The sequence below is a fragment of the Aphelocoma coerulescens genome, chromosome 7 (assembly GCF_041296385.1).
Source record: "Aphelocoma coerulescens isolate FSJ_1873_10779 chromosome 7, UR_Acoe_1.0, whole genome shotgun sequence".
NCBI lineage: Eukaryota > Metazoa > Chordata > Aves > Passeriformes > Corvidae > Aphelocoma > Aphelocoma coerulescens.
The window spans coordinates 25296983-25347528 of record NC_091021.1 but is presented as its reverse complement, the minus strand read 5'-3'; the positions used below and the strand labels follow the sequence as shown (position 1 = coordinate 25347528).

Sequence of the window (50546 nt, the reverse complement as noted above, 5' to 3'; positions counted from 1 at the left end):
GAATGGCTCTCCCTGAATTCCAGAATCAATACCTCATTGCAATGAGAGGTTCTCACCTCCTACATGTATTGCTTGAGGCTAACAAGTGCCTGTATTAGTTAACGCTAGAGCCACTGCTTCTAAACATTTTAAAAAGGAACAAACCAGCCCCTTTTCAGAGCCATGCCATCATTCTCCTTTTTCTTTGCCTCCCCACCACTCCTTCCCATAGATGGCACCGTATTACCACATTTTGAACTACATCCAGAAAAGGGTTAGTGATTAATTTAATACATATTTAATCAAATGAGGGGTTAACTGACAAACGAGCAAGCTGCTGGAGACAGAGCAGATAAGAGAAGTCAAAATGGCTTCTTCTGGGAGCTGCAGTAGGGTAAAGTTTGTGATGCTAGGATGTTAAAACACGATCCAGAGTCTTTCCTCACCAGCAGGAGGGCCAATGGTCTGTTTATAAATTTAAATCAGCTCACATGCATTGAGCAAACAGCAGTATTATTTCAAACCTTTGCTAGTTATGTCTGCTATGCTCCTCTGCCTTCCCGTGACAGAAGGAAACAAGTGCCTGCATCTCAGTATTTCCACTTCTACCCAATACAAATGTACCATCACTGTAAGGCAGATGCCAAAAGAAAGGAAGAGCAAATAGTTTGGGGAGGACAGTCCTAAACCAACTGCTGGAAGATTCATAAAAATGTAATATACACTATAAGTGATCTTGCGCAGTAGTACTGATAGGTTTGTCTGCTCCAAACCCATCACTAAAGTTTATGAAGCAACAAATTTACCTTTAGGACTCAGCCATATTCAGTAACACAGAATACAGACACTGTTGACTTTACTAATAAGACAATTCCCCTAACGTCTGCAGCACTCAGCCATTTAACACAAAGCTGCTATTTGAGATGGCAAGGGGAAACTGGGACATGCTGATTAGAAATATATGGAATTACACTATTTTGCAAAGAGCACACTTTCTTAAAGATTATAGTGGATATTCTGTGTGACTATTCAGAAGACTAAACACAGCCATAAATGCTTGTAACAAGCAATGGTTGCCTCGTATTTGTGCGTTTACATCTTAAAGCACACAAGCGACCTTACTGCAGAATGACACTGGACAGACTATTCTCCCTTTAGCAAACATGACAACTGTTAATCTTTAAAGAATGAAGATTTTTACAACACAGACTTCATTTTACACAAAGTAAACCCACAGAATAATCAGACTTCGTTTTATGCTAAATAAATACCTAAGTGAACAATATTCTGCTGAACACAAAGAGTATCTGTAAAACATACAGCAAATGCTGTTGACAGAAATTGACAGAAATTCCCCTTCATTGAACTACACTGCTGTCACAAATGTAAAGTTCTGTGACACATATTCAGATATAACACCAGATAGTGGAGCAGAGTAGCAGTTGGTAAGCACCTATTCATCCATCAAATGAATATCTGATAAGAGATAGGCAGAATAGGCACAGGCCTAGCCAGAGGTAAATACTAAAGCAACCAAAAGTGATTTATGACAGAATGGTAAATGTAACTGTCATTCTAACATCCTTGTCTTCACTTATTATAATTATACAGTGCAGCAAATGTTTAAGTTTCGGTGTTCGCTCAGTAAATCTCCTTGATGCTTCCTGAGTTCCTTAGTCCTTTTCTCACTGTTGCTTTCACCTCTCTTGTAAAATAAATCAAATAAAATAAAGCCCTGCTCTTGAACTCCAGATACCCCAATCTTATACAGGTCAAAGATGTTTTTGTTACCACACCCATTTCTTTTAACCTCTCAATGCCCTTTGATCAAAGGCTGTTGGCATAGGAAGAGCTTTGCTACAGTTGATATTATCTGCAGAACTACAGCAGAAACCTGAAACATTCTTGCTGCCAGCTGACACAATACTGGGTTTCTGCAAGGTACTGCAAAACTTTTAGAATAATTTTAATCGGCATAAAAATGGACCAAAGAGACAAGCATTTCATGTAATCCATGGTGGAAGACAAAAACCACAGAAAACAAAGTAAACCCCCCAAAAATACAAATAAAAACATAACAAAAAAATACCCAAGCAAAAAAATAAAGGCTGTGATTACTGCAAAACCATTATAGCAAGGGAGTTACTATCCTAATATCTAACAAATTGTGATAAACATTTTAATATTATGCACAGTAAGCTTCAGTTCATGGGGGAACCTTGGTATTATTACTGGGGGAAAAAAAGAAAAAGCAGAGAACACTGATGTATGCCCTTCTCCTTCTGAAGATGTATTTTCTGTATTTTTAAACCAGATTTACCCCTGGAGTATTTTGAGTATATTCTCCTATTGCACTAAGCTGAGCACATTATGGCTTCAGAAATGCAGCCTGTTTCAACTTCCTGCCAGTTAAAAAAAAAGCACACACAGCCTCTTCTAAAGAACTAACTTAAATTTTCTTAGTACATCCATTGCTTTGCTGGAAGTTGAAGAAGGCAAGGTCAAATTGTATTCAGCACAAGCAGAAAGATTTGTTATAGTTTCAATTGTGAAGGAATTTATTAATTGCAGACTGAACCTGTCTCCCACACAGGAGAATGCTCACCTTTCTAATGTTCTCATGATTTACTGAGGTAAATGATGAATTTCACCACCATTATATATAAACTTCCCCTCTTTATGAATATTCACACTCCAGCATAGTTAAAGAGGAAATTTGCAAGATTAAAAATTGATAATTTCCAAGTTTGTACTCAAATCTTTCAGTGAACATTTCTGGGATATAATAAAAGTAATCAACCCACTTCCCTTTAAATTCACAGTGCACATGTATCATAGAAACTCACAATCAAACATAAAGTAAGTTCCACAAGTCTCAAGCATGTTCATGTTTAACCTTCTTTTCCAGAAAGACATTAAGAATGTCGAAATAATGTGTTAATAAGGTAAATAATTTCACTTGAATGCAATGGGCTAGGGTTCTAGAGTTAGTTAGATAACAGGTGCATTTGCTTCCAGGAATCCTCTTGCCGAGTACCCTGAACTAAATTTGCAATAATCAAAATACACCTTGCACAAGAGGTTTGAAAAAAGTTGGCTTTATCTCTGTACCCATTTCTCGCAGGCACATAAATGACTGTCAAGTTACTAAGGAAAGAGGATGAAAGAACATACATGATGGCTCAAACTCCTCCTCCCCCCCCCAAAATGGCATTAATTTTCATGAAAAAGCAATCTACATGTACCTATATAAGAACACATATTCTACTGAAAGACACGAAAGTCAATCATCTTTGCAGAAAAAAAAAAACAATTGTCAGACTCTTACATTCAGTCCAAAATGAAGTATTAAAAGTTCCCTTTATAGCAGCAACTTGATTCCAGGAATTTCAGTTTTTACAGCAAACAAACACAGTCATTGTTTATTTTTTACATTTTCCCTAAAGTTAGCAGACATGGGAATATTTCCCTTAAAGTGAATAAAAAATTTAAAAATACAGCCTCTTCAAGTGATGTATTACAAATTTTCTGGTTTTTAAATGGCATCTCTACATTGTTCACAAAAACCACACCTAAAGACAGTCATGAACAAAATTCTGTTAACATTGCAAGACAACACAGTATGGATGGATGGTGTTTTAACTGGCAAATGAAGAGTTGCAAATTTCTCCTTTACTGGTACAGCATACTGCAGAGAGCACTGCAATATACACCACAGATTTTGCATGTTAAATTGTTGAATCTATACTGTTTTCCATCACTGTATTTATTATCTGCTTAATCTGTTATCAAATTTAAGTTGCAGCCACCTTAACTCCATTATGTCATTATATCTGCAAACAATTCAAAACCTTCCTAATATGCCATATTAGTTTGAAACATTAGTAACAGTATTCCATCTTATTTTTAATTATTTTCAGAGAAATACTTACTCTACTTGGTCTTTAAAACCATTGTTGAACACTCAGCGTGTGGCTGAACAGAAACAGTGTAGAGCTAACACTTACCCTGAGGGTAACTGATGCAGCTAATAGTAAAAGATTTAAATTACCTTCTCCCTCAAATCATCAAGAATAGAAGGATTCCAAAACATTCCCTCTTGGCTACCTTCACTGCAAAGTAAGTATTCTTTTTATTCACTTCTGGCTGGGATTCTTCATTACTTAATGATCATGCAAATGGAAAATTTGTCTTTTGTATCTTTTTCCTTCCCAAAAGACTGAATGTTTTCAGGGTGAGTGTTTTCAGAGAAGAAATGTACAATGCAAAGCCTTTCAAAAGTTTTAAATATAAGACAACAAAAATCAAGGCACTTAATGTAGTTACATATGGGTAAAAAAAAATTATTACTGAGAATAATAAGGCCAGATCACAGCGTGAGATTATCAGCAAGTGTGCAACTGGGAACAAGGTAAAATCTCTTTCTTTTACAGCTTTGGCTTGAACTCTCCAGAAAGAAGCTTTTTCATCATTTCAGAATTTTTTCCTTCTGGTGGTGAGGGCCATCTGTCATGATCTGAGGAAAACAAATAATTTACTTAGTTGATTGAGAAACTAGACATTTTAATTTTGTGTCCTCCCATTGCCCAACTCCAGTCACTTGAAGGGCACTATTCTGTAGCCCATTTCTTACCGGGTATTTCTAGGGTATGGCTGTACAAACTCTGGCCACCATCCACAACCATGGTTATCCCAGTAATGAATGATGCAGCTGGAGACAGCAGGAAACATACTGCAGGAGAGATCTAGCAAAAGAATGACAATTTTAATCTTTCTTAAACTGCTGGGAATTGCTCATGTCAAAGAAGATTGTGAAAACTTTTACAGGCAAGATATAGTAACATATTCTACTCAGTAATGAAAACTGTAACAGCCTTAAAGCCATTCTTCCAGCCACAAACATCAAGCATTTAACAGAGGAAAACCAGTGAGCTGTCACAGAGCAGCATCAGATACTGAAAAACAACAGAAAAAGGTTGATCAGTTTATCAAAGATGCCCATTCTTGGTGGAAGAGAGCTAAGTGCTTTTAAAATACACTTTATTTTCCCTTAATATTCATTCTTTCAGTCCTTCCTGCTGAAGTCAACTTCTTCAAGAAATAAGGCCTACTATCAAATGCTTCAGCAGTAAAAGCCAGCTGAATTAAATTTTCTGTATAACAGTGACTACTGGTTAACTCTCTCACTTGGCACAACCACACACTGCCACAAGCTTTCTTCTTTTTAAATATTCCATCACAGTGCAAAATTAAATCTTTTTTTTCCTCCATATAATAAAGAGGCTTCAAAACAGAGACACAGAAGTAGGAGTATCAGAAGTATTCTGAAATACATTACCTCCTCAGGAACAGCAGACCTCTTGGCAGGAACCTTTGGTATGCTCCTTAACCACATCATTACACCTTGTTCTCCATAGTTTGCAACAGCAGTTTCCGAAAATACCAGTCCCTATTTTAAAACAGCATAGTGAAACTTTAGTTCTCTTGTGTACATTTAAACTGATAATTCTAAAATTGTGAAGTTGTCATTACTGATTTTCTGTGGGACTGAACTATCTAAAGAGCACTTGAATACAAGTTTTTGAATGTAATGGCATAGTATAATTTATACAAGAAGGTAATTTGGCTGCTAGCCACATCTCTGTTCAAGCACAATAATTCTGATTATTCAATTCTCCGCTGTCACTTCATTAACAAAAAAGTAGAGTATAAAAAAACTCAGAGGCTGCTTTTTTACAAGCATTTCATGTTAAATTACAGCAGGAAACTACAAAAGCTCAAGAACAAGTTCTCAAAAGTTTCTTGTCATCTGTAGGAACACTAGACAGATTTATTTCGAACTATAGAAACAGATAGATTAGAGTCAGAATTCTGACTCTCCCTGTTACAGTGGGGATTACTGTAACACGCATATATCAAACCAGGAGTCCCGTGGAAAAAGAAATATCTATGGACAGATTCTTGATAGATGTTTCAGAGATGTTTATTTCTCCAGCCGCATGGCCGGGGCTCAGCTCAGGAACTCTGCAGTCACGGGACCCCGGGACCTTTTGCTCATCCCGGGGAACACAAACCAACCAATGGGGAACGAGGCTGACAGGGGCAGGGAAACCCCGTGTCTCTCCCCCCCAGGGCCCCTCCCCCAGGGCCCCATGGCAGGGTGAGGGACCCCAACATCTCCCCCGTTTTATTTTAATAAAATGAGAATGAAAACAACTGGATAAACATAACAAGAACAGTTTCAAAACAAAACAAGCCACTCTCCTGAGTCTTTAAATGTCCAAACAGATTCTCTGGAACATCTTACGGCTGACAGAAGGGAGACAGAACTTTCTGAACATGCTTTGTGGGGAAACTGAGGCAGGATAGGGCTTGATTTCTTCCCTCCCCCTTTTCATCCCCCCATCGGCATTGAAGAGGAATTGTAAGGAAATGGAACTGTATAAGGAAGCCATGGGGTGAAAAACGGATTAGGAATAAACTGGGGATAGGGTAGACTTAGGAAAGGGTTTATATTGGGTATAGGGTAAAAGGGGAAATTAGGCTGCGGGTAGGGAAATTGCTGGGATGGATATTGTTTATAATTTTGTGCATAACGGCTGCCTTTGACAGGAATACCCCCAGGCCCAGTAACATTCGCTGCTTGTAAACCCTTCTTTCCTTGCACTATATCAAATTGTACAGCTTCTCCATCTCCTACACTTTGCAGGTAATTTTTAGGGTTATTCCTTTTAATGGCAGTTCTATGGATGAATAAGTCTTCCCCTGTATCATCTCGTGTTATAAATCCATAGTTGTTTTTGACATTGTACCATTTCACAGTTCCTGTGATTTTCGTGGCTACAACGTCTCCTATCACTTGCTTGCGTGTTCGTCGTGGGTGCCGGTCTCGCGTGGCTGCTGCCTCGCTGACTCCGACGTCTCGGCCGGGCCCCCGCGTTGCGGCTGCTCTGCGCTCTCTGCACGGCCCCGCTCCGGCGCGTGTCTGGGCTCTGCACGGCCCCGCGCTGCCATCGCCGCTGGCTCCGTGCCCTGTGAGTGGTTCTGCTCCGCAGACTCCACGCCGCTTTGAGAGCGGCCCCGTTCCGGCTCTGCGCTGCGCTGCGCGGCTTCTCGTGTCACTGTGGAAACCGCCGCTTCCCCCTCCACAGGGCTCTCCGAGCCAGTCGCTCAGAGCGGCCTGCCACGCCGATGCCCGGTTCCTGGCTGCTCGTGGCCCACGGCACCCGCGGCGCCTGCGGCGTCGCTCCCTCACTCGCGGCCGGGTGGCCGGGGACCCCGAGACAGGGATGGGGTCCGCGATAAGGCGCGCGCTCCCGAGGGGGCCGGGCGCATCCAGCGCAGGCACTTCCGCTGGCACGGCTGCAGTCATGCGCTCCCGGGATGGCGGCCGCGCGGTCTCGGCCACGGGAGAAGTATGATCTTCTGCTTTAGGGGTAATGGGACCATACAAATGCTCTTCAAGAGCGTCCCTGATTATAAGATATGCACGGAAAGCTTCGCTTTGATCCCATACCTTATCCCAGATCTCGTTCCAGAAACACCCCTCACAAGATTCAGGAGGTTCGATATCAAAAAGTAAGTCTCGGGAAATATAGGGGAACCTTTTGAAAAGCCACATAAAGAAGTGTTCTACATCTCCCGGTTGCATTACTTTTTTGTTTTGTTGTTCAAGGATTCCTTTTACTTCTAGATACATTTTTTTCTGTGGCTCAGAGAGCCCCATTTCCCACGATTCTTCCATAGTCCAGAGAGAATATCCAAACCAAGATGAGAAGAGAGAGGCCTAGAGTTGTTTTTTACTCACGAATTTCCTCAGGGATCGGTGTCTTGCCCGCATTCTCCACCAGTTGTTACAGCGGGGATTACTGTAACTCGCATATATCAAACCAGGAGTCCCGTGGAAAAAGAAATATCTATGGACAGATTCTTGATAGATGTTTCAGAGATGTTTATTTCTCCAGCCGCATGGCCGGGGCTCAGCTCAGGAACTCTGCAGTCACGGGACCCCGGGACCTTTTGCTCATCCCGGGGAACACAAACCAACCAATGGGGAACGAGGCTGACAGGGGCAGGGAAACCCCGTGTCTCTCCCCCCCAGGGCCCCTCCCCCAGGGCCCCATGGCAGGGTGAGGGACCCCAACATCTCCCTACTTAGCTGCTGTAGAAACAGAAAAAGATGACTGTGTTTGCTCTGGCGACCACACAGTCCAGTTTACTCCTGAGAAGGAAGATGGCAACGTGGACACAGGGTTACATCCACCAGTTAGGACAGAACTTTTGGGACTCAAGTTTTAGTATGATAGCAAAATTTGAATTCACCCATGAAGCATATACTAAGGTTTCTAAGATACTTGTATAATGAATGTGAAACTACTTTTTTCAGAATGCTCACTTCCGTCTCTTTGTATCCATTCCCTACAGGTTACTCTTCTCACATAAAGCAGTAACAATTTTGTAATGTTACCACAGACCTGATGGGTCCACAAAGGTGACAGAAGCATTATTGTAACTATAACATGGACTTTTGTTACCAGCATAGTAACAAAACTAGCAAATACTTCTGAAAGAGCCAAAACTCTGAAGTGTTTGCCTGTCAAAAACTTCTTCCGACATGTGCTATAATATCTAATCAGTATGATTCATTAGGTAATTAGCATGCTTGAAAGTATACTCACATAATAATGCTGTCTTAATTACTTACTTCCCCAAGACTTGATAAATCAGAAAAAGCAGATAAACAGGAAATACAAGCCAGTAGATCTTAATATTTAACATGTCTCCAGATGAATTGCATCTCACAAAGGTTACATAAAAGCCTCTACCTTAATGATTAACACACATCTGCCGTTAAGCATTCTGTGCTATGCCAAACAAAGCGAGCCAGATGTTTTAGGACATGAGGCACAACAGAATATACAGACATTCTACAAAAATAGTAGCAAGATATTCCTAGGGATCACTTAAACAAATATGACACTTTGCTTACGACATCCACTGTGAGACAAGCTAAATTCTGACTGTAGAAGTCGTGGACAAAGTTTATGTGTCCTGTTTTAATTTCAAGGGAGTAAATGTGAAAAATAAATTGTGGATAACAGAAAATTACTACAGCTCACACATTCACAAATGTCAAAGCTAGAGCTTCTATATAACTTCTGTATCTGCAGCACCGTGTGCTACAAAACGCAGCTGCTCTTTCTATATACAGTTATTTAAAACAACTCTACCTGCTGTCTACTTCCTCAGAAATGTGGATATTTTAGCTGACCTGTATAGTCGTTTCCTGTCTGCATGAATTTGATAAGGAAAAAATCAAACCACACATTTTTACATATGATTTCTGAGAGAAAGTACATTCCAACGACCGTTTCTTTATATGACTAAAGCTAAACTAACTTAACATGTAGAAGACAAAGTAAAATGCATTATGTGATGTAGATACAAAAATGCTGCTAGCAAGGATTTTCTTGCTATTTTCTAAGTCCATGAGAGACTTTTCTCTCTCACAGGAGAGGTAGCAGAGTTATGTAAACAACCAAACACCTGCAGCCTTGAAAAATCTTGTTTATAGTATAGTAGGAAAATATTTTGACAATGGATGTTTTAGGATTTTAGCCAATCACCCCCAAGGGGTGGCTGATCCTTGTCCAATTAGACTATGAAGAAAAATGTCTATAAAAGAGTTTGTAAAATAATTAAATAAATCAATCTTGCTGCACAATTCCTGCCTGCTGGATCTTATCTCCTTCTCCCTACAGCTGCGGGACACGGTGATGGGGCCTAGGACTGCAGTAATAATGTGAGACATTCAGAGATTTTCAAAATAAGTTTGTAAACATAGGTGGAAACCATCAGCACACCTGAACCTCAAACAGAAAAAGTTTCCTGAACTCAGAAGTAATGTATCCTTTACTGAAACACAGAGCATTCAGTAATTTTATGTCAAGGTTTTGTAAGACAGGTCACCAACTCCTACCAGTATAATTTAATTTAGCTATAAAAAAAACCTAAAAACCAAGTGTGCCAAGTCAAAGCAGAAAGCAGAAGCAATTTTATCCCACATCCTCTGACTCATCATCCAAAAGCACAAAACACTCAAATGGCCCAAAGAACACAGTGAGGGAATTATAAATAAACAAATGCATAAATAATCCACAAACAGTTACTGAAACAGTTACTGCCTATAAATTTAAAAATCCATTTTGGTCCAAATGCTCTAACTATGAGCATGTGTAATGGCTAATTTCAATCAGATCATTTGCCATTACTTACAGGAGCAACGCTGTTGATTCTCACTCCACTGTGAGCCCATTCTAAAGCCAGAGTCTTGGTTAGGTTATTCACTGCAGCTCTTGCAGCTCCTGTGTGCCTGTGGAGAAAAGAAAGCAAAGGAAGCATCTGTTCCCTCAGCTAAGAGTGTCCAATGTTAATTCTACTGCAGCCTCATTAGGGTATTCAGAGTAGTTTTCCGTGGCTGGACCAAGCATCTGGAAGAGAGAGATTCTCTAGTTTCCAAGTTTGACCATAGCTTCACTGTTTAAACAAGCTATGCTGTGATTTCCTGCCATTGCTGGAAATAGTTAAGATCTCTTTCCCAATGCAACATGGGGTCAGCTACACTCTACTGAAGGAGGAGGCTTATAAAAGAGAAACAACTGAAGTTCAAACTGTGTAAAACTACCTGTAGCCTGCACAGGTAAAGCAACACTTGGAAGAATAGTGGTCTGAAAGATTGTTTAAACCTTCTGACAAACATGATTAAAATAAGTCACCATTCAAAAATGACTCTAGGTGGATGGCATCACTGCAAGAAGTTTCAACTCAATTTAATTTGAAAGTAGTTTTGTCTATCCATCTACATACAACAGTTACTTAGGAAAATTTTTCCACCGTTATTCAGAATTTGCTTTTTTTTCCTCTAAGTTGAACTCAAATTGAAACATCTTCAGCCTATTTGCCATGACAGTTGAACCAGATACCTCAGTGGAGATACTCAAATAACTGCAGCTTCAGCACCACCATGTGGATCTCCATATTTATCTTGTACTGAGAAGAATAAGCTAGTGAGAAAATATTCTGCTGTTCCTTAAAAAATTTTGGTTTTGAAACCATTCAACCCTGAATCGGGACAAAGAGACATAATGCAACACTTGCTCAAAACATACTTTCGTATTTCTTCAACAGAAACTCAATTTTAAAGTTAAAAAAAAAAAAAAAAAACAAACAGAAAAGGGAGTTGTTTCCAATTAAAACTTCACTGGGCAAGTCTTGCTTCACAACAAGTGGAGAGAGACCAGAGATGCCATCTACTGGATTAATAAGAGATCCCCACACATACAGACAAGTGATACTCTTGCTCTCTCTTGACCTAACTACTATATTTCCATACTCTGCTGCTGCCCAGTACACACCTTTCTGAAGTGTTTAGGAACAGTCAGTACTTCTGGGGGAAAAATATAGAAAAGTGTAAAAAGAAAATATATATTACGACATTCCAGGAAAGCCATTTCTCACGGCAGCAGTAATGTTGACAATGGCTCCTCCATGTTCCTGCATCCAGGCATTGTACACTGTATGAAGGAGGAAGATAACCTATAAATATCAGAAGAAATGCATACAAATGAACTTGCCAATTCGAAGCCAAATTTGGAGAATTAACTGCAATCACACTGCACATTTGTCATACTGATTTAAATAAAAATAATCTGCTGTTTGTACCACAGCCTTGCCAAGGCAGAGGTGAGGCCATGGGGCAACAGGCGTGGCCCCAGTAAGGCTCAATGATTGTCAAGAAGCATTTGGGGGAAGTCAAGATTTCACGTTTCCATGTAAATTACTTTAACTTTCACAAATGCTATCTGAGAATGACATACCATACTTAAATTTAAGCCTAAATTTATCTACTTGAAGGGAGAGAATATTTTCCTATGTTATATACAGTGAATACAGGACACAAAAGTTAAGTGGTTTTCCTATAGTCTTTTAAATGTGTATCAAAGTCAACTGACTCCCCAAACCTGGCCTTAACCAGAAGATCACACTTGCCTAAATGTCTGTTTGTATTTATGAACAAATGTAATAAATATCCACTGTCACGTAAGTGCATGAAAAGAAGCTAGGCAAACCTTACATCTCTTACCTTCTGGTGTTTCTGTAAAAAACAAAAACAAACATATAAAGTTTAATGTTCAGACCTTACCTGCTTTGCAGCAATAGAAGGTTCCTGTCAGATTCGTGTCTATCACAGCATTCCAGCCTTTTGCACGGATGGCTTCAGAAGGACTTGCAAACTGGCCCCCTCCATTATTCACCAGGAAGTCAATCTTCCCATGCAGAGACAGTGTAGACTTCACCAAAGCTTCTACCTGAAACAGTATTTGTTAGTGTGGTATGCCGATTAAGCCCTATACCCAATTTCATTCTCAGACAGTATCTTCTCCTTCATGCCCTTTTCACAGAAAAAGAGGAGGTCCAGTCTTCAGAGAGGCTGTAAGATTGGTGTGACAGGTTTAGTCAGCCAAGAAGGACTACGCTGTATCCATGTTTACTTAGGAAATTTTGCTGGTATCATGCAGGTGCTGCATAAAATACCAGCACCCAAAGAAAAAGGGGATTTAAGCTGCTGAAGATTTGTAAAACCAAACAGACACAAAAGCCCACTACATACAACCTACTAAGAATCTCCTGATGTCTTTCAGAAGAATGGGGGTGTTCACATGAGATCCCCAAAGAGTTCCATATAAGGTAGCTACTGTTACTTTTATCTGACCATATACCTGACCATTTTAAACAGAAAACATAACTCATCTTGTAGAGTTTTATCATTCTTATCTAGAAGTTTTGTACGTTCACTACAGCTCTGACGTATGAGTTGGCAATAGCCAGTCTTCTAACACACAGCAAGAAGAAGGTTAATTACCCTATAAAACATGAAGTCTAAAAAATGCTGCAAATACAAGTTACCTTCTTTAGCAAAAATATTAATTCAAGACAGCAATAAGAACTCCATAGCAACTGCTTAATAATTTAATCTTTATCTCAAGAAACAGGAAATGGGACAATGTGACTCCTTCCTGCTTACATCACCAATCATAACTATATACCATGCATCAGTTATTCCTACTCAAGCATATACAAAATGTTAATCTAGCATCTGTGGTCAGAGAAAAACACAGAACAAAAAGAAACACCCAAAAAACCAAACAGGTGGAGGAATGCTGCCACTCAAACAGATTGAGCTAGGGGAAGGATATCAGTCAGCCTTTCTCTGTATTGAGTTAGTGGTAAAAAACATCAGAAACAAAAAAAAGAGCAAGCAACGCATTATCTGTATTCCACAATGAGTGTTACCAACTCAGTCTCATAAATAGCTACCTTACATCTTGTGTTGCTAAACAGGATGGTTTACCAGGGTAGTATGGATCCTGTAAGGATGCACCTCTCGGAAAAAAAAAACCCTAAACAAACATATAATGACTGAAAAACTAGTGCCTGCTGATAAAAAATGCCTTAAAAAACCAATTTTGATATGTAAACCCAATCTTCAAATTCTGAATGTCATCTTATTCCTCATTTTAGTCACTGCAGGTTGTGGGATGTGAGGAAAAAACCCAGAAAACCAAAACATCTTTTAATAGCAGTCCCAAACCCATAGCTTGTGAGAACAACCATGCCACAGGGACATTCTGGGTTTTACTTTTCTCTTGTGAGCAAAGGAAAGTTATGTCTGGCTAGGTAGCAAAAGTTATGCTTTGCTCAGCAATATTAAACTCTTCTCCCTATCAGTCTCAGAATCTTGCTTTCAATATTATTCTCTGTAAGTCACTGCAATGGGGGCTCATTTATGGAACAGAAATGGTTTCAGTACAGAGAAGATTTGAACAGACTAAGGCTATTCAGACTGTGGAAAGAGAGAGAGAGAGAGAAGAAAAAATGCTAAGAATTGTAAAAAGAGAAGACAAAACAAATTAACAAGAAAAATCCACAGAGAAGAGACATTAAAGCAAGTTTTCAACAGCTGGACAAAATGTATGTTATATGCTATAACATATCAACTCAAAATGGTTCATATGTTGTACTTAAGGAACTGTTGTTGTTCCTACTTGTTGCACCATATTCTCAGGGAAAAAAAAATTAAAAACCCAACAACAACAATTGTGTATCAGTTCTGCTTTCTGAAAGCCAGGAAAGGCCAGAAGGCTCTTCAGTGACAGCTCAGATGGCTCCAACTGTAGCAATCTTCACAAAGTCTCCTGTGCTGTAGAAAAAGCATCATTGCAGTGCTTCTCCCAGTTACAGTAAACATGGTGACAGCAGCCAGCAGCACAGAGAGAAGGAGGGTCTGGTAGAACACATTTAAATCACAGTGACTGCTAAAGAAGATTCTTCTCTATTCCTATAATTTAAAAATTCACTTGGAAAGAACTTCTTAGAAAAGCTATTAAAGACTCTTTGGAAGCAAAGCAAAGCTGCGTGAGGTAGAGCTACTAGTTTAGGACATTCTGAAAAAGACAGAAAATAACAAAATCAGGCACTTCAGACATAACCAGAAGACTGGAGCTCTGCAATAAGGAACTTTTGTGTGTGACTGCAAATCAGAAGTATTATGCAGTAGCACATATTCACAGATAACTGAGATGACAGTAGTCACTTGCACAGGAAAAGGGACAAACGTCCACATGCATTCACAGGTCACCTTGACTGAGTAAAACACACAGGCACAACTCACTACAGGGTGTCAGAGATCTGTGATTTGGTGGCTAGAACTAACAGGCATTCTGGCACAGGGGTAACAGGTATTTTTACTGTGGTATTGCTGTGTTATTTAAAAGTACAACAACAGGAATCTCTTATTCTCCCCACCAAGCCACAGTCTTTCACTACAGGCTTCACACAGACAGGCATTAAATATTTAGAAATCAACTGAGCCTATGCTAAGCTCTAAAGTTTATTGGAAAAGAAAAGCTACTAGTGAACTCAGACACAGGGTATGTGCTCAGTAGCACTGTATTGAGTCTGTCTGAAGCTGTCTTGTTGACATCCAAGTGACAAGTTTTACCCTCGGGGCCTGGTCCAGCTGCTGTTGCTGGAGCTCAAGTATGGAAAGGAGACACTGTGAACAGAATTCTCAATTGCTGATTTCAAGAACAGCAGCAGCCTACCAGAAGTACAAGGCTTTATCTTCCACCTACCTAGACATGTAAGCTTCTACTTATCTAGGTGCCAGTTAAAGAGATGTTTGTCCACAGAGTAAAGCAAAAAGGATTTACAAGTGTAAGGATTGAAAGAGTACAGCTGCCTGTCTCAGAACACTGTCAAGGCCGCAGAAGGAACTTGCCATAAGATGATAAGCCACCAAAGCAGGAACTTGAGAGAAGCACAGAAGGGAGGAATTTGCAAGAGGAAAGCCCTAATTCCAGGCCTAGCAGAGGTAAGACCAGGTTAGCACATCTTGGTTAATGCATCTGGACAAAAGTGCCCACTGTGGCAAACAGGAAAGGAAGCAACTGCTCATACACGTCATCCCAAGTTATGGGAACGGCACCTGTGTCCATCCCATGGATACTCAAAACTTGGCCTATATGAAGGTGGTACCCCCAGAAGACTGACATGACACCACTGCAGCCATGGCTCGTGACTATCATCTGCTTGGTCTCAGTCTCTCTCCCTCCCTTCCTCCCTTAATTCCAGCATTCATTCCTCATGTCTTGTCCCTGTCAACAGATTTGCTGTAGCTCAAAATTTAGGACACAAAAAGAGATAAATAAAGATACACATGCACACAGAACTGTCTGGTTTGCATCTTAGCAAGAGCAAACTGATCTGCTCTCAACACATGGTGAGGGCAGTGCCAGCAAATATGCGAACAATAAAAATCACTTCAGCTTCATAATTACTAAGAAGCAATATCCATCACTATATACACTCCAAACCATACAAAAAGGGGAACAGATCACATATCCAGGAGTCTTATCCTGAAGCAAAATCACTGCTCCAAGATAAGACTCCATGACAGAATACAGAAATATAGAAATATATTCTGATGACAGAATAGAGAAACCTCAGGTCCTCTTATCTCAGAACCCTCCACTCTCTCATTTTCAAAAATAAAACAGGTTTTTTATCCTTTACAGAACATTCAGTGGAAAACTAGTCAAAAGCAGCAGCAAACTCATGACAAAAATAAGCCTGACAGGTTACGCAGTGGTTGAAAATCCTCCATCAAGCAGGATTATTTCTTGCACATTAAATAAAAAGTAAGCTTTTCTAGAAAGCAAGAGGGCTTCTGAGGATGAAGATTTAGAGACTTAAAAATGTGAATTCATTAAGCTGTTCCCATGATATCTGCCATCAAGCTTCTGCAGCAATTAATTCACTGCACTTTCTTTGCTTCTTCCTCGGCCAGAAAGAGCTCTAACAAACATACTGGACTACATGATGAGGGATGAACCTTCTAATGCTTGAATTTCACAGACCCAAACTAGAGGCATGAACCATGTCATCTTCAAAGCAGGTCATTTACTTTAAGATTTGCAATAGGAAGCAAAAAATAATCTTCTGGCAATTTGAAAGCACCTTCATCTTTCTTAAATTTTCCCTATTCAAACTCCCTCCCTTCAGTTTATAAACTGGACAAAATTGATAGGGGCCTTTAGAGAAATGCAAAACAACTCATGGAGAAGGAGGGATTGCTATAATAACAAATGGCTTGTTCTTACAGGTGATTAGGGTGGCTTCCTTTAAAATAAAGATCTACTCTTAGAAAGAGTTTAGTGAGATATCAGAGAGAATGATATATTAAATGAATTATGTAGTTCTTCAGGAAACTTCCTGGGCTTTGAAGCTTGTGATGGATCACTTCTGACATCTAAGGGGGCTTGAACTCCTAAGTTTTTTTTTCTCTTGTTGAAACATTTATAATGTTTTTCTCCTGCACATGTTCTTTGGTTTCTGGTGTAAGAGCCAAGGAGGATGTAGTGACTCACATGGAATTCCTGCAGAGGCTGTCCTCTCTACCCAACAATGTGCTCCCGTGATTTCTGAGGTAAATACTCTTCACTCACACTAAGCTGAAAGCAAACAATGAGTTGTAATATTACTAATGAGTAGCATACAGAGCCAACACAGTTGTACAAGTCTTATTTCTTTTGTGAGGGAACCTAAAAGTTTACATGCCCTCTCATTCTCTCTTCCACTGTAACAGGAAGCTCTTTTCGTATTTGTGAAAATACTGAAATGAGTTACATTACTGTGTTGCATCTACTCAATATTTGCCTCCTAGAAAAATCCTCAAGGACATATTTTACTGATCCCTGTTCTTATGACTCCAAGTCCCAAGCACTAAATTTTAAGTTAAGAATGGAGTAGGTTTTGAAAGTGGATGTACAATACTCTTTGAATCAAAGTAAAAGCCCAAAGGTACTTTTACTCTAGTTTCCACAAGGGAAGCAAGTGCAAATTATGAAAAAAGTACTTTTCACCATTGCTGCTCTTAGGAAACATAATAAATAAGCAATAGTAAGCTGTGGGTTGTGGAAAACCTGCCATATGCCTCAGTTCTGACAGTTTTTAGCAGTGTAAGTTAACAATTGTTAATTTGAGTTTATCTAGTTTCAGCTTACAAACCAAAGTACCTAAGTATAAGGAAGTGCTATCCTCACTACAAATTTAAGCATTGAAAACACAAATTTCTGGTCCAACAGTAAATTTAGAAATTTACATGGCCAGGATTTAGCAATCTTTGAGAATCTCAGCATTAACAGAAGAGAACAGAGTCAGAAAGGCACAAGCTAAAGAAAAAATAAAAAAATCTGGTCTTGGAGATGAGAAATATTTAACAGGTATACAAGTTCTTACGTTAACATGCAACAGAAATTTCTTGCATTTCTTATCCAGATTTTCAGCAAAAAGCTTATGAAATTTTCATAGCATTTTTTTTCTAAGTAGGACTTCAAAAGAAAGAACTAAGAGCAGTTGGAGAACTGAAGTGAGTCAAACTATAAGACTAAATCAATGACTTAAAAGTTCAAGACTGGAGTTTAATCTGCCTTTTTCCTCTGAACCCTCTCTTCAATAGAAACAGACATGAAAGGACAATGGTTGAAGAGAACTTCCAGTGGCAGAAGACATCCAACAGAGGCTTCACCAACATCATACAAAAAGTTTGAGGAAAGGTCTGGTGTGTCTGTAAATAGGTAGAGTTTAAAACTAAACTGGAAACAAGACAATTCTATGATAAAACTGCAGGGTAATAGCAAAGACAGACGTTTCTTCAAGTATCAGCATGGCTACCTGTAACACAGAATAATGCCTAAACACTTTGGACAGCACTATAAAAAAGTCTTGAAAAGCACCTTCAAGAATTTCCAAAGCCACTTAAGCCTGTTTTGTCAAACAGGTATTTAGTCACACTTAAAAAGGAAACAAAGAAGGAATGATAGTTTAGTGGAGATTACCTCATTTCACCATCCAAGCCCTATAGCATCTCACAGAAGTCTGCAGTTCCCACTAATCAATTTCAGACTGATACAGAAATAAGATTCACCTGCAGAATGTAATTAAGCATGTCAGAGTACTTTCTGCAAGAAATAGACCTGAAAAAAGCTTAAATCTTTTTTCCTCTGTACCTCTTTTCTTTCCTGTAGCTTTAATCATGCAAGTTGCCCTCTGACACCTGCCATAACCTATCATGTTGCACTGCTGATGCCAGTAAATACAAACCTAAAATTCACTGGTAGGTGAAGTGACATACTGCACAGCCTCAGGGTTCATCTCCTTCAGAAGAGAAAGTCTGAGTAGATCATTATAAATATTTTATGGCACAAACTGTTCCACAAGGGAAGAATTTTAATTTTTATTTGTTTTATGGCTATATATTAGGATATTTCCAGAATCTTCATAGCCACTAAAGGTCATTAATATTTAGTTTAAGAGACTTTGAGAGGTTTAGAAAAATGTAGCAATCAGTGGTTACTGGAAGATTTTCTAGCTGTCTTCAAAACGTTAAAAATCAAACCTGAAGTTAGACCTTTAAATATTTAATTACAGAGATAAAAAAACTAGGAGGTGCATGCAGACTTCTGAAGAACCTGGATTATGTACTTTTGCTCTTGATCTTCCATATTTTGTAATATGGAGGAAAAATTTAAAAATCAACTTGAATAGTGATAGAGTTCGCAATGAGGCACACCTCAAACCACAACTAAAATTTCAAACATGGCTAAAATATTATACATCTGTGGGGTTTTCTGGCTTTAATACAAGCCAAACTGACAATGCAAGGCACTTGTGTCAAGTCACAAGCACTGAGATTCCATGCTATGCCTTCCTGTTTGAAGGAACTATTCTGAGGTCTCCATCTTCACAAGTTTTCACCCCCTCACTTCTGTCACAGCAATGTGACAAAGAATCATGCTAAGCGGGCTCTGACTCGCTGCACAACATGTCAGTTTCAAGACCTGCATCTCCCAGAAATATCTGAAATATATAAGCATGGTCAGAAAAATATTTGCCAATATTTATAAATATTTTTTTGCTTAGGTGGCTAACAAATATCTTCCCTTGGGAAGCACATCTATCCAGAACAATTCAACCGAGCTTTGCTCCACCTCTCCCCTGATCTAAGCTACTTTCGAGAAGGCCAAACATCTTTGGAGATCTGAGAACTTATACACACAATATGCTTTTGATATGTTAAGCCCCAGAACAAGAGCACTAATCTTTACCTCTTCTTCTTTGCGGATATTGCACTCGATGGGAGTCACTTTGGCAGGACTCATGGAAGCAAACCTATTATTCAGTTCTTCTGCAGCAGCTTTTAATCGGTCAAATTTACGAGAGGCAATCACAACACTGCAGCCTGTAGAGACAAAATGAAACATCCTTCAGCCAACACAATTACGTTTTTTTTTAGTAACATCATGGAGATATCTTGTAGGATGTGCATTTATTAGTCACTGACTAGAAAATACAGTGTTGAAGTTCTTGCAAGAGGGAGAAATGACTGATGTCAGATGCTTCTTAGCAACAAGATCCCTCTGTGCCAGGAAAAGAGCAATTTAAAAAAATGTCCACAAGGTTTCCTCTCCTTCCTGCAGAAGGGAAGATAGCCTGTGAGTTGCAGAGTCAGCAAAGCAGCTTTCAGACATCACTTCTGCTGCCTCTGCTCACAGCTGCCTCATTTATCAATTAAGTGATTTAAAGATGTTTCAGCAGGTCTTGTTTACAAAAAAATGCTTGCTCTTAAAACCACAAAAATAATCTTCCTGTACGACTGGCTGTAATTTTGACTAGCAGTGAGCAAATGTAATGCTCTGCTTTTTAACTCTACAGAGACTGAAGGAAAGGATAATAGCCTCACAAGATTAATCCCTATCTGCAGACTACAGACAGCAGGAACAGAGCCCTCCCTGTGGCACTGCAGAATCCTAGCTGCAGAAAGGAGAGGATAAAGAATAGGCAGGAGCTCAAGTACTCAGTTTTTTTCAACATTTGGAGGCAGAAGGACTCATTCTACAGAGAAAAAACAATGCAGGTACCAAATTTAAGTCAAGCATTCACACTACAACCAGTCCAATTTCTTCTGTCACATCAGTGGACTTAGGACACCTTTAAGGCTTCAGCAATTGCTACTACATAGACTAAACCAAAGGACACCAAATTAACTCCTAGTACAAATCCAGCAGGCATGCAATTTCATGTAAAGGATAAGCAAATTACTAGCCTCCATGCCAAGCAGGCAAGGAGGTCTTCCTCCCAGTTTGCTCCTTCCATAATCTTAACATTTCAGCAGAAGTAATCCCTTCTTCCCATCAGGTCTGCTGCTCATCTGCTTTAACATAAACCATCCTCAACCAGCCAAAAAAAAAAAAAAAGAAAAAGTTAACATCCTGCCAGGTGTGGGGGTGTTTTTCCCCCTCTGTTGCAGAGTGGAATTTGGCCTCTCATGTGATCACGCAAACACCAGAATCAATTCAAAATAACTAGTGGGAGTAAAGAGAAGCAAGCTGTTCATTTGACTCAAGCTGTCTTGTGAAACGATATATTAAAAAAAAAAAATAGAGAGAGGAGTTTAATTCTTCCAGAAGGAAGTGTTACAAATACACGTCCTTAGGAATAGGAGCTTCACCTTTAATTGGTGGGCATCTTAAAACAACACATATAAAGACAGTAGTCTCTGAGGTCTCCTGATTTTTTTTAAATTAAGAACTCCAGTCACTTGCACAAGCACCCAACTAATGCAAAGTTCATAAAATGCCAGACACAATTACCAATTAACACAAAATACTCAACCACAGTAGCCCAGTTCTATTTACCAACTTAAGTACTTATTAATACACACACTGATATAGAATAAGGTCCAGTAGAAGACCGTATTTTTGCTAAATATACTAATTGGGAGTCTAATCACTGAGGAACACTTGGTACCTACTGTGCAAACTGACACTACCATCACTTAATTTTCTTCACAAAGAATGACCAGACCATTTCCTGACAAGGTCACGGGAAAGGGCACACGTTTCCAGATAAAAGGTTTAAATTTACCCAGAAGGCTTCAAAGGAGACTCGTTATAAAAACAATGTATATCATGACTGGCATTATCTGTCACTGCTCCTCTGCCTGTAGGAACCAGTCCCCCATTACTAAAGTGCAGGGTATACATGGAAATAGTTCCCGATCATCATCTTGTCAGGAGTAACCAGCAAGTCTACAGGTGAGGAGGGTTACTCAGTCAGATTTAAGCTCTATATAGCTCTTTCTCCATTTTTTCTCATGTGCTTTGTAGAGATTTGCTTTCTATTGTGTTCTATTTAAGCTATTAAGTTATGGACACACTTTTGTTACTTGTATTTTGCTTGAGAAAAATAACAAAGATCAAATTAAGCACAATTTTAAGGTAACTGGGTAACATCACCAACCAACAGTGTGATGATGCTTAAAAAGCACCTCTTCCAAGCAGCATGTAAGGACACCTGAAAAAAAAAAAAGCTTAGTTCCCCAGTAATACAAAGGTAACAGAACTAATCCTCCATTCAACTCCACGAAGCAGCGGAAAGCTGGGGCACAAAGACCAGAAGAGGCAGAGATGCCTCCCACCGCAGCCTTAACAAAGAAAGCTCTTTACTATGCAGTGCAGTGATGCACATTCCAACAATGCAAACGACGGGAGTGTGGCACCGAGAGGTATAACACTAGTGTTTGTATTCTGGAGGCGCTGAATCAAATCATGACAATAAACTATCCAAACCCAGTCTGATACCGATGATCCCTAGCACTGATGTTGAAATCTGCAGAAAATGTGTTGCAAGGTGGATGTAGGAGTCCTTTCTACCTCTCCTGGCCTCACATCAGAAAGCCAGGAGACTGCCTTTCACTCCAGGTTTTACCACTTCTCTGTACTCAGCGTGGAAAGAAAACCCGTGCCATGCATGATGAAGATGCTCTTCAATTTCAGGACGTTCCTGTCGCAGGCACTGGGAGAAGCACCATGTCTCTAATGTGTTACTGTGCGGACAGCAGTTCAAGGATACTGACCTGTGAGGCTCAAGGTTCAACAACCTCGTAAATCCTCCAGTTAAAGCAAAATGAGAAATCACTGAAGGGAGAGTCTGAGAGAAAGGGTCCTGGTTTAACATAATCTCACTGACCTCTGTGTAAAATAGCGAGTGTTTTACGGGCCAGCGGGCCAAAAGGCAGAGCCCTCATCAGCCTCACCTCGTGACCCTGACACAATGTCCCACCCACGGGCTCCTCGCACCCCATCCCCGAGCGCCGCCAGCCCCCAACACGCAGCACGGCCCGCGGGCGCTCCCTGACGGCCCCCCCAACACCCGCCTCGCCCCGCTGCTCCCCCGGGGCTTCCTGCAGAGCCCGCCCCGCGCCCACCTAGCGCCAGCAGGTCGGCGGCGATGGCCTTGCCGATGCCGGTGCCGCCGCCGGTGACGATGGCGACCCGCCCGCGGAACAGCCCCGCCGCCAGCAGCCCGCACCCCGCCGCCGCCGCCGCCATGTTTCCCCTCCCTCCCTGCCTCCCTCAGCCGCGCCCGCCCCCGCCGTGTGACGCGCGGCCCCGCCCGCCCCGCTCTCGGCGCCGGGGACGGCGGAGCGGGACCGTGCTGGCAGCGGCGGCGGCGGCCGGGTCCTGCGGCGCGGCGAAGCGCGGCACCGGGGCGGCAGGTAAGGGCAGGGGGGAGGGCTGTCCGCGCTCGGTATCGCCCGGGTCCGACCCCGCGGGGCAGAGACCGCTCATCGCCCGGGAGGGGTCGGTGCCTCCGGTGGCGCCGCGGGGTCGCCGCTGCAGCCCCGTCGTGAGCGCCCACCTGCCCGCAGCCGCGGTCTCGCCTGCTTGCAAGGGACGGGTCGCCGTGGTTTTCTATTCCGCTTCGGGTCACCTTCCCCGTGAGGCGCAGGCACCCCGAGGAGCAGCGGGAGCGGAGCCCCACCGGGAGCCGCCGGTGGAATGCCCCGAGGGTGTCACGGAGCAGAGGAAGGCGCTGGTGTGCTCCTGCCACGGACCCGCGGGCGGGGAATCCTCCGGGCACGGACTTGGTCGCGAATAGGCCGTGAAGGCTCAGCTGATAGCGTTTACCATGTCCCCAGCAGAGTAATTTTGGGCTAAAATGCCTTTGTGGTGGTGGTGTCCGTCCCCCCTCTCCCGGTCCCCTTAAAATGTCCCTAACTAAGCTCAGTATTAATTGCTCCGTTGAACACAGAGGACAGGCAACATTATTTTCCTTTCTATCCCACAGTGAAGTGACAGAGCATCTTTGTCCATTGCAGGTGATTTTAACCAGCGCTGATGTGCCCAGAAGCATGTGTGTGCATGTTCAGTGTCTTTCCAAGCATCTCCTCTGTCCTTTTCAATAGAAGAGATGTTTGAAAGTATGTCTCAATTTTGTCTTGTTATTTTTGCCTTAGGAGAGTTGGCTAATGTGAGAAGAGAGTGAGGGGTTTTTTATTTTTTTAAAGACATATAAGTAAAGTGGGAGAGTCATTGAGTCTGTTTTGGGTTTCTCATTGATGAAACAAATTTATTTACTTTTCCAAAAGCATGTTTTAAGGTTTAATACTTTAAATCGGGGACAGTTTTAGGATAACATCTTTATCCTAAAGTTCAGTGTGTTTTGATGCAAAATGTATATCCTCCTTTTATGTGTAGGGAAGGGAAGGCACAGAGGAGTTAACTGTGTGCAGACTCATTCAGCAAAGGGTGACAAGACAGGAGTGGATTTCTGCATGGTGGCTTAGGCCAATAAGGCAACTGTTAGACAAAATTGGCCTTTTCGGGTGGGTCAATGTTTGCAGAATACTTCAGTGTTTTATAGCATTCCACTTTCTGGAGGCAAAAGGTGAAGCACTGTGAGTGACACTGCAAAAAAAAAATTTTCCTCCCTTTAATTATCTTTCACAATCTGAGACTTCACACATCCCCATTAACTGTCTCTGGCTGCCCTACATACCTTAGGCAGACCGTATCAGAGCAATCATTAATTAATCCCAGGGAGAAGCACTCATCTGGGCTAGTGGATTAGATCTTCATATTCCAACCTGCCTGCCATCCCAACTGAACTGCATGGCTCCAAGGAAAATCCCGAGGGCCTTTCTACTCATGTGACCTTGACTTCAGTGTTCTTCCTGGAGAGCACTACCAAAGAATTTTTCTTCCCTATCAGGATATATTGCTTGGTTTCTGGAATTTCTCAATAGCCACAGAAATGCCGTAAATAAGGAACTGAACACATGAGTTAAGGTTCTGTGAGTGATGGGTGGGAGGAGAAAGGGGAAAGGCATAAAGACTGTAGAGGAAGGAGGAAGGAAAAGGAAGCATCCATTCCTTGGCATTCAGTGGAGGGTAGCCCCTTCTGGTACAAAATGTATCCACGAAGAATAGAGCTGGGATAACCAATGCTCATGGACATTTTCAGCAAGGCAGTGGCTTTTGTTCACTGTTGTGTGTGTTGCCTTTGGACCAAGGATTCAAACTGTACCTTTGGGGGAATCGATTTAACCCCAGTGGTTGAAATTCAAAATTATTTAAGCTGAAAGTAAGAAAATCTTCACTAAAATCAATTTTAATCTCCTCATATGCTTGTACTTTCTAAATCACAAAGGAATGTTACTTTTATTGGTAGATCAAAACATGTTGTTCTGTCACTCTACACAGACATAGTGGTAAATTCAGTAAGCATAAGGCTTTTACATACTGATGCTACTCTGTAAACTTAATGTTAAGATTCTGAATTTTTATGTGTTAGAAAATAGCACCTGATTAGACAGCTTATTTTTTATTTATTTTTTCAGTATGTGTCAGCTTGTATTTGGAAGAAAATAAATCTACATTTAAAGCCTCTGAGTCTTAATTTTCGTTTTTTGAAGAAAACCATTTGAATTTTTTTGCCTTGGTATAACTATCACTTAAAACATCAACTATTCAAAAGTCAAAATGACAAAAAAAGAAATTCATCAGTAATTTTTTCCAGTTGTCAGCTCCTTTGGAGTTGTGGGATTAGCATATGTCATTCTTGAACATCTACTTTTTTATTTACATATTGAAGAGGAAAAACTAGATTTCCTGTTTTTACAGCTCCCAGATTGTGTCTTGGCTTTCAATGAAGTAGTTCAATTTACTGAGATGAATAGGAAACTCTGCGTTTTCAGAAAAGGCTACTTTTGTCCAAAGCTGACGCTGTGCTTTGCCAGCCTATGGCTCAGCTATTCAGCTGATGACACCTGCCAGTCCAGTATGCTGCCATGCCTTAAAAATCCTGGCACTGATATGTACTGCCTTGAGAATTCCTTATGGCATGCTATCCTTCAGGGTGTCTGTGCCCTCTCATAGCTCAGAATCCGCATTGGCAAGGGGGAAGGTCTCAAGAGTAGTTAAGTACGAACCTGATATGAGAAAAGAGATGGCTCCAAACAGGTGAGAAACCTCCACAGGATCCAAACTCTGTGAGAGGTATCCCTGGGGTCTGCAGTCTCACAAGGAGGTGAGAGCAGAGGACTTAATGAAAAGCATCTTACTGCCAGAAATAAAACTTTAAGGTTAGTTTCTCACAGAGGATTTCTGCTAGTCAGCCTTCAGAAAAATGCAGGCTTGTGCTCCAGTAGCCTCTGCTTTCCCAGACCTCACTCTTATGGATGCTTCAGGTTCATATCTTTCTTCTGGGATACCAAAACACACAAAGTGTAACAACAATAATTTCTTCCCTCTGCATACCTATTACAATAAATGCTTGGATTGAGCCAAAACCAAATGAAAGCTGGTGTGAGTTGGTGTCCTTACCTCTCTGGACCATTCTGTGGGATTATGCAACAGGCCTCTTTGGAAATCCCAGCTACTTTCACCTCCTGTCTGAACATTCTCTCTTGAGGCTACTTTTCCTTTCATCATCTCTTAACAGTGAGAGCCCTTCTGTTTTATGGCTTCTGGTTTCCATGTCAGAACAGCCTCCTCGTCAGCCCCAGCTGATGTTCAGGCTTTCTGATCAATTCATCTTTTTAGGAACTTCCTCTCTGGAAAGGCACTTTACTCTCACCCATATCTTGGGGGATTTTAGTCTAATTAGAAGATAATCAGGATTTTACAATCTTTTATTATTATCCCTAGGAATTTCATTCCAGTATTTAAAAAAAACAAATGCAGGAGATACCAAGACAGACATCCCACCCAAAGCAGAGTTCGTGGTGGTGCAAGATGGAGAATATCAGCACCAAACAATTTGAAACAGGTATCTAGATAGATTTATAAACACACACCCTAATACCATACTAATGATACTGAAGCATTTACTTGTCTGCAATTCAAAGTGGTGCATTTTTAATATCCTGGTATCATGGGTCTCTATCTGCTCTTGTATCCAATCACAACTCCCCTGAGCCAAGTAATTCCTGCTGCTGGAGACACTGTCTAAATATCTTAGATTATATTTACTGTGCAATGCATTAAACAATCCTGAATCACTCCCAGGGGAATCTTCCAGTTCTCTCTCTGTGCAGTTGTGCTCTCCAGCAACTCCTGGGCTGCAGCCGGGTGTTACTCAGAGAAAGCTCTGATTTGAAGCCCCCAAAAATCTTGCCTAAAGAAGAACCACAGGATGGATGTAGTTTGTTGTTGGTATTTTTCAGATAATGCTTTCCAGACTGGATTTACAATTGACTCTATTTTCCATTAGGCTGTATGGCTGCAACTGCTTCCTCTCTAATTGCAGGTATTTCAATGTGTGGTTTCTCCTCATTTTGTCAGAGTAAAGCACTGTCATGCTTGATCTTGCCAGCACAGAGCAGGGCAGGAAAGGGGACTGAGACTGAGATGATCAGGGATCTTCTGAGTAGGAGGGAAGGAAAAAGAGCCTGAGGTGCTAACCGGGGTCCTTGTTTCTAGTCATTGTAAACGTCAGAAAAGAGTCCAGCATGCATTAAAACCTCCTCTGGAGAGCACCGTGTGATGGAGGTCTTGGAGTCCTTCACTGGCATCCCCTGCCAGCCAGGTCTGTAGCAGAAGTCCTGTGTTAGCACAGGTGCTTCACTGTTACAGCGGAGATTACTGTAACACGCATATATCAAACCAGGAGTCCCGTGGAAAAGAAATATATATAGACAGATTCTTGCTAGATGTTTCAGAGATGTTTATTTCCCCAGCCGCATGGCCGGGCTCTGCCGAGGAACTCCCACAGTCAGCCCCCGAGCTCCTTTGCCCCCGCAGGAAACACAAACCAACCAAAGGGGAACGAGGCTGACCAGGGGCAGGGAAACCCTGTGTCTCCCCTCAGGGCTCCCAGGGCTACAGGGCGGGGAAGGGACCCCGACACTTCACACCCACCACTGGTGTTTCATGGCAACTCCCAGTGTTTCTTACTTCCACATGTGTGTGTCTATGCTGTGTAGAAGGTGTTTTCTCTGCACTCGGGTGTGGGAGGTGAGGAGCTCAGAGCTCTGTTTTCATGTACTACTCGCTTGTTACTGTTTTCTAGGCATCTGCTTGGATACCTGGAGGGGAGGAGACACAGCTCTGGTTTGGGTATGCAGCCAGTTTCCAGTGCATCTGCCAATCCCAACCAAGGACAAGTTGGGTCTTATGCCAATAAAAACAGATGCTACACTTGATCCCAGCCTAAAGGCACTGCTGTGGAGGCAGGATGTTTGACTAAAGTTAGTGGGATTGACTTTGTTCAGCTGTTCCTATGGTACAGTATAATCCAGCAGTGACCTGGGGCGTGGGGTAGGGATTGCAATGAGCACCTGCTGTTTCAAGGTGCAGGATGGCCTGCTGGGGCAAATCCAGAAGTGAGGGGAAGAGCAGGGGAACAGAGAAAGTGTGTCTCCACTTTAAGGTTGAAATCTTCTTCTTCCTGCAAGGTTCAGGAACTTTGGTTGAGTTTATTCAAGACTCATATCTAAAGGCTTGGTTTGCTTTGAAGATTTCAAACCTTCCATTTCCAAGTCAGGCTCCTTTTAAAGCCTTGGTTCTCTTTAAAGGCTAATGTGCACATGCCATTCCTTGACATTTTTAGCATAGTTTAATAAACATAAAGAAACAGATATCATCCATGTGGAGGCAGTGGGAATCTTTGTGTCTTTTATCTCAATTTCTCTTTCTTCTAGCAGTCTGTTCAAATAAGCGGGAAGACAAGGGCAAGATAGCACATCAGGCTTTTGCTCCAAAAAAGGTAGACCAGTACACTTTTTAAAAAGTTGGATTTTTAAAAAGTTGGTATGCAAGAAAATAGATTGGGCATTCCATTTAATATAAAATAAAAATGCTCAGCTATTCTTGTATGGTGTTCTCCAGTCTTCAGTAATAAGTGATCTACACAGCAGTTATTGTTCTGTGACATTTGGAAAAGTTATGGAACAGCAAAGGAAAAAGAAAGAACTGATTCATAAAACAGATACTCTGTAAAATGTCCTTGGCTTTTAGAAAAAGGTGTGGAAAACATAATTCAGAAACAATACAGTGATACTGTGGAATGTATTTCTCCACTCCTTTTTTTTGGTGCTTTGTCTGTATCTGTAGAATGCTGTCAGTGAGTGTTTGGGTGTCTCATGGAAGGATGGAAAAGAGAGCAAGGATCCTGAGCCACCCAGCATGGCCCCTGGAGCCAGGAAGCCCTTAACCCACACCCAAGCAAGTCCAGTCTTGCTGCAGCTGCAGTGATGGTCAACAGTAGGTTGATGGCTTAGAGCTGGCCAGAGCAGGTTTGGCTCATGGTGTGGTGCAGTGCTGGCACTAATGGCACCTGCCAACAGGCAGGAGCCCTGTGCCTGTGATAAGCTGGAGGGACTGGGTCTGTCAGTGCTTGCCTGCAGAAATCATGTTGCTTGCCCATGCCTCCCTTTGCTCTTAACTTGAGCTTTTAGCACCCTCAGCTCCTGAGGGTTAGGCATGGAGCATGGGGGGCTCCATTAGCAAACACCTCTAAAGTTTTTGGTGACTTGAGTCATTTTACTGTGTTATTCCCCCTGCTTGGGTGCTCAGTGCCATCCTCTGCTTTTGGCAGTCCAGCCTGAAGTCTGCTCCTGCTCGGATGCACACCAGAGCATGGTCATTTTTCATGTTTCTCTTTCCAAGAAATTAAAGTGCTTGGAAGCCTGTGGATTAAGCAGGGAGGGAAAGATGGGTGTGAGCTTTGAACTTTGCTGTTTGCTTTCTTTAACCTTGCTGGGGTGGCAGAAGTAGATGTTTCCCTTTTTGTCTCTTGCTGTTGTTATACAGACACTTAATGCACTCTGAAATCAGCCACTGCCAGGAAGAGTAGTTTTTCCCTCCTTTCTTAGACATTCCTTCCTGTAGAAGGAGCTGCTTGGTGAAGAATCCGTATGGCTAAAAATAACATTTTATAATTTTCAGTGAGATAAATCCCCCTGTCAAGCTCACCACAAGCTGCACAGACCCCGATACTGATAGAGAGGAGCTGTTCCTACCTCACCTTCTAATATGTCACAGCCTTGAGTATTTGCTAGATTCAAGTGACTGTGCAATCTAGTTTGAGCTATTTCACCATGAAATAAAGAGGACACAGACATCCTCTGTTTTAGCAGGCAAGGATGCATATGTGAAAGATAATGTGAAGTCATTTAGGTACTTAAAACAGATCCAAAGCTGTGGAGGGAGCCCTACCATTTGGCCCTTTTCCTACATAATGTGTGAATTAAATGTGCTTTCTTATATATGTCTTGTCACATGTTTTTCTCTGTCCTGGGGGCTTCATGTTTGCATTAGACCAATGCATTTTGTCATAACATGGCTGGCTGGTGACAGACAGATCTGTCCTGAACAGCTGGATGCATTTAATAACACCTATTTTTCATGGGTACAGTCTGCCAGCAAATAACCCCTTTAAAAATACTAGGGATTGGAAAAGATCTTTTGGGCAACATGCATGCCCAAAATCACACACATGCACATGCACAAAATCAGAGGCAGGGTTGAGTGGAGATGGGATTGGGGATGCAGAGGTTATGGAGTAAAAGCAGCAAGCAAAGAAGATCTGTGGCTGGGAAGCTCCCTCAAGGTGTGTCTCTGGGGTAAATTTCCCTTCACCTCTTCCCCATTCTGGATAACTCACAGTGCTTCTAAAGCACAGGTTGTTTTTTTGCTTCTGCAGACAACCCCTGCATGATGTGAGTGAAGACACAGTGCCAGTTCTTCTTATGTGTTGTACATTTTATGTGACTATAAAAATAAAAATTTATGCTCCTTGCTGCTTACCGTCTACATTTTTTCCTCTCATGTCTGCTCTGAGCAGTCATAAAAAGGTTACTTGTGCTGTAGCAGGGATTTAAGATCAAGGATTTTTATTAGCTTGCAGGAAGGCTCTTCCTTCCCGTCTGCATTCAAACCAGGTAATTTCTCTTCTGTTAGCAGCTGGATCAAACCCTGAAAACCAATGGAAGAAGCTTCCTTTGACCTAAATGGTGCAAGGCCAAGCTTTTAGGCTCCTGTTTTGTGTGTCAGAGACTATTACTGTCACAGGAAGCACAAGCAGCCGTAGCTTTCCTGCATAGTAACAGAAGACTGTGCTTCTAAAAATTACTCTACAGAGTGTTTTTGCAGAGCCGCCTCCCCAGGGTTCTCCATCTGTGTTCATATGGAGATTAATAAGAAATTGTTTGGCTAATAAACTGCTCCTTGCTATCTCTGAAATATGACTATTTTTGCCAGTTTGGGCAAATTCGGAAATATATCCTCTGAGAGAAGGCAGGTTACAACCACCCCTCCCCCCACCAGGTTCTGGAAAAAATGAATTTTCCTCGAAGGAAAGTGAATGAGGTAAAAACTATTTATTTAACAAACACACAGAGAAAGGATAATAGTGCTAAATAATAAAATCCCTTGCTCTGCTGAGAGAAACCTGGGAAAATTTCAGAGTCCTTCCGTAGATCTCTCTCTCTCCCTCCCTCCTTGGAGCTGGGACAGGGTGGTGGGCCCACCTCCAGGGCCAAGGCCTCGGTGGAAAGTCCTCCCAATGTATTCTGATGTTGAAACCATCCAGCAGAGAAGAAGGGAAAAATTGGAGTCCCAGGAAAACAAAGATCAAATCTCCAGAGGAAAAGGAGCTGAAAAACTGGCCGAAAGGTGGCTGGAAAGAAAGCAAGCCGGGTGCTTCCTTTTCCTTCCCTCCCATGGACAGTTCTTAGATTCCTATCTGCCCCTGTGCTCCCACGTGGGAGACATCACCAGTATGAGATACACAGCAATTGCTAATGATTCAGCTCCACAGCAAGGCTTTTAAGGGGTGAAGATTTTGGGGTGTGGCTGAAGGAACTGGTGCTGTGGACAGCTGTGTAGTGCTGAGGGCTGGCCTTATTCTTAGAAGTTGTAAAGAAAAGGAAGCGAGAAAAATTAAGCTCTGTGTACACTACTGTGATTTCTGCAAGAGCCCATTTCTCGTTTGCAACTACAGAGAAAATATTCCCAGGAAAAATGGGACTGAGGCTTGAATTTGTTCAACTCAGCAGCATTGCTGTGGGATGTGGGGCTGATGGTGGTATTTTTGAAGTGCTGTGTTCAGAAGTTCTGGACCAGCTGGCAGGGGGTATTCCAGCTGCTTCACTGGGAAACAGATGAGAGAAAAATAAACATGTACTGTGAGAACAGGCATAAGATTAGGAGGGATCTTTGTGATGTTTAATATAACTGCTCCCTAGCGTAAACCAGAGGACTTCCCCTCTTCTGGTCAAGTACAGGTGACCAAAATTCTGCCAAGATAGCCAATCCAGATTTGGAAGTTTCCAGTGACAGCATGTCACCCAGTGATGTATACCAAGGGACACCTACCCACTTTGTTACAACACCTACCTAATGTCTGCCCTGTATTTCTGTTTTATCTTGCTGCATCCTCCTCTGCTGGATCACAAGGATCTCCTTCATGCTTTTGCTTTTGATGTAGACAGACTGTCATCAGATTTTACCTTCTTGTGCCTTAAACAGAATAATTTGGGCTCCTTCACTTCCTTATCCCAAGGGCTTTGACTCAGCCACAGCAACAGTGCTTCTTAGTGGCTTGTACCCCACTGTCCATTCCCTCTCCTTTTGTCAGCAGGAGAAGAAACTGAGCTGCCACTCTCAGATTACCCTGCTGTGGAGGTGTTTCTAGTCCTGGTGGTAACTCACAGTGGCGGTACCTGCTATATTGGGAGCATCAGACATAGCAAAGTAACTCAGAGATCATAGGCATCTTCTGGTCAGTAATCAGCATTCTGCCAGACTGATGAGCACAAGAACAGGACACAGATTGCCAGTGCCTATCTGTGAGAGATTCAAAAAGGACATCACCTTGCTCCTTGCATAGTCAAGGCTGACATAGTCCTTTGTGCTGTGGCCACTGAGAACTGACATTAGCTTATCATCTACTGTGAATTTAAGCAAGGCCACAGCTGGATCAACTTTAAGACAAAAAAAGCCCAACTACAAATCTTTGCTTGTAGCTTTGTGTTATTTTTAAATGTTATGTGCAAGTCACCCCCTTCTCAAGTCAGTAGGGACTGAACATGGAACTAAAGCCAGGAACTTTGGGAGTCTAATCAACTTCTGTGCCTCCAGATTTTTAGTAGATTATTCCAGAAGTTATGCTTTTGGTTTCTCTGTTTCCAGGCCTGTTTTCCTCACTTTTGGAAGCAGAATATCACTTTTGTCTCAGGGGCTCATTAGGCTCAATCAGGTAATTTCAGGGTTTTATAGATGCAAAACACGAAATTTTACAGCTGATTTTCAGAGAAAAATGTAAAGCCTATTGTACCTCCTGAATGAATTTACTACAAAGAGTGAGTTTATTCCATAGCATAAATTCATGTCATTTACCCCTAAAGGCATTTAAAAAAAAAACAACGAACAAAAGCTTCCATGAATTTCTGTTTTCCAGGATGTCTGCTAATTTAGGCATACATTTTTTATGGCAGGTGAGATGGTAGTCTAAACAGACTCTTCCCAGCCATGCTGCAAAGCTAAACAAAATATTCTCTGCCTATTCATTTAGAAATGGTCTGGCTTCTGGGGCATGCTGAATCTTGAGGGTTTTTAAAGTCCATTTTATGTGTCTTCTGATCACCAGGGAAGATTTATTTTCTATAATGCACAAAAATAATCTGAATTGTTGAATTCTTCAAGGCTTCGTAGAGGCAGCTGGGCGCAGTCTTAGGTGTTAAAGTGATACAATTAAAAGTTTTGTGTGGGTGTGGTGTGTGTAAGTGTGAGTGTATGAGGCATAAATAGTTGATCTAAAGTTCTGCACAAAATTTCAAAACAGATCAGCAAAATCTCATATCTGTGGGAAGACCAGGACCATACTGCCAAATTTTAAAATGCTCAACTTTTTTCTATCATCCATTCGTGTAAAACCATTTCCCCAGCATTGTGTGGGCTATAAACTCTGATACCTGTGTTTCTTAGTTTCCTGTTAGAGGAAAGACTTCGTTACTAGGTAGAAGCTTAATTATTGGTCAGATGCATTCTTTTAAATATAAATGTTCATGTAAATGTTCAACAGAGCTCTTCAGAGTTGTTAAAATGTTATTCATTGTATTCAGATTTGTACCTAAATGCTTCATGAATACTTGGCACAGTTTCTTAAATGTTATGAAATCTGAGAACTAATAATCCTTCTTCCATATTCACAGAGCAGGATTTGTCTACCTTGTTGCATGTTTAATTATGTGTTTTTTACTTAGGCAGCTTTCCAGTAGATGAGAGTTTCACTTGATACTGCTGTTAACTTTGCTTGAATGTGGAGCAAAAAATCGAGTCCTTATATTTGTTACAAAGATTTGTGAAGAGTTGTGTTGTTTTCTCTGCGCAGTCAGAAGAATTTGCTGTGGTTCCCAATTCCCTCTCCAGCAAAATCAACTTAATAACAATTTTGCTATAAATCCACTGTATGTACTGTATTTTTAAAGTATGGCAACACTGCATATTGCTAAATTGTTAAGGCTTGAAACATCACTCATTTTGAAATAATTTGATTAATTTTTGTAATATTCTTGCAAAGGGGAGTTAATCATTAGACTTTCAAAATGAGAAAGGCTGGCACCAATATAGCTGTTATAATGCTGGACAAGCACAGTGATTCTGTTGCAGTTGTAGACCAGTCCCTTAAATCGGTCAACTTCTTTTTCATCTATGGTTTCAGTCCTTTATTCTGATGCATTTGGGCCAAAACTATTGTCTTCTGATTGTTTCCAGCATTGTAGAGGAATGTTAAATTCATCCAATAAGCTGGCCAGGTTTAATCCCTTCTTATAAATGTTAATACTCTTTCCAGTAGCTTTGGTTTGTTACAGTGAAAACTGCACCCTAAGAATCAGGATAGATTAGATACCACAAAACATGTATCCATGTTAGAGAACTGGTGTTCAGGACAGTAATAGGGATCTTCAGATGACATTTAAACAAGTTGGAAGTAAACCTTTTTAGGAAAATTCTGCCAATCTTTTCTGTTTGGTAAGAAAAAGGCACTTTTTCAGCCTTCTCTCTCCTTTTAGGCTGGGAATGGAGTGCATAGTTTGGATACCAGCAGTGGGACATCTTACCAGAACAAAGCATCCTTGGACCATTGTCTAATCAATGACTTCTAAGTGCAGGATTGGTGCTGTTGGATTGGAAACAGGTGCTACAAGATGCCAGGTGAGGTGACTGAGAGCAGCAGCGGGATGGAGGAGACTGTGCAGAAAGACAGCAAGTCTGGAGGCCAGAGCCCTCGTTGTGGCACAATGAGAAGGGCTGTGGCAACCACTGTCACCTTTGATGGGGAAGCCACTATGGACCGGAGGAAAAAGAAGAAGAAAGAGTCCCGCCCCGAGTCAATAATAGTGTATCGGTCTGAGAATGACAGTAAGGTGGAAGAAGAACAGGTGGATGAAGAAGGAGGGGAGAGGAGCTCTGAGGAAGGCTCTAAGTTCCTGGGTCAGTCTATGACAGATGGTATGTATTCCTGAGAACACTCCATAAGCTTTTTTGATGCCATCATGCTCTAAGGTCGAATGGAAGTGACTGTGGGACCAACCCTCTCCAAGACTGCAGGCAAGGAGAGCTTGAGTTCATACATGAAAATGCTCTGAAACAGAGAGCATTACAGGCTGATTTGGGATGTCTCCTGCAGTTCTTTGCGAAGTTTGGTTGTTGCTACAGTCTTAGTTTTAAATGTATGTGCTGGTTGGGGTTGATGTGCTGGTTGCAATGCTATGCATGCGTTAAGCCAATGATGTCATTCTAAGCCATGTTCAAGCCACTGTCCACGCCTGAACAACTGCCTGTTAAGTGAAAGGATGAAAGCAGATGGAGTTAGTGGCTCTACCTGCGATAGGGAATTTAACTCGTTATCTAGGATTTGCTGTTGCCTTCTGTTTGCATACACTCAGCACGGCTTCATCTTGAAGGGTGATTATTTGGTAAGGTCATCATGGGGCATCTTGGAGTCACTTTCACGATCTATCCTGGGTACCCTTGCAGGGAAGAAGTGTGTAAGGCAGGTCTTGTGGCTAAATACTCTTGTGAGTCAGCAGTGCAGGCTGAGAGGGGCTTAAATGTGAATGCATACTCCTGGTCCATCAGATACACTAGATTCCCCCATGATCCCAAACCCTATCCTCATTACTCACCTGCTGCCTTCCACTTTTGTGGAGCACTTCAAGCTGCTCAGCCTCTTTTTAAGAGTTTAAGAGTTCTGAAGACCTCCTTCTAAGCTAGTCAGAAGTAAGACCAGGAGGAAATACACTGTAGCCCCATGGCAGGGTTTTTGGCCAGTGCTACTGCATGAACCTCCTATACCAATGTCACTTGAAAGCTAAGGCGGTCCCGTCATAACTTTAACACATATACCAGTACTGTCTGGTTTGGTGCCACTACTGATCTCTTCAAATGCAAATATAATTTTATGACAGTTTGTTAAGTTTTCCTAAACTTCAAAAATCAATTTGGATTGAGATACAGTGCAAATGTAAAGTGAAATATTAGCTATTCAGGTGTAATTCCATGTGTGGGTGTGCTTATTCCAAAACAAGAGTCTCAGTGGTATTTATCTAATTAATCCCAAGTGTCCGTGCTGTTCAGGAATAAATCCATGAAGGAAACAGAGAAAATAGGCATACCATTTTCAATTGAGTTACTCTCTGTCATCTCATTCTCAAATACCCTTGGACCACTTTCCTTTCACATATTGGCTCTAGTGCAGATGCTGGAGTCTTCTCCCTTGTGATTTCTATCATCTGGAATTCTTGTCTTTTTCCTCATTAGCTCTTTTTCCATTTTCTTCTGTGATAATTCTCTTCATACTGCATTGCTTCTTGTCTTCCATCTTTTTAAATTTAATTTTAATTGTAATTCCATATGCACTATCTAGTTGTCTTTGGGGTCTTTGAGGATTTTCACAAAATGCTTTGTACAGAGAATAAATCTGATGTAGATGCGTTTATCTGTGTTGTAGGTGTCTGGAGCATGCCTTTAGACAGTCGATATGTCACCTTGACTGGAACAATCACCAGGGGAAAGAAGAAGGGTCAGATGGTGGACATCCACGTCACACTAACGGATAAAGAGCTGCAGGAACTGGCTAAGTCAAAGGAACCTTCTAAAGAGGATGTAACTGAGAAGAAGAAGAAATGTGATGTTGGGTTGGACAGAGGACCCCACATCGTCCTCTGGACCATCATCTGCCTCCCCATCATTTTTGTAGTGTCCTTCGTGGTTTCATTCTACTATGGAACCATTACATGGTACAACATCTTCTTGGTGTACAATGAAGAGAGGACCTTCTGGCACAAAATCACCTTTTGTCCCTTTTTGATTATCTTCTACCCAATTATAATTATGGTTGTTTCTTTCTCCCTAGGCCTGTATTCAGCTGTAGCCCAGGTAGCATGGTCCTTTGGGTACTGGTGGCATGCTGTCAGGGATATGGAGAAGGGATTCTGTGGCTGGCTCTGCAGCAAGCTGGGCTTGGAAGATTGTTCTCCATACAGCATTGTCGAGCTGCTTGATTCTGACAATATCTCAGGTAGTCTCTCTGGCAAGAGCTCTGCACAGGGGGTTGAGACCTCAGCAGTCTGAGCCTTTGTCTGGATGACTATTTTGGTCATATGCGAGTGTTTTCACCTAGAAAATAACACACTGATTTTTTTTTAAAAATATACATATATATTTAAACACAAACTTAATGAAGAAAATATTGGGCTGAGAGTCCTCTTTAAATGTCACAGAATGCAAGAATGCTAGCTTCACATGCTCTGGGTTGGGATGTGCATGGCTTTCCAAGGATTTGTCATGTGTTGTAACTAATTACAGCTTCTGGGAATGGTAAGAAAATCCAGGTCTGCAGGGCTCTGGCTGTTTGTGGACTGGCAGAGATATAGTATGAAAAGTCCACTTCTGTCAAAGTAGACTTTACTTTTCAGAACTAGGACATAGCAGTGACCTATGACACAGTGAAAAGAAGTCTCTGCTTGGGAGATGAACTTTAAGAGACAGGAACCCATTCAGAGGTGAAGGTTAAATTGCAAAATGTGTGATGTTCCTGCAGTTTTCCTAGAAAGGGTCCTTTCCCAGTCCTTCCAACACGAGCAGCTAACTTAGGCAGGCTGACTGCTTAGACACTGTCAGAGTCCAGTGTCACAGACCACTGGAGTAGTGGGAGAGGACAGCATAGCTGCCAACAAAGGCGTGTGAGTTCTATGCTGACCTGAAACGCCCCCACCACATGATGGAAGAGCAGGGCTTGCTTTGTAATGCGGTGTGTGGGGACCTGATGGGGGTGTCACCAAGAACCCTCAAGTGGCTGCAGGTGCTCAGATAGGTGCTTGGTACACACCTGCAGTGGATCTCTTGATATGTGCACTGCTAGGGAGGAATGAGCTACAGGAGTCATACACAGTGTGCAGTGCAAATAGTTGCATTACAGGGAGGAAACACCTGCTCTGAGGAAGTGCCTGCCCCTAAGGAAGGGGCAATCCATTTACATCTCACTGCAATGCAGGTGTGGACTTGCAGCACCTGGATTTAGGGAGGTGGAATTGAAGGTGCTTGGGATGGGAAGGTCTCTGAAACAAGTCACAAGTTGCTTTTATGGAAGAGCTGTTGGACCTCCCCTTTCAGAATGAGGGAGTCCAGGAGTTCATGTTTATCTGTGCCTCAGCTCTGGAAATCTGTGTCACCTTCCCCGCCTCATCCCTCTTCCTGGTTAGTTATATAGAAAAGCAGTGGATCATACATCCTCCTCCCCTCGTGTCTCATTTTCATAATGGGTTTCCCTCCTTTTTGGATTTTTCATGGCATCATAGTGGACTCCCCTGACCAGGCTGAGGTGGCCACCATAGGCTGGAGAAATTTTAGTTATCTCTTAAAAAAATGACTAGCAAAAAAGTTATTTTTTCTCGATCAACTTTTGGCCTGAGAAGGAGGTGAGCAAAATAAAAGAGAGGTATAGCAGATTCTGATGGGGGCTGAATTACACATCTGACACATGGTTAATTTTCTCAGTGCTCCAGTTCAGCTGGTGCTGCTGGAAAGTCTATCTGAGCCCCAAGCCAGAGGAGCCCACCATTTGCATGCGTGTAGGTAGGTAAGTTGTGGCGTGCAGTCTGTCAGCTGCACAGTCACTCCTGTCTGTGTAGGTGTCTCACTTCCCCAGCTTCCCTATTGGGGGGAACTGCTCTAGTTTTAGAATGGTAGAAAGAAGCATTCAGAAGCTGGATTTCACAGAAACTAATGCTTTATGTTGCATTTTAAGGTTGAGCTCAAGACTACACTGACTGTCCTGGTCAGAACATCTGGGAACTGGTGATGTATAAACAAGTCCATCTGATCCTCTAACCCTGACACTGAGAAATAATTAGTTCCTGCTGCATCCTTGGTCCCTGGGAGGTCAAAGGAGCCTCTTGGCATTGGCTGAAGGCTTAACAGTGAATAATGTACAAGCCAAATATCAAGAGCAGTCTTGGTCCCACACTTAATTGAGAAAGTAGAGGTGCTCCCTGGGCACAGGTACAGCCAGGCTGTGTTTCTTGCTTCCTTCTTTCTGTTTTAACTGATGAAGTCTTTCAAGGCAATTACCAACTTCCAGAAAGAAAAAAAAACAAACCCCAACATGTGAGACAATGTCAGGTAGTTTAGTGGGATTCAAAGAGACTGACGTATGCCTGGGACTGGTTCAAGCAGTGAAATGCTTTTCACAGGGCTGTTCCAATCGGGCATGCTGATATGCCTCTGAATTAATGGAGATGCTGAGGATAAGCCATGCCAGTGCTGGCAGTCTGTAGTGACCCAGTGCAGCCACTCTGCTTAATAGTACTCCACATGGAAATTGCAGGCTCCCACATGGCTGGAGGGTGGGAATGAGTGATGCTTAACAAGCATTAAGGAAAAGGAAGGTCCGCTGGCAAGTGTTCTCACGCTTTGCCTAAAGGGACACTGCTGGCATGAAAGGGGTGGATTGTGTGTCTTGGCCCCAAGATGCAGCAAACAAATTTGGGGAAAGGATGGCTGGCAAGTGTGCATTGCTGCAGAGGGAGAAAACCCAATTCAGCTGTCACTGCCAAACAGCAGCTGTTCAAGGCTAGACGAAAGGCTGGGGTCAGTAGCACAAAGAGCCTTCAGCTTACGGAGGGCTTGAATGATAAATACTAGCTCATTACAGAATACATCCACATGAAATGTCTGCTGAGCTGCAGGATTTGCTTTCAGGATTGCTAACAGCCTGCTGGAGTGGAGACAAAACCAAATCTGTGCCTCTTACTGCTATGTAGGTACAAAGGAGCATCAGAGGAATCATAGTTCCCTCCCTCTGCAGTGGCAGCTGTGCTTCTGGGTTTGGAGGTCACATTTTGGGGGATATACTGGGACAATCCATCATGTGTTTTTTACTTCTTTACACTTAACTAAGCTTGCCTTGGCTCCTGCTAAATTCAAGGCGTTCTGTCATTGATTTTTGTGGGGGCTATTTCAAGCTTGGGGTTAGTTCTGGTGCTATTTGTAAATGTTTAATTCAGACTTTTCTCTAGACAACTCTGGATAGCTTTCTCTCTTGCCCATTATCCTCTGTAGCAGTTTGCCTGTTGCAAAATATATAATCATTATCAATTGTTGTAATAGAAAAAAAGCACAAGTTTTTGTCTTGTTCTACCCCACTTTCAGAAACTTACAAGTAATTTCTGCTTATGTGCCACTGTCAAACTGCAGAGAATTACAGTAATTCTGATTGAGTGTGTTTCTGGCTGCTCTAGTCTGGATGCTTTTTTTAAGTGAAGATACTGTGTGTTTGCTGATTGTTATTTTTAATTGCATTCCCTTTTCCCATCCTTGCTGGCCTGGGTGGAGAATAAAGATATATGTTGCTTTACAGGAGTGTTGCTCTCATGCTTCTGTTTGACTTTGTGTTAAAATCCGTGCTGTGGGATGGACACAGTCATTCTATGCTGATAATTGTATTTGAAGATCCACTTTAAAGTGTGTCTGAAGTGGGTCTAAGTTCTACCCCTTGTTAATCAGTGTGTATCCAGAATTGTCATGTATCTCTGGGTCCTGGGTTCTTTGTTGTTACTTCATAGCTCACAAATGAAAACTTTTGATTTAATTTCACTGGTTGGGTGTCTGTTTAGCTTTAGTCACAAGGATCTATAGCGGGGGACACACTTCCATACCAAAACAAGAAGTACTTTTAACTCCACAAACATGGTTTGTGTGTCTGTGACTTGGAGCTGCTATTTACAGCTGTGCTGGGAAGACTTCTTACAGCCCCTGGGTACTTCAGGCATGTCTCTGATAACTCAAAGGAGAATCCACCACTACAGTTCTTCAAGGTGTCTAAGTATTAAATGACACCTTTGGTTCTCTCCCACACAGTCTTATTACAGTCCTACCCTCTTGCTGGCACAGGGAAAACACTTGAGATCTTTCTTCTAAGAAGGAGAGATGGATCTTTGGAAAACCCAAATGAAATTCCTGAGGCCTAGCACAGCTTCAGTGTAACAGCTCTTTAAGCCAAAAAGCTACCTGCAGGTGATTCCCTCAAACTGGAAGTGCAACAGCTGGAAACAGCAGGAAGGTGCTTTTGGTTTGATGCCTACTGCAAACACGGCCAAGGGAACAGAATTCCCTGTGTGGCAGATGTATGTTGAGGACTTGCTACCTCCAGTGAAGAACATAGTGAAGGACATTCTGCTCCCTGATGTGACAGGGTGAGATGGAGGTAGTGCACCCAGGGAATTAGCTCACTAGCCTTTGCAGTTCTCACTTCTGAGGTGCAAGGTAATCATTTTATAAGATAATGGTTAACAGTGTGAGAGACTCCTATTGAAGACCTTTGCACCAGGCAAAACACACCTGTATGACTGTACCATGTATCTCGCCAGGGGGAGAGAAGGTGCTAATTCTGCCTACTGACTTACCCACCCCATTCAGTTTCTTTGAGGACTGAAACAACCACAGCATGAGTGTGCTTTTATCCACAGTAAATCCCTCAAATTCACCCTTCTAATCCCACCGGCCAGTGCTTTCAATCCTAAGGCCAGGATCCTGCAATTCCTTGCTAAGATTATCAGCAGAGGTTGCACCATGGATCCTTGTAACCACCCGCCATGGGTACCTTTTAGAAGCTGCAACCACTAGTTAAGAAAAGCCATTCCAACGTGCTCTTGCACACTGAAGCATGCAATTACAGTAGCATTACAGAGAGAAAATAAGGTTGCCCAGCCCACAGTTCCGCACTGTGATGGACACAATTTTACTCAAATTTTATGCAACCCCTTTTTGTCCCAGGCAGTGAATTATCTGTGGGATCAGTGCCCTTCCTGCTTCTTTCCAAACACTTGGCAGTGTGAGGCAGTTGTATTACTGTGTTTTCATTCCTAGATTAGATGCACATTTATTCCCTGAACAGAAAAGGAAACTCACAAAAAGAGAGAGTTTCTGTGGGATATGCCCAGCCCTCGCCCTGGAGGGATCTCTGCTGAGACAAGAGATTTTGCAATCGCCCAGCAGGACTCCCTGAAAGGGGCAGCCGCTTCTTGGGTCATGGCGAGGAAAAGTGGACCCACAATCCTTTGAGAGACACTATGCAGATCTTTCTGTAACCCATTGGTCCGTCCCAGACCCTCTGTAACCCATTGCTCCGTCCCAGACCCTCTGTAACCCATTGGTCTGTCCCAGACCCTCTGTAACCCATTGGTCCCCCGCTGATCCCCTGTATCCCTATAAAAGAAAGCCACCTAGCTCTGTGGGGGGGAGGGGAGGTTTTGGGGTTTAGGGAGGTTTGACAAAGGTTGAGGGAAGGGGGTATTTTGGGGTAACAAGGGGTGATAACATATAAACTAAGGATCAGTTTTTTCAGGCTGTGTCTGGTCTACGGCCTGACTTTTTGCTGTAGCTTCTTGTTCAGCTTTCTGTTTCGTCTGCTGCCGTGTGGTGGGACGATCTTTTTCCTGGTTGGTGGGCATCTGGCGACGTTTTCGTCTCCATGCCGAGCTGGTCTGGTTTTGGGGAGGTCCTGTATTTGTCTCAGGAGAGTTCTTTGTGTTTGTGGTAGCAGTGTTTGTAGGGCCTAAGTATGGTTTTATACTTTTTCCTGGGAACCACTTCGGGCCGGATGGTAGCTGGACACAGGCGTAGCCAGTTTCAATCAAATTCAGGAGGCTAATCCACTTGGAAACACAACTTTTCAATTAATTTGGTGAATTAGAAGGGACATTGTGTTTGCTTGTCTTAACTACTAAAGCATGATTTCTCTTCCAGCAGGCAGCCATGTAATAATGAGAGAGGGGTAGTGGTTCTGTGTTCGGTCCAGGTAAATTACCAGAGTTCAAAAAGCCCCCTAAGCATCCTTTCACATAACAGGTGAAGTGTGATTGCATGCAAACAAGTAGTCCAGAGAAACAAGGCTTGAGGGTCTCTCATGTATCCCCATTGGCCACCCAGTTCCATTAACTTTCAGTTCTCTTAATTTCATGTCATTACACGGTAGCTGGAGTCTGTCAGAATGCATTAAAATACAGAGAATGCCTGAGTCAGGACAACAATGCATTTTTTTCTCTGTGTTAAAAAAATGCCCTCACTTGAGTGTGCTAAAACATAAAACCTTACTCCCAGAGTACAGCAGCTGAAATACATTTTGGTTTGTATCCATTGAAATTAGGCATGTCATGGATGAACTTGACCTGGAGCCCCTAAGATACACATCCTACACATGATCTCCTTGTCTTAGGGCTCCTTTTCTCAGCCATTTCTTCCAGGTGGAAACTTAGCTTCACAAGGTAAAAAAAGTGTAACTACTGATTTTGATAGTATGTTCTGCCTGCAAATAGGATAAATCCCCCACCTCCCAGGGAACATGTTCCCCCAGAGCTTGGTTTATTACAAGTTCCCCCATCAGTAATGTGCATTAAGACCAATATATTTGAAGGTGCCTTTGACTGTCTTCATATATACACCAAATCCTTTCTGATCCAACAGTGATAAAGTAAGAGAATCAATAATTTCTACTACAAAATACCAGAAAAACAGTTCATTAGGATATAACACAAATATAGCTTAATTAATCTAGCCTGATTATCTGAATAACTTGCAGCTGTGATCCAAACACCCCAAATATCATATATAAACTGAATGGCTTTTACAGTGTCAGTGCTGGGCATGAATCCAACAGCTCCTGGAGTAGTCAGCCTAAGGAAAGCATGCCTTTTATTCAGTCTTTCTTTCTAAAAGACATTACTTGTCCTGAAGTATGGAAGTGTTAGTTTCTAATGATGTACTTAAATGTATCTGTAGTGAGATGCCTGTATAATTACAGGCAATTACTAGAATATCCTTCCATCATAATGGAGATTTTCCTTAACACTTTAACCATGTAAAAGTGGCATGCAGAATTAATAAACACAAGCAATTTTGACCTTCATTAATTTATTCAAATGAGCTCCTCTGTGACTTAAGAAAGAAGCAGAAATAATTCCTAGTATCTGCGTGTAGTAAATAAAAAAGTGAAATATTTAATATAATGAGCAGTATGATCCCAGGGCACACATAGTGTCATTGCTAAATGACATCTCAGTTTTCCCCAAATACGTGTTGCTAGAGCTGCCTTCAGTGACTCACAGTGATTATAGCACTGGCTCCTCTCTAATGCAATTAAACACCGCTGGAGTGATGGACTCTAATAACGAAACAGGCTCCAAGGAAAAAGTTTCACGTCATGGTGGTGACTTCAGCCAGCCCCATGATTACAGCAGGATTGCTCTGAGGCTCCAATTCCACCCTAAAACCAAGTCTCTTTTGATGGCTAAATTTGCCATTTATTTCAATAGAAAGTTATAAAAATTTTAATGTCTGTCTTGAATGTCTAGTACAGAAAAACTGCAGAAATCATTGTCATCTTGATGACTCCCTTCCAAGGAGTTTCTGCATAAAATAACTGACAGGGAAAACTTGAAATTATTCTTCCCCTGCCTCTACATCTGACACTGTTGCATATCTGCTAGTGTAATGGGTTAGCATCAATTTACACAAATAGAAACCAAACCTAATCCCTTCTTTCCTGCAAATATAAGCTCCCTCCTACACATTTGTGCTTTTTCCCCCAAAGCTCTACAAATTGGAAACTCACAAGAATGAAAAGGTTTAAAACATGATGTCCCATCTCCATGCTGCAATGATCCATTTTGAAAGTGCAATTAAAGCCAATATTTTTCAAAAAACCTGAAATTTCATCCTTTCAGTCTGGTTTCAATGTGCTTCCAGGTGCAGACAAACAGATAAAAATTTAAAATGGGATCCTCTCAGCTCAGAAAGAGCCTTGTTTGGCAGCTGAAGACTCCTCATCCCTTCCCACCGCTGAGTGGATAAGGAACAGAATCCTGTGCTGTGAGGATTAAATTAGATTGTTAGCCAGCGCGTGTGCGTGTGTGCATGCAAACGTGCACAATGCTGGTGGGGGCAGGATGAAACTAAAGGGGAGGATACTAAAGGCTTATCCTTGTGCATCTGCAAAGCAAATCCTTCACGCAGTGAATTATCCCAGCTAGCTTGTCCTGAACAATCCACTGCATGAAAGCGCTTTCCAGAGCCCCTGCAAACACAGCTGGATTGCTAATGGCTGCCAGCAAAGACGCTGCACAGGCAGCGGTGTGATAACTGCTGCGAAACAAAGGGCACGTGGAGAACAAGATGGATGAGATTCTCTTCTGCAGTAACGCCACCTGAAACAGCAGCAATCACTTGGTACTTACCACCTCTTCTTAAAACACTGGCTTTAACTTTTTTCCAAACGCTATTTGATACTCTTTTGCTGGGCTGTTGCTTTCCCCAAAGCAAATATACCTGACATGATCTCTCTGGTGTTCTCCAGGAACCCAGGTGCGCTGGAGTTCAGTTGAGCCCAACTATTTCTATTTGTTTGAAAGAAAATCTACACGGCAGATAGTCCTATAAAATGTAATAAACAAAAAATTTGTTGTAACAGATTTAACAACTAATCCAGAAAACTCTGCCAGAGTTGTTTTCAGTGCAGAAATATGTCTGGGGCTTTTCAGTTACTTAGCAGTGGGAAATATTTCGCCTCTCGTGATACCAGGCTGAGCGGCCCTTGCATCACTGCCTGCAGAAATCCTTTGGCTAATCCACGGATTTAGAGCTCGCGAAGCAATCCCAGACAAAACCACAGATTTTAGATGTAAGGGGAAAAAAATTTAAATCTACCTCCCCAAAAAGTAAAATGTAAGAGCACATGTTTTTTGGTGCTGTTATTGCCTGTTTTCTGCCAGAGCCATGTGCAGAAATTCCTCTGCAGTTCGGCAGGGCTTGCTGGGTGACGCTCCCTACTCCTGCGGGCTGCAGAGCTGCCTCTGCCTGGTGACTGGGATCACGTTGCCCTCCAGTGGCTGAACTGAAAAACGGGAATAAAAGGCCACTGCGGTATTTTTTTTTCTTTTCTGCTTTAGAAATGCATCCAGAGAGGTCTACACGCCATGAAATTGCAATGGAAATGCTAAGAAGTTACGTCATGCTAATTTTTAATATATGAATATAAAATTAATCCTTCCTTCCCTCCCTGTTCCTTGTAGGTATGCAATCTGGAGCAATCTTCATCCACAGGAGTTCATGCTACTCTTTCTCTGGCTTGCCAGGCTTATATAGCGGGGCATGGGAGAATATTTAATGGGAAGCAAATACAGCATTTAGCTTGTCCCTATATTTGAAAGTATGGTCAAACCCCATTTGCACAGGTTGTGCAAAGCAATCTCTCAAAAATATATGCCACTGTAACACGTAAGTTCTTCTCAAAAATACCTTTGGGGGTTTTTTTCCAATAGCATGTGACATAAATGCTGATAAACTAATCTGTGGCAACAAAGGCACAATATTTTAAAAGATACAAAAGCCTGAGAAAGCTCAGTGCCCCTCTGAGATGCCTTACAGCTGATTTCTTTTTTAACATTTAGCATAATGAGGCATTTTCTGTTTTGAAAGTGAAGCTCCATTCAAAAACATCTGTGAGTGCTCAACACTTACACACATCTGAAGATCTGACTTATCTCAAACTGAGCACTAAGAAAATGTGATTCACACAACCAGTGCTTACTGGTGAGAGACTTGGTTCAAGTGATATGTAAATCAGATTACAAGCAACCTGTTGAACAAAACCACAGTTTAATTCTTAAAACACCATTTAGTTATCCTAATCATAAGAATTTGCTCTTTCACTCTCTTTCTCCTAATTTTTGTAACAAATGAGGCAAGAGTCTCATGACTCCTTTAGTGCACAGCCCTAACTTTATCCCAATATGTATTGAAATAGACTATGATATTGCAGGACAAAAAGTACCTGGTCCTGTAGTTGAACCTGTGTCATAGCATAGAGAAATATTCAGTTAAGGTTGCAAACGAAACTTTAATATCAGAAATTCCTGTTATTTTGGAGCTGAACTTCTGTAACTTTAAGGTTCTCTTTCCTTCTTACAGGAGAACATATTAAATAAATAAAGAGAATGAAATTACATTATATAGGCTCCTCCTGACAGTTACATGAGATTCAGCTGGGATGAAACCTTTGGACCCACAGCATATGCTTCTGCCTTTTGAGCTAATTAAATAATTGACAGCTGTGGAAGACTATCCATTTACAAAGGTCATCTGCAATCAGGCAACAGCACAATTAACATCAGCAGCAAGACGTGATTAGAGATAAAACAGGAAATGTCAGAGCGTGCTTAAACAGTGGAGATGTTTTTAAACCAGCTGAGCCAGGTGAATTCCATCCAAAACAAATATAAAACTGGCCAAAGCAAGCTTTAATGATTTCCCTTGAAAATCATGTGTGAGATTACAAATATAGCATCTACTTTGAAAAAGGATGAGAGAGGGCAAAGATGTCAGGGAGTTATAGACTCTTTGTGTTCCATATAGTGGAAAGTAGTATAGCAAATAATTCAACCTTTAATAGGAGCTCGGAAGATAATAAGTAAAAGGAAAACCAGGGTGGGGGTTTAAGGACAAATGTTGTTGAATTATCTTCCCACCTTCTTTATTTTCTTTTTCTTCTTTAGTAAGGCTTTGATGCTGTTTTAAATGACATTCTCCTGTGCAGGCTGGGAAGTGTTGTGTATTTTGGTGTATGACAAAATAGCTGTAAAAGCAGGTAGAGTGATATATCTAGAGCTGTGTCTAGTGATTATTCCCAGGACTAGCCACCTTGGGCTGAGCACTGTCCTTTCATGACCTGACTGAAGACAAAATGGTGCTTATGAAATCTGGAAATGTCACCAAAATGAGGGGGATGGCAAGTACCATGGCTGAGAAGATTAGAGCTAAAAAAAATTATCATTGCAATTTCATACATGGATGGAAGGAGGAAAGAAACCAGGATTCAACTTGTTAGACAAATGTGCCGTTCAGTTAATTGGGAATAGCAAACAGCAGGTGGAAGAACAACTGGATGGGCAGCAATTCTTCAGGACAGTATATGCAGGCTATAGAAGAGTATGATTCTCAAATGTGACTCTATGATTCTGTGGAAAAGGTGAAAAACACCTGGAGGAAAGGGGCTGTAAACATAGTTGGCCTGTGATTTCATGGGTTCCCTTTCTGTGGTGCTTGATAAGGCCTCTGCTGGTGTATGATAGCCAGTGGAAGGGGAGTTTTTTCTGCCTGAGAAATGTGTAATTACTGCATAATCTGGAGAAGGGAAAGGGATGGGAAAGAGGAAGCTGTAAATTCAGCAGTTGGGGTGGGGGACAGTGAGGAGGAAAAGCCACAGTGACACTCTTTTGTAGAAGAGGAACTGCAAACATGGATCCTCTGTCTCTCATCTCCATGCAGAAAGATTTGAGGAGCCATTTCTCCTCTGCAGTGGTATGGGATTAAGAGTTCTGAGTATTCTGCTTTGAAGTAGTTTATCAGATGTGATCTGCCCATTTGCCACTATTCAGGAGCCCCTGAGCTGGAACGTGCCTGGCAGGACACACCCCGAGTCAATATACTCTCCGTACTCATTACCTCTCCTTCCTGTGTTTTTTCTTTTGTGTTTTCAGGCAAGTTGGACGGTGTGGTATAATCATTCCTATTTTGCTTTCCAATTTTCCTACTGCAGTAATTTCTTTGTTTCCTAAGAAGTTCATTTCTTTGCATTGCATGAACTAAAATGAATATGGACAGAGCAGATAGACTAACAGATGAAAACTGTTAAATCCCCCAAAGGATTTTTTAAAAGTTATTTTTCAGTTTTTTAAAGGCACAGTTTTGTAATGTGCCAAGTGTTTATGAATCACAGACAGAGAACAAGCCCTGTGGACTTAGAGCCGAACCTCAAAGCTAAAGACCATTTTTGCTTTAGAGAGTGGATCTTTAAGATCTTTTTCCTGCAGGTGTATTCCACAGAAGCAACTAAAAAAAAAGACTGTGAGTTAAGCTTGCATCCCTTGGGAGGGGCCATCAGAAATCACTAAACAGACATAATAAATACTAGTGTTAGTCTGCACCACAGTTTTGGCACGTGCTTCCAAGCAGGTGTTTGGAAAGACCTCTTGGGAGAAGACAACTGTGCACCTCACAAAGCCCAGTGTGGGAGGATGCTAACAGATGTGCTTCCAAGCTCTGCTTTGTTTTGGGTGCCAATTTCCCATCTACTTTGTCTTCCAGCTTGCTGCCAAGCTTGTAATGGGGGAAATACAAAGCTGATTGGTGTCACAGTGTGTTTGCCCTGCTTTGTTCATCTTTAGAAAATTCAGTTCATAATTCCTCAATTCACAGTTAGCGCCCACTTTTATGTATCAACCCAGGTAAAGAATAGGTAATGATTGCAAAGTTAATTCTATTTTTCTGTAGAAAGTTCTGCTTCATGTATCCATTTCAATAAAACTATTGGGCTAGATCTCAGATGGCTATGGTATCCATCTTTCCACCAGGCATTTATCCAAAGTTTTACCCTGTGGGTAAAAGAGGGAGAAAGGCCAAGTCATCTTGCTACTTTTATATTGAAGCCATTTACATTTTCTCAGAGATGCCATAAGCAGCTGGGTCTCAGCTGTAACTCTCTGGGTAATACATTCCTTCCTGTAAAAAAAAGGGAAGCCATTTTCCTTGCTGCCTTGTAAAGGCATTGAATGAAGTTAAGCACAAGGCAGACCATTCATTGCTACTTCCCAAGAGTGTGCTTATTTAATCCAGGCTTGGCTTTTGGGGGGAATTAACCAAAAAAGGAATGAGCAGAGCAATGAGTGAGAACCTCATTGACACTGAGGTGGGACTCACTTTGGTGTGAATGAGATTACAGTTGATCACCCTGGATCCTGAGTCCTCTGAGATGTCACATATTTATTATTTATACCCAGAGACTGAAATTCTGTAAAATAGAAATGGACAATTAATCACAGACAGTTTTTTGCAAGCTTTTACAAGCGAAGATCATCAAATCTTCATCCAGGCTAACAAAGCCACAGTGCCCCCAGATGGATTTGCTTAGTCAGATCTGATGATTGCCTACAAAGGAGCTCTGTTCAGACTTGCAAAGGAAAAAGGAAATGTGGATTAAGGAATGTGTTCCAGGAATGATAAGCCAGTTGTCCTTTGAAAGGTGGAAACACCTCTGAGGAAATC

The 50546-nt window shown here is 41.8% G+C and overlaps 2 protein-coding genes across 4 annotated transcripts; one reads left to right on the top strand and one right to left on the bottom strand.

Annotated features, from left to right (window-relative positions):
- Window positions 1–3308: 3308 nt before the first annotated feature.
- Window positions 3309–22991, bottom strand: PECR (peroxisomal trans-2-enoyl-CoA reductase). Its single transcript, XM_069020967.1, has 8 exons — window positions 22868–22991; window positions 19707–19840; window positions 12182–12347; window positions 11471–11552; window positions 10255–10351; window positions 5318–5428; window positions 4613–4724; window positions 3309–4495 (listed from the first exon to the last, which is right to left on the bottom strand). Exons 1-8 carry the CDS (start codon window positions 22989–22991, stop codon window positions 4407–4409), a joined length of 915 nt encoding a protein of 304 aa, XP_068877068.1. The 3' UTR covers window positions 3309–4406.
- A 58-nt stretch (window positions 22992–23049) lies between these two features.
- TMEM169 (transmembrane protein 169) lies at window positions 23050–40808 on the top strand. 3 transcript variants are annotated; one of them, XM_069020966.1, is made up of 5 exons: window positions 23050–23158; window positions 23762–23863; window positions 34961–35399; window positions 36901–37470; window positions 39199–40808. In XM_069020966.1, the coding sequence occupies exons 3-5, from the start codon at window positions 35096–35098 to the stop codon at window positions 39201–39203; spliced, it is 879 nt and encodes a 292-aa protein (XP_068877067.1). In that variant the 5' UTR covers window positions 23050–23158; window positions 23762–23863; window positions 34961–35095; the 3' UTR covers window positions 39204–40808. The 3 variants fall into 3 exon arrangements, with proteins under 3 accessions (XP_068877067.1, XP_068877064.1, XP_068877065.1); XM_069020963.1 differs by having other exon boundaries at window positions 36901–40808; XM_069020964.1 differs by lacking the exon at window positions 23762–23863 and having other exon boundaries at window positions 36901–40808.
- The last annotated feature ends 9738 nt before the right edge of the window (window positions 40809–50546 follow it).

Coding starts and splice junctions, on each gene's coding strand:
- TMEM169 (XM_069020964.1), top strand. CDS start 35,096: ATGCCAGGTGAGGTGACTGAGAGCAGCAGCGGGATGGAGGAGACTGTG. Junction 35,400..36,900: donor GGGTCAGTCTATGACAGATG/GTATGTATTCCT, acceptor TCTGTGTTGTAG/GTGTCTGGAGCATGCCTTTA.
- PECR (XM_069020967.1), bottom strand. CDS start 22,991: ATGGCGGCGGCGGCGGCGGGGTGCGGGCTGCTGGCGGCGGGGCTGTTC. Junction 12,348..19,706: donor ATATCCGCAAAGAAGAAGAG/GTAAAGATTAGT, acceptor ATACTGTTTCAG/GTAGAAGCTTTGGTGAAGTC. Junction 4,496..4,612: donor CCATACCCTAGAAATACCCG/GTAAGAAATGGG, acceptor TGTTTTCCTCAG/ATCATGACAGATGGCCCTCA.